The sequence below is a fragment of the Alnus glutinosa genome, chromosome 4 (genome assembly GCF_958979055.1).
Source record: "Alnus glutinosa chromosome 4, dhAlnGlut1.1, whole genome shotgun sequence".
Lineage (NCBI taxonomy): Eukaryota > Viridiplantae > Streptophyta > Magnoliopsida > Fagales > Betulaceae > Alnus > Alnus glutinosa.
The window spans coordinates 14821727-14882674 of record NC_084889.1 but is presented as its reverse complement, the minus strand read 5'-3'; the positions used below and the strand labels follow the sequence as shown (position 1 = coordinate 14882674).

The window sequence follows — 60948 nt, the reverse complement described above, 5'->3', positions numbered from 1 at the left end:
AGGGTAAATTATAATTTAATGAGGACTTTGTGACCGAAATTTATACAGAATGATTATTTTGTTATTGAAACTTACCACATAGATTTCTAACCTCATTTTAAAACCATAGGGATTTATTTGTTACAAGCTCAAACTAGAAGGACCAATTTAATAATTTTGGAAGTAAATACAATTACTGTATTATATATAAAGAGTCTCTTTACTGGTAAAAACACAAAATTAGTTGTTTCCATGAGATGAAAGTGAGTGCTAAAGTAACAGCATGCCTCACTAGTTCTTAAAATGCTAATTGTCGTCGCCATTAAGACACTTTTTGCGTCGACTTCAAACTGCATAAACCCAACCCAATGCCATTATATTTAGATGATAACGCCTTCGTTTTTTTTTTTTTTTTTGTTATATTATTTTTTGAATTTGATTTATTTCAGTCTTTTCCGTCGTCCCATTGCTAAAATCTCCCTCAAATAGATTTTTTTTTTTTTTTTTTTGTTAGTTTGTGGGCACCATATACCTTTGATCCTACTCTAGGGACTCTCGGTTGTACTCGTACCTTGAATCTACCTTTGTCCTTTGCTCCAGGAATCCTTGTCCATGCCGGCACTTTGCACCTTTGTACCATACTGCACACAATTGTCGACTCTGATACTACTTGTTTGATAGATTGATATCTCAAGGAGTCTTTCGATAAAACCATAATGTAGCATGTTGTGACACCACTCAACCTAAAAGCTTAAGCTAATGAATTTGGACTCAATTATGCTATATAAATTACTCACACTTGTGACATATTTCCAATGTAGGATTCAAACCTTTTTATACTCGCATATAAAACATCAATTCTTACTTCGACTAGTATAAGTGACAAGGGTCAATTGGGTTGAGGAGACATTAGTTTTCTAACGACGACCCAACCCTTGTCAGAAGAGAATTTTCATTGCCAACCACTGCCTGACCAATGATGGAAACCACCGTTTTGAATTGGTGTTGGCTGGAAATGTCGGTTCAAATTGGTGGTTTGGAGATTTTGTCCCGCAAGTAATACTATTTAGTAGACTGTTATATGACTGCTATACAACTGGGATTGAAAATTAACCTTTGATTTCTTTTACAATTACTAATTTTCACTGCATCATAAAGTTTTACGGCAATCGCATAACAATTTACTAAATATCATTATTCTTTCAAGATTAGTGCTCTATTATATCCTTACGTAAAGCCAATTGATTGCAGATATTCCATCCACCATCAGGCTCCACCGTTCTGTTCTAGGTTTTAAATTGGGTAGAGCCTATTATGAAACATCTAAACACCAAAAGCACATCATTTTGATGCAAGGGTAAATGGACCATTGTAGAATGAGAACATTCCCCCACTAATTCCAAATTATTGAACCAAAAAACAAAAGAATTCCAGAAGCACACCAAGCTTCAAAATCCAAACGCTATAAATATTGAAATTTGTACAATGACTAGAAAGTTTACTCGAATAACTTTGTTGCAGCAGAAGTGAACAAACATAAAACCAAAACAAAGGGTGACTTAAAATAGGAACCTCAAATATGGGTGGCCTATTCTAAATTGCTTCTGAATTAATTCTTATAAGTACTACTCAGATTGCTGCAATAGCTAGATGGTGAAGCAGAGATTATTGGCACATCAATCCTCATGGCCACTACAAATCATCTCCCTTATCTTCACTCCTTTCAAACAAGCAAGAATACATTTATTAAAGGTTCAAACACAAGTAATTTTAACAGGCAAGAAAAGAATTTATAGTACTCAAAACATTAAAAATAGAATAATGCTACACTTCACACCCATTTTATCACTCACTTCACACCGTTGACTCGGTATGAGTTGAATAGAGGTAGAAAGTTTTGTTTTTTGTTTTTAAGTGGCCATTCAACCCATGCCACGTCAGCTAGAATGAAGTAGGTGTGATAAAATAGGTGTGAATAATATATTTATTCTTAAAAATAATATGCTGAGAAAGGAATAATTTGCTTCAGCTGAACAAAATAGAAAAATACAGAATATATAATGAAACACTGGCAGAAAAAGGCTACAACTTAGGTGTCTATATATTTGTGCAGTTCGTGAGTGTGTGTGTATTATATATATAGTTCTGTTGGAAACCATTGGTCCCAAATGGTCAACATTGAGCCGAATGCAGAACAAAAATAGAAACAAACACCAAAAAAGAAAGAGAAACAACAAAATGGGGATCAACAAGAATTTGATTAACCCTTAAAGCTGTGATTGATGGAAACTACCAAAAAGCCTTAAAGCTGTTAGCTAGGATCCAGGCCAACATTGTAGATCGGGGAATGCTAGGCATCCCAAATTTTTTTCCCAAAAGTTTGTTCCCAAATGATGTGTCAACACCTCATGTGATCTATCATTTTGAAAAATGTGCCACAATCTCATGGGATTGTGACACATCATTTGGGAACCAACTTTTGGAAAAAAAATTTGGGATGTTTAGCATTTCTCATGTAGATCAAGCTCACACATACTAACTCTAATACATTGGCATCATAAACACCAACATTGTATACCTCCTTTTCTTTCTTTTTTTACGTATATTCCATCTTAATTTTGGTGCCGAAGGGAAGGTGGGTTGGGGCTTGTTTCAGGAAACTAATTAAGAGTATGAGTAGTAGAACACTAGTGATTAGTGGAGCACAAGCTGGAAAAATAGTATGGACTGCTTATATAAGATGAAGATGGAATATGTGTTGCGTGAACCCAGTACAATCACTTTTAATAGGCCAGAAAGCACTTAGGCCTATCATGTAAAGTTCAACAAGCAGACATGTGGTTATAATGCCTAAAATGTTCTCATGTCAACGTGATACAATCACCCCTCTCATTTTCATTGCCGCTCACTCACAGATAAACTCAATGGCTACTCTTTAAGCCACTCAGCTTCTCTCTCATTCACTAACTATAAGCCCTGAAATTACTTGACCAGCTCATTTACTTTTCTAATAAAAAAGCTCTAACTAGCCACAAGTCGAACCTCTCAACCACTCTGCATACAATGTGTTGATATCACTTGCGACACAAAGGATAATGTGGAGGCCTCAATGTTTCATAGGTATTGCACGAGATTGAAAAGTGATTTGGGGGAGGGGTTTGGCAGTTAGTGAAACTTGCCTATTTCATTGTTCAACTGTGTAGAATTGGTGGTTATTTTCAGTTATTAAAGACCGCCTGCACAATAAAGAGATCAATTTCATGTAGAATAGTCCCATTTTATGAGTGGTAGCGCTTGTTTTGAGATGTTCTTCACTGTCAAAAAAGAGTTGGAAAAGGCAAAAGAAAGAAACGAGACAAGCACATTCCTCAACTATTGAAAATGAAGAAATGTTTTGCAGAATATAAAAAGGGTGATTATGGACAAATGATCTTCATACAAAAATCTCAAAGTAACAAATTACTTGGTTAGTTGGTCCAAGGTTTGTTTGCCGATCTCAGGAGGGTTGAGGGTTCGGAACTTACTAATGTTCAATAGTGCTCTCTTAGGAAAATGGCTTTGGCACTATGTGTATGAAAGAGAAGTTTGGTGGAGAGTAGGGGTGGACTCTAAACATGGCAGTTCATGGGGAGGGTGTTGTTCTAATTAGCTGTTTGGAGCATTTGGGGTGGGGTTATGGAAGAATATTAGGAGGGGTTGGGGGAAGTTTTCAAGTCACACAAGATTTGAGGTAGGAGATGGCTCCAAAATTAGATTTTGGCACGATAAATGATGTGGGGATATGACCCTTAAGAAAGTCTTTCCAGATTTATTTGGTATTGCTTGTGCAAAGAATGCTTCTATTGAGGTTCACTTAGAGCTTTATAGTGGTTCCAATCAGTGGAACATGAGCTTTGCTAGAGCGGCTCATTATTAGGAGGTAAATGTCTTTGCCTCATTCTTCAGGGTGTTGTATTTAACGAGAGTGAGAAGAGAAAGTGAAGATAAGCTGTTGTGAGTCCCTACCAAAAGAGGGTTGTTTAAGGTTAGATCCTTCTATAGTGCCTTGGTCTGTAGTGAAGGCTTTCGCTTCCCTTGAAAGAGTGTTCGGCGGATTAAGGTTCCCTTAAGGGTGGCCATTTTGCTTGGTCCGCGGCTATAGGAAAGATCCTTACCATGGATAACTTTAGGAAGCAGCACATCATTGTGGTGGACAGGTGCTGCATGTGTAAGAGGAATGAGTAGTTTTTGGACCATCTTCTTTTTTATTATGGCGTGGCTTATGCCATTTGGAATGCCTTTTTCAGTTGATTTGGACTGTCTTGGGTTATGCCCAGACGAGTAGTCAAATACATGCTTGTTAGTGGACTGTCGGTAATACCTGGAGTGCTATTGTAACGACCTACCCCCAATGACACAATATTGTCCGCTTTTTGGCTTCCCCAAACAAGACTTTTCAGGAGGTCACCCATCCCGGTACTACTCTCGCACAAGCACGCTTAACTGCGTAGTTCTGATAGGTTCATGGCTATTACGGCTTTGAAATGCATTGTGTCAAGAAGGGTGCAAATATACATATAAGCACATCTTCATTCCCATACCCAGGCGATGTGGGACGTCACAATCACCCTCTCTTGAGACCCAACGTTTCCACTGACGACCCTCATGGGATCACCCCATTCTTGGCGTCCTAGTGAATGCCTACTGGAGACCCTCATAGACTTGTGCACGCTCCTCCCATCTTAAGCTAGGCAATGACTCTGATACCATTTGTAACAACTCACCCCCAATGACACAATATTGTCCGCTTTTTGGCTCCCTTAAACCAGACTTCCCAGGAGGTCACTTCTTTCAGTATTACTCTTGCAGAAGCACGCTTAACTGCGGAGTTCTGATAGGTTTATGGCCATCACGGCTTTAAAACGCGTTGTGTCAAGAAGGGCGCGAATATACATATAAACACATCTCCATTCTCATACCCAGGCGATGCGGGACGTCACAGCTATTGTATGGAAGATGGTGCCTACTTGCCTTTTATAGTGTTTATAGAGGGAAATGAATGACATAAGTTTTGAAAATTGTGAAAAGACATTGGAGGAGATTAAATCCATATTCTTCAAAACTTTATATCTTAAGACAACTACTTTTGTTTCTCCTTTGACAGTAACATGATTTCCTTATTCTTTTTGCTCCTTTTAGCTAAGTGTTTTCTCTTGGGGACGCCTTACGCTTTTAATGAAATCGTTAATCCTTATGTGAAGTCAAAAGATCAATTAGCTAATTTATTCACTAAAGCTCTTGGTCATGGACAAGTTGCATATATTTGCTCCAAGTTGGGATTATATGATATATATTCTCCAACTTGACCAGGAGTGTTAGAATAGCAATTTGATCTTCACTGATTGTTTTAGTAGTCCATCTTGTTTAGGAGTTGTGATAAATTGTATCTTGTTGATAGGCATTAGGTTAATCTTAATCTTTCAGTGTAATCTCCTCTGCAAATAATAAATGAAATTTTGGGTATCATATCAGATATTAGCCCACCATTTATTTTCTCAACAATCTTAAAGACAGGGCATATAGAAATTTGCTTGGGAGATTTGGGACTAATAAAAAATTAGGTTGTGACATATCTTTTAGAGTACTTAGGGTCATTTTTGTTACATTGCATAGAAAAACAAGGAAATTTCTCATGCATTAATAGGGACAATTCGATCACATCATAATAACTGACGGGTAATTTAGGGATTTCATTAAGATTTTTTGAGGTAATTATATTATTTTGTGAATATTGGAGGTATTATAGTAATTTGGTTAAGATTCACAAGGTAATGTGATCAATTGTAGTCACTCATCATGGGTAGTTTGGTCTTTCCCCATGACGAGGAAACACATGTAAAGCACATGTTGGTTTTTCCTTCCAAATTGATGTCGGATTTTGATGCAAGGGAATATTGAGACAAATTCATCAAACTATGTGCCAATTGCAGAAACTAAGAGTTTTAGAAGGAATTCCAAAATAGGATGGTAGTTTGGGATGGGGAAATGTAATTTACCCAAATTTTAATATATGTCAATCGTGAATCCAGTCCCCAAACCTGTCAGAATTTTCAAGCTTATAAATGCCCTCGTAAAAAATTGTTTTGTTAAAACAGGGAACATAGCTAGCCCCACCTATGAAACAAAAGCAAGAGCATATTGCTAAACAAGCCTTCAGAATATAGAAAAAGAGCAACTGCAAACAAATGTGAAACAGTTCAAACATACCCAATAATATGACTTTTTTGCTTGTGATGCGATATGAAGAAGACAATATTTTCTGTTAAGTTACTGGCTCGACAATTTCTGAGCTATTAAAGCAATATAACTTAATGCATAGGCAGGTCTAAGATGTATATCTGGAAAACATTTTTGACTACAAAATGGAAATTTTGACTCTAAAATGGAAATAGAAACCAGGAATATTAATCATATTAAAATAGAAAACCATGTTGATAAGGTATACACCATTCACCTTCGTTTTTGATAGGAGCATATGCTCTCCACTTCATTCGGTAAACTAGTGACTTCTAATCCAACTGGTAATAGAATAATAATTCCAAGGGATTTATGCAGATGGATTTTCTCCTGCAAACAAAAATTTTATTTAGGATTGTAGATATCATGACATTGAATGAAGGTCTACTCTTACTTCATGCTCAGAACTGTGCATAATGCCATTAACATGTAAGCTAGCCCCCTCAATTAAAATCCAACCCAAATGTAACTAACTTAAAAACATGGCACAAAAAATAGGGGCCACATATTAAACTATGCTATTTAGGGGGGTGGGGGGGAACAAATTGAATATTATTTCAGTGATTTTTTTTTTTAAGTATAATTTACTTGGAAAATACACAATGGACATATGGGCTTCAAAAATTTCTTAGTGTTCCTATATACCCAATTAAATAATTTGAAAAAAGCATATGTAATCGAAGCATTGTAGTCTTACAATCGAAAGTTGCCCAGCGTGGAGGTACAGTAGAGCAATCCTGTTTTCCATCAGGGACATGAAGCAAGCTGAAAAGATCTGTTGGACCATTGGTCTTTGTTGCGGATGTATCAAATTCTGTTATCAGTGGTGATCCCTTTGGTGGGGAAATATTGATCTTGTTCTTCATATCTAAAGAACTCTGAAGAAAAAATAATTGTTTGTAAGTGCAGCTCTCTTTTTCTAATCTGTTAAAGATGATTATTCATACTAAGAAAAAAAACCAAAAGAAGTATCCAAGAAACATGAAAATGTTAATCCAAAAAGAAAAGAAAGACATGTAGAATACTAATGTCACATTGATATCAAACAAACAAAAAATTCCCGCATTTTCATCTCGGTAATAGGAGAGTGCAGCGAAAAAGAACAATGACCACTTAATAGAGTAGGTGTCAAATCACCAAAGCACATAGATTTTAGAGGGTAAAGCTTTTTCTTGGTTCATTACTTTCAACAAGAATTTTAGCGAGGAATAGAAAAAGGACAGGTCTAAGCCAGTCCAGGTAAAGTATACCAAATAAATAAGTTATTGTCATTACTGTAATCATTATTATTCTCCCAGTTATTTTACCCAAGGTGCTTTATTCACTATCACTCATTAACTTGCAAATTTCTTGTAGCATGCCCAACATCATCATGGGTAGTGTCATGGGGAAGAAATTTCATCAAGATTTACTGTCTAGTGATGACACTAAGTAACCTGTACTTTGTCTCAACCAACCTCACCAACACACCCTTACTAGAACTTCAGAGAGTAGAGGTAGAAAATGGACAGAGAACATACCCAATTTACAAGAGAAACACTCCCAACTTTTATCACTTAATTGTGAGTACAAAGGAAAAACCAAGATCCCTACAACAAACACTCACTCGAGTGTTCCTAGGTTAGATTGACATTTTCAAGGCTACAAGGAGTACAGCATGCTATAGAGAACACACATTGTCCACTTAGAGTCTCTCTCTGCTTGCATATTCTCCTCTTGTTGCTTTCACCCAACACTCTGTTTTCTCCCTCTTTGATACCTGCAACAGCTCTCTCTGGCTTGCTGTTGAGACCTACATTAGCTTTAATAGGCTCCACCAGAAATAACTGCATTGCAACATAGGCCTTACAATTACCTAGTAACTACTCCTGGTATGTGGCCACAGACCATGTAAATGCCTCAGCCAAGACCAGCTTGCTACCATAGCTGTTGTTGAATTACATTTATTTATGTTTAAGTTAATGTTATTTTGTTATGAGGCATTAATGTTTCTTTTCCCCATTATCTCTCTTTCTTTTCTCTTTTCTTCCATTATACTATTCAACTTGATATATCAAAGCAATACAATTCTAGAAAAACCTAGGAAAAAAAAAATGAATAAATAAACTTTTCTTTGCGTTGTACAGCCTTTGACATCAGTTGGAGGGATGTTGAGGTCAGTGAAAGCAGAAAAGCCCAAGGCTGCATTCAGAAGCACATGGGCATCCTCTCTGTCTTAAAGGTGGTCAACGAGTGGCGGCTGGTGATTGTTGCGATCCTAAGTGTCCCACATGACTTAAGTATAATATTAGCCATGTGTTTATAAGCTCTTAGGCAACACTAACCCCACAACCCCTTCCCACAAAAAAAAAATTCCTTGCAAATCGGTTTTTAAGGGTGAATTCTATCCAAGATTTGTATCATTTGGTATCAAAGCCAACCACCACATTGTGTATGGGATCAAACGCAGTTCGTCAAATATAAGATCAGATGGGTTGCGGCTTTGTAGTCAAGTCACAGAGGGGGGCGACCTATAGGCTGGATTAAAAAATGTCTTGGAAATGTGTATGGGCATAGTATTAAATCATTGAATATTGATAGATGAGTGGAGTTGATAAAAGAGAAATGGCTACCATCAGGTCAGTGTCGATAGAATGAGCTGTCGTGGACATCAGTTGCAGACTTGCGGAGCGTAGTGGCATGTTACGATCTTAAGTATCGCACATGGCTTAAGTACAATATTAACCATATGTATATAAACTCTTGGGCACCTTCTCCTTGCAAGCCTGTTTTCAATGGTGGGTTATACCCAAAGTTTGTATCAGTGACGTTCACGGTCATGCCTGAAAACACGGCAACCGTGGCTTTGGGGTTGTTTCAAATCGGTGTGGGCACTTGATTTTGCTCATTAAGGGTGTGAAAGGTGTCCATCGGCTTGATCTCGGGTACTTTTTTTAGAAGAAAACCTGGTCTCCCGGCAGCGGTGGTGACTTTCAACAACCAGATATGACAGTGAGGAAAAGTGACTAAATGACAAGTCATTTTTCACCTGGGGCAAAAACGACAGATTGTTTAGGTGCAGCAAATGGCAGATCATATTGCCAAGGGAAAACAAGAGGTAAGCAAGCCTAAACGACAAGTCTTTTTAGGTGACCAAAAAACAAAAGAGACGACCTATTTTTTTTCATTATGCCTTGTAGCAGCATGGTTAACTAGAAAATTTATTTCCTTGTATGATTTGTTCAACTTAGTTCTCTTATTTGTTTGCGAGCCTATCTGTTGTCTTCTGGAGTTGTTTGGTTGGTCTAGATGGTTGATCCTAAGGTGACGGAAGTGAATCAGACCACAGAAAGTTTAAAAAGAGGGATAGAGTATGGTAACCTCTAATGACAATCCACCCCTTCAGATCACAAAAGTTAAATTAGATGGGCTCAACTACCTTACTTGATCACAATCAACACTCTAAAATATTAAGGGTAAAGGAAAAATGAGATATTTAAATGGTAAGATCACTGAACCACTGTTGAATGATCCTATTTATGATAAATGGGAAGCAAAAAACTCCACTATCATGTCTTGGCTATTGAACTCTATGCAAACAAAGCTTAGTGAAGCGTCAAGAAGAACTTAGATCTAGAGTAAACTTGATATGAACCAGCCAAAGATGCCACCTTTGAAGCAAATTGACGCTTACAAAGGGTTTAAGAAGAAATTCCAGCAATAAACAAGATTATAGCAAAGAGAAGTTGCTCCTCCTCGGGTATTGAGGTGTTGTCCAGCTCAAGGTAAGTTGAATCCTCAAGCCCTCAAATATGTCTTCTTAGGTTATTCACCCGCTCAGAAGGGATACAAGTGTTATCAAACCCCGTCGTGGAAGTGTTTTGTGTCAGTGGATGTGACTTTCTTTGAATAACGATCTTATTTTCCATTAATCCAAACTTCTATTCAAGGGGAAAGTCGGAGTGAAGAGAAGTTTCACTCTATGAATCCTTCTAGCTACTTTGCCAGAACATGAAAATCAAGTTCGTGCAAATGAATCGTCACAACTGCTGACTGATGAGCCATGTGAACCACAAGTGGAGGAGTTGAGAATTTACTTCAAACGCCAGAAGAGTAAGAACACGTCATTTGCTCCTTGCCAAAACTGGAAAAGGTGCAAGATATTACCATATACTGCCACTATTGTTGATGAGTCAGGAGTTTAACAAGTAGCCCTGAAAATTAAAGGACCTAGGTTGGGGCTCAAGATTATCTAGTCCAATTCCGTTCGTCTTAGTTCACCATTAAGTTTTTTACCAATGGGGTTTGGCTCTCTCTCACATGTTTTCCCCCGATGAAGCATCAATGCATAAATGAGCTAGTGGCTTCAAAGTAGCCTCCATGATTTGATGAGAGTCATGAATTATTGTGACTTGTATTCAAATAAGAAATTCCTTATCAGACAATACATAGCATTTCAATTTCGCCCATTGTGCCCTTTGGTGTTTAGTGGTTTGACTTCCCAAGGCATCCAAACCATGCGTTTGAACATTCCCGGGTAAGCTTGTTTGAGAAATGACATAGCTCCCCACTAGGACTCCTTTCTTCTCTAGCTATGACACCCTTTGAAAGACTTTCTTCCTCTAGTATTAATTCTCTTTGCCTATTCCCAACTAAGAATCCATTCTAAATTGATCTGCATGATCTTTTGAGTGATTAAGATCCATGGCCCAAATATTCTAATGTCTCTGTACTTGTTAGAATTCCCTTCTTGTAACCAGAAGGCTTGCTCCACACATTTACTTCACTTGTGACCCATCCAACCACAATTAAAGCAATTAAAGATTTTGAGAGACCTTCCATTGAATTTCTTGAAATATATCTACCTAGCCACCTTAGGTTGCAAAGGCACGTTAAAGTCAACTTGAAAACACACCCTTGCAAATCTATCCCTTTCGGAACTTCCAGCTCGTGTCAATAGTTGGGAGCTTACCTTTCTGATTGCTAACCTTCATGAGCGCATCTCTGTCATAATATTTCACAACTAGGTCTACGGTGTCCTCATCCACAACATCATGTAGAAACTTTTGTAGTTTAGGCTCCAATTTCCCCTACCGTAAGGTAGTGTTGTCCCTAAATTAAAGACCCCCCCCCCCCCCCCCCCCCCCACACACACGGAAAGCATAAGATATTACCCTGTTGGTGCGAACCTATGCTGATAGTGTCTTATCCCAGGTTTATATTACCCCTAATTCTCTTGGATTTGATTAAGTTCCTCAACCTAATCATTAGGCATAACACACTCTTTCCCCAAGGGTTTTCATAATGATAGGCCAAGTCTACGGAGCACAGGTCCTTCTTTTCCCCCATTTTCCTTCCTTAGATGCGAACAATGGGGATTTCTAACTCTTCCTCCTGAACATCAGATTCAAAGTTCCATGGAGACGGTAAAACAAACTAGGCAAGTCCTCCTTCCTTATGTGATCCATGCAACTTCTCCTTGTAAGAATAAGCTTCGTCCTCCACCACACCCTTCCCTTTGACCTTCTTCATGCTATGTTCCAGACAATATTCTTCCTCAATTGAACCTCGATGGTCACAAGCTTGATGTTGATTATTTATTTTCATCCAAGTTACTTGCAGGTTAGTTCGTAGCTTGAAACTCAATGTTCTCTGGAAAAAGTGGGAAAGGAAAGGAAGATGCTTCAACTTGGACCCCTTCATCCTTGTCATTCCAAAAGTTCAAAAATCTTAGTGCCTTTTGTTCTAATGACAATATTAGTTTAGTTTACACTAACTACCATTTACCAAAATTTACCTCATCTGACCTAAATACAATTGACCAGTCTCCAAAGAAACATTTGATATAAAGGGTAAGGAACTTCATGTGAAAGGGCGATCAATCTACATCTTTCTCCATAGCCGTGGGGCTGTGTCTCCCTCTCCTACATGTGAAATCTGAGGGACTAGATATTTAGGAAGACTTTTGAGAGCCTCACCAACCCCAATTTCATAATCTCAAACCTCCACACTCAAGAGAAGATTAGCGATAACACCTTCAAAATCAGCTGGTCTTTTGCATCTTTAATTGATCTAGTGTGCAGAAGCTTTGTCAGTGATCTAGCATTACCCATTAGAACCCAAGCAAGGATGGAGAAAAACCCAAAGCTCTCTAGCAATGGCAGAAATGGTCCACCATCTCATATCACAAAACACACTAAATGATAGAACTGGACTGCTAATGATCTACTAAATCGCAAATTTTTTTAAGAATGAAATTTTACTAGGATGGGGCATGAACCAACAGATGAAGTATAAGACTTACCCCACGGTATCTTGTTACTGGATGAGTAACTTGTGCAAGGTGATTAGTAAGAATCTCCTCCTCAAGAGAAAGCCTCCTTGTTTTATTTGGAATGCCAGATCTGGCTCCACCTTCTAGAAACTTGTCCAGATTAGAGCTCATTTCACCTGGTTTTGGAGTTGGTTGTGTTGCATTCTGTGCAACCCATTTCTTCTCCTCATACCTGAAAAAATCCTAAACAAATTTAGGTAAGAAAAGGAAAGAATCCTTTGTTAATGTATGAGGTGTTTTGCCATAATTTTTCTTATGGGCATGGGGGAATATAGACTCTTCAAAACTTCTAAAAACACCGGATGATGGGTGACTAGCGGTGATTGGTGTACTAGTACTCAGTGATTAGAGACGGGTGTTCGGGAAAGTTGGCTCATGTGGATTACAGTACTATAGTTCTCTTCGGAGTATCTGTAGTTTTTTTCCGATGGGTTATTTGGGCTATTTTCACACTGAAACGAAGTCATATGAGATTCAGTCTAGAGTAGGGAATGGCAATATTTGACTAGCCGAGTGGAGTAGAAGTATTTAGGTCGATGATGATGGGTATACAGAGCATAGTAAAGTTGCTTAATATAATATAATGGAGGAATTGAGGAATGGAGATAAGTCAAAGGAGTTCTGTAGGACTCGTAGAGTTGGATGCACAGTGTTCATATTGCAGAAGTGTCAAAACAACCATGGGAAGTTTTTGGAACTCTCAGAGTACGGTGGTGGAGGGACTTCGTAATCATGCCGGTGGGCTGAGAACTGAGAAGGTAGTAGATGGGGACAATGCATCTCGCAGTTGAGGCGAATGGTGAAGCATGCTGAACAGATAGGGATTGTCGGCCCAAAAAATGATTCTATTCAGGTGCAGCCGCGGATGGTGGAGCACGAAAGACGGACACGTTTGCGGAAGCAGTGGTACGGAAAGGGCAAACCAAGGAAATAGAGGATTCGAGCAAGGGTGATATGGGAAAGACTGACAAACAACCAAGTATGATAAATTGATAATAGACAATCTCGGAAAGGAGGCAAAATTTGTGCCCGTAGTCCGTAGATCACGTTGTTCAGGCTAGGCTGATTCTGCCGAAGCATGTTATCGAAGGTAACGTACAGGCTTTAAAGGAAATCTTGGTTTCCTAAGTGGTAACGTACTGTGATAGCAATGTTGGTCAAGAATTGATAGATTTTTATTCTCTCCTAAGTGGGAAGAATAGTTTCCTGATGTAGTTCGGAGGAGACTTCATAGACTTTTGTCGGATCATTTCCCTCTAATTAATGGTTGATTGTGGGGTGACGACCAGAAGTAGTGGATACTTCAAGTTTGAAAATATATTGCTGCAATATGAGGGATTTGTGGATCAAATGAAATTATGGTGGAAGTATTATCAGTTTCATGGTTGTCCTAGTTACGTATTGGCATGCAAACTGAAAGCTTTGAAAGTTGATTTGCAAAAATGGAATGAAGAAATTTTTGGATGTAGGGAAGCGGAAAAAGGCTTTATTGGATGGTGTTCGAGAGATTGATGCCATTGGAGAAGGAAGAACATTGATTGAGAAGGAAAGGGTAAGAAATGATGATTTTTCTAGGGAGTTGGAGATATTACTGATGTGTGAAGAAGTGAGCTAGAAACACAACTCTAAGGCTCTTTGGTTGAGAGAGGGTAATAAGAACACAGTTTTTTCACAAGGTGACGAATTCAAATAGAAGAAATAATACTGTCGACTCTTCTACTCCTTATCGTCAGATGCTACAGTAATAAGGGAGCACATAGTACAGTTTTATACACAATTGTATTCATAACAGTGTTATTGGAGGCTAAATCTAGATGGACTCTCTTTTCACTCCATTGGTGAGAAGGAGGGTTCTTGGTTGTTAAGAGACTTTGAGGAGAGTGAGCTCTTTGAGGTGGTTAAAGCACTGAATGGAGACCAAGACCCCGGGGCCCGATGGTTTTTCTTTGGGTTTTCTTAAAACATGTTTGGAAGTTCTTAAAGAGGATATTATGGCAGTATTTTGAGAATTTCATAGCAAAGGGAGTTTTGAGAGAAGTATTAATACAACTTTCATAGCTCTCATCCCAAGGAAAGCTAGTGGTGGATATTAAGGACTTTCACCCTAGCAGTCTAGTGGGTGCTATGTACAAAATAATATCTAAGGTTCTAGCGAACAGATTGAAACATGTGTTGGAGAAGATCATATCAAAGTCACAGAATGCTTTTATTAAGAAGAGACAAATTTTGTATTCAGTTTTGATTGCAAACGAGTGTATTGATAGTCAACTCAGATATGGGGTACCAGGCTTACTATGCGAACTAGATCTAGAAAGGCAAATGATCATGTAAATTAGGAGTTTTTCTTATATTTGTTGAAAAGAAGTGGCTTTGGGAGGAAATGGAGAACTTGGATAGCCTTTTGTATTTCTACGGTTTGCAATTATGTTTTGATAAATGGAGCCCCTTCTGGTTTCTTTAATAGCACTCAGGGCAGAAGACAAGGGGATCCGCTATCTCCTTTGCTTTTTGTAGTTGTTATGGGGGCTCTGAGTAGGATGATGGCGGCCACAATAGACAGGAGTCTTGTAGATGGTTTTTCAATGGGATCGAGTTATAATGCAGGAATGGTTGTGTGGCATTTGTTGTTTGCAGATGCTACTATGATGTTTTGCGAGGCAAAACTAATTCATAATCTGAGATGTCTTTTTTTATGTTTCGAAGCGGTGTCAGGGGTTAAAAATTAATTTGTCAAAGTTAGTGATCATTCCAATTGGTGAGGTGGATTGTAACATCCCACACCGCCTGGGTATGGGAATGGAGGCGCGTGCTTCTATGTATATTCACACTTTTCTTGACACAACACTTTTTAAAGCCATGATTGTCATGAACCTATCAGAACTCCGCAGTTAAGCGTGCTTCTATAAGAGTAGTACCAAGATGGATGACCTCTTGGGAAGTCTGATTCGGGGGAGCCAAAAGCGGACAATGTTGTGTCATCGGGGGTGGGTTGTTACAAATGGTATCAGAGTCATTGCCCAGTCTGAGATGGCGGAGCATGCACAAGCCCATGAGGTCACCAGCGGGCACACACTGGAACGCCAAGAATGGGGTGATCCCATGAGGGTTGCCAGTGGGGATGCTGGGTCCCAAAATGCGGTGACATCCCACATCGCCTGGGTATGGGAATGAAGATGTACTTGTATGTGTATTCGCACCCTTCTTGATACAATGCGTTTTAAAGTCTTGATGGTCATGAACCTATCAGAACTCCGCAATTTAGTATGCTTCTGTGAGAATAGTGTCAGAACGGGTGACCTCCTGGGAAGTATGGTTCGGAGGAGACAAAAGTGGACAATATTGTGTCATTGGGGGTGGGTCGTTATATGGATGGTATAGATAGTTTGGCAAGTATTTTTGGGTGTAGTGTGGCTCAATTACCAATGAAATATTTCGGCCTTCCGTTGGGGGCGCCATACAAGTCAACTTCTATATGGAATGGTATTGACAAAAAAATGGAAAGGAGGGTGGCGGGTAGGAAGAGGCTATATTTGTCAAAGGGAAGGGGGTGACGTTGATCGAAAGTACTTTGCCTAATTTACCCACATATTATTTATCTTTGTTTCCTATTTATTTGGGTGTGGTAAACAGGATAGAAAAACTTCAAAGAGATTTTTTATGGGGTGGTATCAATGAGGAGTTTAAATTCCATCTAGTTAAATGGTCAAAGATCTGTTCTCTAATGCAGTATGGTGGTTTGGGGAATAGAAACTTGAGTAAGTTTAATCAAGCGTTGTTGGGTAAATGATTATGGCGGTTTGCTACGGAAATGGACGTCTTATGGCATTTGGTAGAGGAAGCAAAATATGGTTATTTGAACGGAGGTTGGTGTACTAAGGAAGTTGATGGGCCTTTTGGTGTTGGAGTGTGGAAACATATAAGGAGGGTTTATCATATTTGAACTGGGAGATGGTCGTAATATTAGATTTTGGCATGATGTTTGATGTGGGGATCACCCACTGAAGGAAGCCTTCCCAGAGTTATTTAGAATTGTGCGATGTAAGGAGGCGTGGGTTATGGACAATATGCAGGTTTCCAATGGTCGTATTTAGTGGAATGTATCTTTTTTACAAGTTGTACAGGAATGGAAGGTAGATGTGGTACTCGCATTTTTTAGGGTGTTGTATTCTCTTAGACAAAGACAAGGCGGGGAGGATTTTATTTGGTGGATTCGTTCAAGAAGGAAGAAGTTTGAGGTGCGGTTGTTTTTTCACGGGGTATCTACTTTGTGGGGTTCTTCTTTTCCTTGGATGAGTATTTTGAAAGTTAAAAAACCTTTGAGAGTGAGTTTTTTTGTGTGGACAACAGCTCTTGGTAAGCTTCTGACTTTGGATAATCTAAGAAAGGGAAGAGGAGCAAAGAATCTATAAATCATCTTCTTCTTCATTGCGAAGTGGCAAGAGACTTATGGAATGTGATCTTTACCCTCTTCTAAGTCCAATGAATTATGCCTGAAAGAGTTATAGAGCTGTTAGATTATTGGCGAGGTCAGGTGGGTAGTCGTTCAGTTCTAGCTGTGTGGAGCCTGTTGTGCTTAATGTGGACCATATGGAGAGAGTAGAATGCAAGATGTTTGAAGATCGTGAGAAGTCAAAGGAAGAGCTAAAGAACATTTAGGTCAAATCGCTCTTTAATTGGACAGGGGCATGTAATATTTCTTATTTGTCTAACTTCTCTAAATTTGTGGATTTTTGTGCTTCTTTTAGCCTTTAATGGGGACTATCATTGTATACATCTTATGTAATACGGTTGCGTTCCTCTGCACTTTTCAATAAAATGAATTAATTATAAAAAAAAAAAGGAAAGAATTGCGAACATTTTATTTTTCAAGTTCCCAAAAAAAAAAAAAAAAAAAGCTTCAGTAAACAATTTACTTGGCACGGATAAATTTCTCAATTCCACTTCTGTCAAAATTTGGTGGTAGTTCTGCTTCCCAATAACGGTTCGACTTCTCATTACCCATAGCTACACATAAATAAAAAAAAAATAAAAAAATAAAAATAAAAAAAAAACACAAATTAAGAATGATAAGCACATTAATAATTCGATAAATTGTCAATGGACAAGAAACTAAAAACATTTTCAGCACAAAAAGCAAATGATTATATGAATCTTTTTTAATGAGTAATCAAATATGGACTCTCTTTGTATACATCATGTATACTAAGGTTGCATCCATATGCGCTAATTAATGATATGTATTACTTATAGAGAAACAAAAAAAAAAAAAAAAAAAAAAAAAAAGCAATGAAATACTTCTTTTAACTTTATAACAATAAGATTTCCTAGGAGGATGACTATCCCTATCTGCACACCAAACGGACCATGGTATAGGATGACTGCTTGTATGGCTTACGGATTGCAAGAGATCATTCCCTAACTAATTACTATATAATCTTAACGCACATGAAGCAGATTTAAAAATATACTTACATTGCATAAATGCAACCTGCTCTGGTAGCCATGTATCCAAAGTAGTAGACCTTACCTATTCACAAGATTAAAAATGAAGGTAAGTAACAGGAAAAGAGTTACAGCGCATGCTTTACAGAATAACTATAAGTGCGGACTTTGGAACTATACTATAACCATTGATACCTTTACTTCTTCAACTTTATGCTTATTTAGTGGAGAATGTCAAACCAATTAGAGATGTTTGTTTAATGAAATAAACCATGCTTCAACATGTAAAACTATCAGCAGATGCAGCAACTTCCTAAGTGGGCATAGTGAATGAAAAACTTTTATGAAATCAGATGTGCATGATTGAAGAAAAAAAAAAAAAAAAAAAGGCAGCAGCATAGATGTCACAAGAGACCCTATGGTGAACATGTTATACCTCTTTCCAAGTTCAAAGCAAGTTATGATCTAGTATCCGGAACATATGCAACAGACATGGCTTACTCTTTCCAAGAGAATAAAGCCTCAATCCTAGTAACTTTGAGTTAGTTATGCAACCTTCTTCATATTTAACTCTATTAGTCATTTTCTCCATAAAATCCGTATCAATCAAGCTTTTTATCCATACACTCATTCTTCAATGCATGTTTTTCGATTTCCCAACAACTTTTCCTATGAAGCATTTTTTTTTATAAGTAAATTTAGTCTTATTGAAAGCATAAGACGCTCCAAAGCACACTAAAAGTATACAAAAGGAAATACCTAACTAGGAATAGAAAAACGAACAAGGAAATCAAAAAACCTAACCGACAGTGGGGACAAAAAAGTCATCGTCCAAAGATACAGAGTATAAAAGAACGAAGCTAAAATATCTTACATGGAACTCTCCAAATCCTTGAAACACCTAAAGATTTCTTTCCTTCCAAACACACCAAAAAATGCAGATTGGCATCATCTTCCAAATTGCAGCACTCCTCGGCCTTCCAGACTTCCGCCAATAGGCAAACAAGTCGATAACTTTTCTAGGTATAACCCAGGATATACCAAAATGAGTAAAAATGTTATTCCACAGAACGGAAGCCAAATCACAGTGAAAAAGGAGGTGGTCCACCGATTTTCCATCTCGCTTGCACAAGCAATATCTGTCCACAATGATGATATGCCTCTTCCTAAGATTATCCACAGTAAGAATCTTGCCTAATGCTGCCGACCACGAAAAAAAAAGCCGCCCTCGAAGGAGCCTGAGTCCGCCACACACTATTCCAAGGGAAGCGTCTACCTTGATTTTATCCTCAACCTATCCCCCACCTCAAATCTAGCAAAACCAGAGAAAGTCTCGCACCCTTTCTTGATGTTCTTCCATAACCCCACTCCGAAGGCACCTACAAGCTCAAGGGAGCATCACCCGCCCCACAAACTGCCAAACTTGGAATCCACCACAACTCTCCACCAAGCATCTCTCTCAATTCCAAACCGCCACAACCATTTACTTGACAAAGCACAGTTGAACATCAATAAGTTCCTAATTTCCAGCCCCCCTTCTGAAATAGGGGTACAAACCTTCGACCAACTCACCAAGTGATATTTAAACTCTTCACCAATCCCACCCTATAGAAAATCCCGTTGTATCTTTTCAATGCGAGCAGCAACACTTCCCAGGATAGGGAACAAAGACAAATAATACATAGGTAAATTGACAAGGGTACTCTTAAAAAGGGTGACTCTACCACCCTTGGAGAGGTATAACATTTTCCTATGAAGCATAGCTGGCCCATTATCCATCTTATAAGATTTTCAACAGTTTGAATGGCATTCTGTGGTCCCACAACGCTCTAGATGTAGTTTTTACCACTTCATCAATCTTTTCATAGTAATATGATCAACCCCTTAATCTCCCCTTCATTATAGATGATCAACTGACTTCAGCATTAATTTCCACAATATCCATAGTTCAACTCCCATTTAATTACCATCCATTAGTTCTGCTTTAGTCATTTTTACCAGAAACTCTCACAACCAAAAGTAAATAAGCCCTAAACCCCTTTTTGAGGCTGATAATATGGTGCAAATTACGAGTAAACATGTAAGTATCAAGAAACATGTTTAGGACAAAATCAAAATAACTAATCTGCTAACACAAAATAGAGCACAATGAAACTATTCCAAAAGAAAAAGTCCGTAACCTGAAGTACAAAAAAAACCAACAAAAACAAAAAGAATAATACTAATACTAGTAATATGACGTTGATAACAATAACAAAAAAAAGGGTTAGTAATAACGTTATTGATTATCATGGTGATACATATACTGCATAAGCACTATAAATTGCTACATTTTGTTGTACACTTCTTGCTACTAAGAATTAGCATGACAGAATTCAGGGACAGCACTTGTCAATATGATACCTGCGTTGACTTGTGTCCAACAGTGGTTAGGCCAATTAAAGCAATTTCTATTTGTATTTGCTTATAGACATATGAATGCAATGAAGAATATAGGTATTATGTATTTAGATCAAGTAACTCTCTGTATAGTCATGTCTTTGTCATTCTTTTATCTATAAGAATCTTTGAAATGCAGGCACATGACTGTCGATAGACATATACTTTATAGGTCCATACCACTCATACAATCACACATTATTGAACCATTTGGCTAAACATTTCTTATTATAAGTAATAAATTTTATAAAAAAAAAAAGCGTAAGGCGCTCCTACGTACACAGGAAACAATCAAAACTGCTTAGAAGAAGAAACCTAAATAAATCCTCAACCATAAGACCCTCATACCCAAAACCCACATGGAGCATACACGCTACAGCACGTGAGCCTTGCCTTTCCCTCGCCAAGAAGACACGTTTGCATCGCCGTAGTTAATAGAGCTATTTAGATTCTACACTTCCCTCCTATCTTAGTTCTTTGGACGCGCAAGCTTTACAATCCGAAGAAGGTCCTCTTCAATGGCATACTGAAACTCCAAGGAGGGATCCTCGACCTCCTCACCATTTGACACCCCATCCTTGTCATCGGCGGGAATGCGTGAGGAGCTACAACCCAAATAGGAGGAAGAAACGACTGTCACTATAGGCAAATGAGGACAATCCACAAAACCCTCCTGATCTCTGACTTGCGCCGAAGAAACTTCTGACAACTGCAGGGGTGAGGGACTCTGGTGAAGAACATCCCCGAGACCTAGACGGCCTTGGCTTCAGAAAACCCCATTGTAGAAAACCCACATCAACACTCATCGTGGTCTGGGTCTTCTTAGCAGATTGCGACCTGTGAATCTCGTCCAGCGAAGGGACCAGACCATTGTCATTAGGACTTGTCGAAGAGGACTGAATAGCCAACAAAACTTGGGGCTTCTTCGAAGACTGCGGCCTATGCACCACATCTAACGGAGGGACCATATCCATCCGAGAATCCTTCTTGTCACCAAAAGAAACCCCCCTAAAAGAAAAACAACAGACCCAATCACGGAACTTACCATAGCCGGAGAAGACCACTCCGACTTGACTGAATCTTACGCTAGCAACACGATGGAACTGGGCTGAGGTGCCAAAAAAATCATCTCGGTGAACCTTCGAAAAAACCCAGACCTAACCTCCGGCAACCCCATCACCGAGTCTAACCATTTGGCTAAACATTCACATACATACACTTACACATCTATATGCGTATGTATATAGATGCAAAATCCATACAATGCTTTGCACTGACACACACGATATGTATCCTCATATCTAAATTTTAGCAAGTAGCCATGTTTGACCAATCTGTTCCATTTTAATTCAATCCTTGTATCCTCTTCAAAACACAGCACTCATGTCTATATTCACTGTTCATAAGCAATTGACGTCGTGCATAAAGAGTCAAAGACTATTCACATTTAGCCACGGCTAACAGCCTAATCAGCTAGTTATCTTCATAAAAATGGAATTTTGTTGTATCTCTCACGACAAATTGATCTCATAAACCACATTCCTCTCCTGCCCCAGAGGTGGGAAAAGGAATATGTTCCTTGACTTTATCATACCTTATAATCCTAAATTCACAGTTATGCATAAGCAACCGGAGTTGACATTAATTTTTACTGAACAGATGCATGAGGTTCAATGCAAAACTAGCAATTTAGCTCCTCGAGTTTAATTGACCAATTAACAGGGATATATTCTTTCTTTACAGATAATATCCAAGTGTAATCTTTCAACCATATGGATATATACATTTTTTCATGCAAAAGAAATATGGATTCACATATAAAAAGTTTGAAACAGTCTAAGTCAATTTCAAAAGCAACTGGAAGCTGTGACTGCATAACAAAAACCATAACAGAAAGACTTAAGTCAGATGACATAAACCTTCGATATATGTACTCCAAGACTTCGATGAATTCCCGAACATTGCATGCATATAAATATTCCAAGGTTCACACTCGCCCATCGTGGGGCCCTGATACATTCAAAATGGAAATTTCAGTAGATATATACTTAGCACTCGGCTTGAAACCTCATCAATATATACATCAGATTGTCAAACTTAGTTTAACTAACAAAAACAAATTTTAAACCTGAACTTAAGACTTTCAGTCATGAGAACACTTGTGATAGAAAGAAGAGCATAATGCTAGACCAAGGAGGGAAGTAAACTGACCCTTCTGATGCCTACAAGACCAAGTTTGGGACAAATATTTTAAACAGGATCCAAGTTAGCATGTGAGACTCATGCCGACTTAAACTCAAAATCGATTCTCAACTTCAGAATTATATTTTGTATGTTGTTCTTATACACATGAACGCATATTTGCTATCCAATTGGATCAGACTGTTAAATACATCTTCCATATGGAGAATACCTACTATGAAAAGAAGACAAGAGAAGGATGAAGAAAATTTCAGGAATATTTATTCATTCTCCCAATTGAGTTTCCATAAATTACATGCCATTACAAGACGGACATATTTTCTTATCAGATTGACATTTCATTATAAGATGTGAAATTGATGGAGAGATAGGAGAAAAATGATGCAAGATGTCTTGAAGATCGTGGGAAGTCGGTGGAAGAGCTCAAGAACATCTTGGTCCAATCGCTTTATATATGGAAGGGGCCGTATAATATTTCTCATTTTTCTAACTTTTCTGAATTTGTGGATTTATGTTCTTTTAATCATTAATGGGGATTATTTATTGTACATATTCTATGTGCTGGGGTTGCACCCCTCTGCGCTTATTAATGATATGCATTACTTATCCAAAAAAAAGGAGAAAAATGATGTAATTGTCGTTTTCTACAAAGTTTTAGTATTTGTGATCTAGGGTTAGGTTAGGTCTAGGCTTTTCCAATAGATTCTATGAATCTTAAGTATCCATTCTTCAGTTTTAAGAAGTTTTTGCTATTAATTAGGTGATTTCACTAAGATTGAATTTTAGATGGTTTGCATATTGGTCTATCATACTTTTAGGAGGATTTTATTGTCAAGCAAGTTTTTTTTTTTTTTTCCCGATGTACTTAAAAGAAAATAACCTCGAATTGATGGAATCGTGAGTGATTATGTTTTAAGGTACATTGCTAGTTTCTTCTTCTTCTTTGCTGTTTTAAGAGAACCTGGACACCAGAACAGCTCCTACAATCAGAAAGCATCCTACCACTGTTTCCTAGCAAACAGAGGCCGGATTATGTTAAGTCTTTCCTACATCAGAAATTTTTAATAAAAATATTACCTTGTCACGTGAAGATGTTCCCTCTGTATGGACAAAGCTCCTCTCGTTTTAATGAGCAATTTGGGAATTTCTTAGATTCTTCTATTAGAAGAATCAATTGACTAAAGAAAGGGGATTGTCTTTCCCTAGTTTGATAGGACACATCCTCATGATTGCACTAATAATCTCTTTCTCGGTAAAATCTCAATCTAATTCTCCAGTTGACTGGAAACTTTTGTTAAAGAAGAAATACTCTCCATAAAACTTGGATGTTTCCATCAATTTCACCAATTTGAGAGCTTTCCTTGAGATGTAAACTTTGAGTCAAATTAATTGACCGAAGAGCATTCTTTAGGAGGGCATGTCTTCCCTCATGTCATAGAAAAATCCTCAATAATTGCACAAATTCTCCCCTCAGTAGAATTTCAATCTAAATATCTAGTTCATGAGAAGTTTCCAAAAGGGGCAACACTCTCAACATAATTTATGTACCTTCAATCTCACAAACTGGGCAGCTTTCTTGTAACATAATGTTTAATTTTGAAAACATTCAATCTTTTAGAAACTTCTTCATGATTACATGACAATGGTCAATTATGAAAAAATCTTATTATATTTCGATCTGGTGGTAATAAATTCTTACTTTTAGCCTTTTAGGCCACACCTAGTGGAGAATAATGGAGACTTTGTTGGGTTCATAGAAGTGGGGGTTTCTTCCCAGTTCTAGGGAAATTGAATAAGCTTTAGGCGTTTATAAGCTTCCTTTCATCTACAATTGGTGATATTTTTCTTCATTTCATTTGTAGCCATTAAGGTCTAGGCCTCGCTACTGGTGCGCTCTGTTTTATGTGGGCAATTAGCATATTTGATTCTATTCAGCTTTAATCATATTATTTATTAAACTAATATAGAAACCAGTCATTTATTCCTATTAGAATACAAATTTCAATTATTAAATTCATATTTTTCCTACAGCTTAAACTTTTAGAATAAATGGTGATTTGATATGATATCAGAGCAGAGATCATGGTTTTAAATCTCCTGAGTCTATAATTTACCCTCATTTCTATTAAATATTTCACGTGTTGGTCTCACTTGTTGAGAGGGAGTTTGAGCCCACACGTGATAAGAAATGTCATCATATAAATTTAAAAATTATTAAATTCATGATTTCCTATCAGCTTAAATTTTTGGAAGAACTAGTGATTTAACAATGCCTTTTTTTCTTTTTTTTTATAAATAATCAATAAATCATTAAAAGCGTAAGGCGCCTCATGTACATAGGAAGTATACAAGAGAAGCGACCTAGCTAGTAGGGGCAAGAAGAACAAAAAAAAACATGATAACAATGCCTTAAATGGTGCATTTAGGGAGAACGAAACACAAGGACTTTCAAAGATGATGAACTCTCGGTTATGAAGTTGACAATGGTGTTTATGGAATTTCTAGACCTTTGTACTTTTAGATCTTAGTTATTAGCGTAGCTCTTCTATCTCCCGGTGTACCAAGTACACCCATTTCTTTGAATAAATTAAATTATCATAAATATATTCTTCACTTCACCAATTTAATTACGCTGAACCTTACGCATAGCTAATTGGTTTCAGCTACTTATTTTGATAATTGAAATCATTTGTTTTTAGTTCAACTAGACTTTCTGAAAGGAAATGTGAGTTTAGTTAAATAAAAAAATAAGGAAAAAAAAAAAAAAGAAGTTAGTAAGGAAGAGTTCATGGATATGCACCTCATATACAGGTTCAATGTAACAAAGCTAAACATTCAGTACTGACGATTGATTTGACCAGTTCTACTGATTGGAAAGCAATAAAACCTAAACCCAGGTGTTTCGCTGTATTCTACTGCACTCACGAACAGGGTGATTAACAACTATGATAGATTAAGAACTGCAATAAACAATCCATGAAAGAAGTTCATAAAAAGAAACCAGCAGATAAATGGCACATATTAAGTGTCCTTTAAGATATTTAAGTTAGTATTTGGAATTAACTATGGCATGATCTGAAATAAGGACCAAGATCCATCAAAGATGAAGTTTGCCTAAGCTTAGTACTCTACAGTAATGACAGGATGCTAAACATCAAAATTGGGTTCTGAAATAAATACTTGTTCCAGCAATCTGCACATTCCCTATTCTCTGGCAGCTTAAGAAGACCCTCTAAAATCTGCATAAAAAAGTAAAGACACAATAAAACAATTGCTGCTGTAGCAAAACTAAAAAAGACATTCAATAGTTTTGATTTGTACAAAATACAAGATATGACATAGAGCTTGAAATGATGTTCAAAGACAACCCAGGCAATTCTCTTGAGTAGAGAATTCATTCAAAAAGGAGTCCTGGATTCAAATGCCAACTAACACAGAAACAGATATCATAGCTAAGAGAAGTTTTTTCATGGTAAAATTTGTGTTTCATGTCAGATGGGTTGTCTTCATTTTCAGTGCATTCCTAATATCTTAGTTCCTAGATTTTGCTGGCCAGATATGTTTTGTCCCTTCTCCTTAGATATCCAATACATCTATCACATCAAGCAGTTCACACAAAGTGACAAGCTATTTAGTGAAATAACTCATTCAATGTTGACCTCCAAAATACCAAGTCTTGGAGTAGTGACTTTCTGTACAATGTGACCCCGCTGGATGGGAAGGAATACGATGGTTCTGCATTAGAATTCAATGTCTCATTAACATGGCTTTTGGATTTATGCTTCATAGCTGCTCGGCTTCTTTTGAGTTAAAATCAAACAGATGACCTTCAATATGTGAAAGAATATGTAGTTAACAACTTACTGTTATAGCTTATGGTTTTGTCTATACACATGTTTCTTACATACTCTAATATCATTCAGTAAATATAACAGAATTATGGGCGGGGCGAATCTGTTCCAAAGGAGCTTAGTGCGGCGGAAATAAGTGCAGTTGCAGTGACGCCTGGTGACAAGAGGATTCCAACGACAGAGTTAGGTTGGTAAATGTGAAGTTGAAGGAGGCAGAAATTGCCGAGAAGTGGGCTGACGCATCCATTTCAATTGGGTCATGTTTTGACACGATCAAAGAAGGTACTGGGGCGTCGACAAGGGTGGGTGTGGCACAGAAGACTACGATAGATGAGGTGGGATTAGCTCGGGAATATTCAGATAAGGCCGAAGGGTGTAGGTAGCATGGAGTTAAAACACTCAGGTGATTTGTTCTTCGTTTAAGGAGACTGTTACAGAAGTTGAAGGTGATGATGGCTCAGGGACTAGTTTGAATGGTGTTTTAAGGAGGGGATGTTAACAGGATGTTCTTCAACTCAGAATGAAGAATCCTGTCTCATGGAGAAAATTAGGGGGAGGGGACAGAGTATGTTTCGAGAGTTTGTTGATGGAGACGGGGTTAGAGGGCTTCTGTCAAGGGGGGTTTCTGAAAATGCTTAGGTGTCCATGGAGAATGAGCATGGGGAAGGAAGTATAAGGGGTCAGATTATTCAGGAGCTGCAGGAATATGAGTTGAATGGAATTGAATTGAATAACAAATTGTTACATTTATGTGGGGAAATGAATAATCCTTCATGGGCAATGGTGAATGTTGTTAGGGAGGAGTTTGAGGGGAGTGAACCACTGTGAGTCCATCCACTTGCTATGGGTGCAAAACAGGGTGTTCCAAATTTGGTGTCCTCCAATTGGTAGGTTGAATGGGTGAAGAATTTATGTCATGTAGTAGGGTTGTCATGTGATGGATTTGAGGATCAAATGTTGGCATTATTTTCTGCGATTGAAGCTAGTAGAAATCAGGCTTTTGCAGGTTATGCGTCAAAAGTATATTTTAAACCAGGGACAAAAGGTAACCGGGAGTTACAGTGGTTGGATTGCTCAATCAATTATGATAAGAAGGGAGGACAATCTAATAGAGGAAAGGAAAGCGGAGGGGATCAAATTGTTCATTCTGAAACCCAAGATACTCTCATGGAATGTCAGAGAGCTAAATGATTAGGATAAAAGGCTGAGAATTAGAGGGCTCCTCAGAGATTGGAAGGCAGACATTGTATGTTTAGTAGAGACATAATTGGGTTCTTTAGTCATCAACGTTTCCATGTCTTCTAACTCTGCTAAATAAAGGAGCATATAGTGCAATTCTATGATAAATTGTATTCTGAACAATTTACATGATGACCAAAGGTGGATGGTCTTTTGTTCCTTTCTATTGTTGCGAAAGAGAGTAATTGGTTGGAGAGAGATTTTGAGGAGCAAGAAGTGTGGGAGATGGTGCGGAATTTGAATGGTGACAAGGCACCGAGGCCGGATAGTTTCACTGTGGCTTTTTCAAGAAGTGTTGGGAGGTAATGAAAGAGGACATCATAGCATTTTTTGAGGAGTTTCATAGCTGACGGAAGTTTGTGAAGAGTCTTAGTGCAACCTTCATGTGACGTCCCACATCGCCTAGGTATGGGAATGGGATGTACTTATATAAATGTGTGTGTGTGTGTGTGTGTGTGTGTGTGTGTGTGTACCTATATATATATATATATACCCTTATTGACATAACGCGTTTTAAAGTCATGATGGACATGAGCCTATCAGAACTCCGCAGTTAAACGTGCTTATGCGAAAATAGTATCAGGGTGGGTGATCTTCTAGAAAGTCTGGTAAAGCCAAAAGCAGAAAATATTGTAATGTTCGGGGTGAATCGTTAAACTTTGTTTCTCTTATACCAAAGAAGACAGGAGTTGTGGATGTTAAGGACTTCTAGCCAATTAGCTTAGTAGGTGGAGTTTATAAAATTCTTTCCAAGATTTTAGCAAACAGGCAAAAATCGGTGTTCGGAAAAATTATCTCTAATTCACAAAATGCTTTCATCAAAGGTAGACAAATTTTGGATTCAGTGCTAATCGCTAATGAATGCTTGGATAAGTCGGATTATATCTTGGGAACCCGGAGTGTTGTGCACATTGGATTTGGAGGAGCCGTAGGATCATGTAAATTGGGAGTTCTTGCTCTGTTTGTTGATGAAATACAGATTTGGATAGCACATTGTATATTTACAGTGCAGTTTTCCACTCTTATGAATGGTTCACCATCCAAATTTTTTTCTAGCTCTTATGGTTTAAGATAAGGGGATCCATTATCACCGCTATTGTTCGTGGTGGTTATGAAGGCATTAAGTAGAATGATGGCTGCTACAGTGGATAGGGGACTTTTATCAGGATTTTCAGTGGGGTCAATGAACAATGAAGAGTTGTTAGTGTCTCATTTACTGTTTGCTGACGGTACTCTTTTCTGTGGTGCAAATTCCGAACAATTTCAACATTTGCAATGTATTTTCTTATGCTTTGAAGCAATTTGGGATTGAATATCAATTTAGCAGAATCAGAAATTATTCCTGTAGGCAAAGTGGGAGATGTAGAAAAACTAGCCAATATTCTTGGTTATCGAGTATCTTCATTGCCAATGAAGTATTTGGGTTTGACATTGGGTGATTTTTATCAGGCTACATCTATTTGGAATGGAATTATTGAAAAAATGGAACGTCAGTTGGCTGGATGGAAAAAAACTTTATTTATCTAAGAACGGTAGATTGACTCTAATCAGGAGTACGCTATCCAATTTACCTACATATTATTTGTCTCTTTTCTCTATTCCAGTGGGAGTGTCTAATAGGCTTGAGAGACTTCAGAGGATTTTTTATGGGATGATATTGGGGATGAGTTTAAATTCATTTAGTGAGTTGGGCAAGGATTTGTACTCTGATAAAATCATATGTGTTGGGAGTTAGAAAAATCGAACCCTTTTGGAAAAATGGTTGTGGCGGTATGCTATGGATAGAAAGGTATTATGGAGATTGGTGATAGAGACTGAATATGATAGCATAAGGGGAAGTTTGTGCTCTAAGGAGGTAACAGGTCCATTTGGAGTGGGAATATGGAAATTTATAAGAGGATGGGAAACATTTTCAAAATTTGTTAGATATGAGGCGGGTGATGGGTCAAATGTCAATTTTTTATATGATGTGTGGTGTGGTGATAGTCCGTTGAAGATATCTTATCCAAACTTGTTCAGTATTGCATGGAGAAAAGATGCGTAGGTGGCGGATAATTTGCAGTTTCGAGAAGGGAATATGCACTGGAATGTAACTTTTACCTAACCAATTCAGGATTGGGAGGTGGAGGTGGTATTATCTTTCTTTGAGAGGTTGTATTCTTTTAGACTAAGACAAGGAGATGATGATAGAATAGGATGGAATGCTTCCAAAGGAGCAAGTTTGAAGTGAAGTTGTTTTATTAGTCCGAATGGATCCCCTTTTTCCTTGGAATAGTATTGAGAGAGTCAAGGCTCTCTCACGGGTGGCATTTTTTGTGTGGACAATGGCCTTAGGGAAAATATTGATGCTGGATAATTAGAGAAAGAGGAATGTTGTGGTAGTTGAGTGGTGTTGCATGTACAAGAAGAGTGGGGAATCCATTGATCACTTACTGATTCATTGTGAAGTAGCAAGAGAGTTATGGAGTTCAATTCTTAATATGTTTGGTGTAGATTGGGTTATGCCTAGACGAGTGATTGATTTGTTGATTAGTTGGGGAGGACAGGCAGGGCATGGTACAATTATGGAAGCATGGAGGTTGGCTCCATTGTGTTTAATGTGGTGCCTTTGGAGAAATTGGAATGTTCGGAGCTTTGAAGATGTAGTAGAGACTTCAATGTTAGAGTTACGGAAGATCCTGATCAGCACTTTCTATACCTGGATATAGCACATCATAGTTTGCTTATTTCTAGTTTTGCGGATTTTTTGAACTTTTGTTTATCTTTTTCTTCATATTAAGGGTTCTCTTATATACTTAATGGGTTATAGAGTTGCGCCCATTTACACTTATTTAATGATATTGAAATTACTAATAAAAAATAAAAACAATCCAAAAATCTAATTGGTTTTGCATACGAATTCAAATCTGTCTTTCTTTTCTCCCTTTGTCGGTTTTCTTGGCTACTACTTTCAGGGTTTTCTAATCATAAGAAACTAATACTGCACAACGCATACAAGTAGTGGGTCCGATCCTAAGATGCACCATAACCCTGTCCCACCCTTACATTATTATTACCTGTGCCGTATAAGAGCAAATTCGCCAATTCCTCTATCACCAAAAACGAAAAAAAACAAAAACAAAAACAAACCCAACTGAATCTCTGATCTACTAGCCAACAACCAAGAAAAAATTTCTTTTTTTTTAAACGAAATTTAGAGAAACGAAAAAAAAAAAAAAAAAAGTAGAGAGGGAGAGAGAGAATACAACACCTTGGTATGCTTGACATTAAGCTCCTTAGAGACGGAGGCCTTCTCGTTCATGTTTCCCTCCCCTTCTCCCCTAATCACTTTTTAGATCTGTTTGATTCTATAAAATTGTAGACAGAGAAAGCGGCAGGCGCTGAGCGAGAATGATTGAAGCAAATTGAGGGGAGAGAGAGAGAGAGGGTGTGGGTGGACAGATTCAGAGGAAATCCTAAAATGACGGCAGCCATTCCAGCTAAGATGAGGATGCATGATTTGACCCATTCTACTCTTCTTCTACTCGCTACTAAACGACCATACCCATGCGCCCCTGCACTCTCGCTATTGTTATTGTTGGCGGGAATACCAGTTTGTTCTTCGCCACTCTTTGCTAAACTTTATTTTCATCTTTGTGCTAATTACATGTTTTTTAGTACCTGTGTTCCCTCCCCCCCCCAAAATGGTCGACCACCCTTAAATGGCCTTGAGATGGTTTTCGACGGCCCCCACCCCATGACTATTTGGGGGTAATCGAATCCACTCTATGTTTGAGCCACTTCATGTTTGGGCCACTCCTTAGCCAAAAATAGGGTTCGACCACACTTTTTGACCAATAAGGTTAGCTCGAGCCATCCAGTTTTTTTTATTATTATTATTTTTCATTTTTTAAAAAAGAATTAATTAATTTTAAAATAATATTAATGAGACACGCGACAGTTATTGATTGGTTTAATATGTCTCCTATTAAAATAATAAGCGAAAGATGTTGGAAGTACTAACTTCGCATTTAGGATCAAGACATAATCTACGATACTTTTAAAAACCGAGATAGCCATTTGATATAAAGTCTTACCGCAAGTACCTCGAAGGCATTTAACTCTTAATCTTTTAACAATTGAAGTAGGCCTCAACTTCTCTCTTTTTTTAATTCCCAAAAGGGGTTTAATTGAAAAGGCAAAAACCAGGAGTTAGTATAACCACTATTCAATAATAATATAACCACTTTAACCTGGAAAATCCCTCCGTCATAGAAATGGATAGATGTAAAAATATTTATCTACCACGAAGAAAAGATTTGCACCTACTTTCATAATCCTCATTGTGAGAAAAAGCTCAAGTTGATGGCTCTCTTTGTCTCTCACTCCCTCTAGTTTGCAAAGTATAAAAATCATTTGGTGTGCCCAGGGAGATGCTTAAGCAAATTGGTAGTTTGAGGACCAAACATGACATTTCTCAGTACATGGTGTTTTACCAAAAATGATTATTAATTTAGGGGCTTAAATAATATTTAATCCTTAAATAAAATAGCTATCAAGGTTACACCCATTTACAATAAGTTCTACGTGGTATAAAAATGTTCCGAAAGCTCACTTAGTGTGCCATTTCATATCCAATTAAGTACTTACTTTCAACTTTTGTTCAAAATCTTAACAAATTCCGATAGTGTGTTATATCATATTCCATATATATCGACACATGTCCAATTTAATTATCGACTACAAAAAAAAACATGTAAGAATTGCCACTCCACCCAAATCGTGCATATTTTAAAATAACAGAGTAATGGACCCAGTTGGACAGCAACAGTTCTTATGTACGCTGGATAGGTTTAGTTGACTTTCAATTTCTTCTTTGCTTTAATTTGGGGGGAAATTGTATCATCAGTCCCTGTAATTTGCCTAAATGACAAATCGCTCACTATAGTATTAAAATGAATTCAAAGATCCATGTGATTTAACTAATTTACAAATTCTTGTAATCAAATTCTGTTAAAAAATTTGACAAATTATGTTAAGCACCATGTCAACTCTATTAAGATGACGACACATGTCACTCCTAATAAAAAATATAAATATATAAACTTCAAAAATTATTTAAAAAAATTGAAAAAATGAAAGAGGTGCCTCGCAGCCACCATCTGACCTCTAGGGGTAGCCCAACCATCTCCCCCCCTCGATCTCTTTGGGGGTCGGGGTAGCCCGACCACCCCCACCCCCCCCCCCCCCCCCCCCAAAATCCATTTACGCCACCCCCGTCCACCTGCGCGCCACCCACATTGGTTGGGGGTGGCTGCCAGTTATTCTTCTATTTTATTTTATTTTTTTAAAATATATATATATATATATATATATATATATATATATATATATATATATATATATATATATATATATATATATATAGTTTTTTAAATTTGTATTTTTATTAAGAATGCCACGTATCATCATCTTATTGGCGTTGACGTAACAACTAACAAAATATGTTAAATTCTTTTAACAAAATTTGACTTCAGGGGACGATTTATAAATTAGGCCAACCACATAAATCTCTGAATTCATTTTGATATCACAAAAAGCGATTTGTCATTTAGATCAACTATACACACCAATGGCACAATTTTTCATAATTTGGGGGGGTGAAGATCTGCTTTACTTTGTGAAGGCAACGGCACACCTGTTCCCATGTCTATTTGTTTGACTTATTATTATCATGGCATTATGTACATTTTTAACTACACCTCACCAATTTTTTTTTTTTTAAAAAAAAAAACAAAAAAAAAAAACAAAAAAAAAAAACAAAAAAAAAAAAAACAAAAAACAAAAAACAAAAAACAAAAACAAAACAAGAAAATAAAATAAAATAAAATAAAATAAAATAAAATAAAATAAAAAACTACACCTCATTAGACGGTTATGTATCGGACAATTAGTTTGTGCCATGCAATCAACAAGAAAATTTATCTTCTTCCTCAAGATAATAAAGCATAAAACTAGGCTGATTGAAAAAAGTGAATAGGCTTTTTATACCGTGGCCAATTTTACATTAAAGATTAGAGTACTGCTATTTAGTAAATAATAAAATTATTATATGACTACCATACAACTGCAATGATGTGACAATAAAATTAGTATTTAGATCAACAATGACTTATAATAATAATAATAACAATAAATTAATGACTGATTTCCACTGTCATATTATCTTAGCTATATGACAGTCGTATAAGAATATATTAAATAGCATTTCTCTAAAGATTTAGGAAGGTACATTTTGGTGAGCCGCAATCAAGTCAGTAACGTCACGGTCCAAGCAAGTAAGCAATTTTTATGGATATGCAACAATCCACATTACACTGAACATAAATTATGTCCTGCATATAAATATCTGAGATAAAGGGGTCATGTTTTTATTGTATCCTACAGAGTCTTCAAGCCTTCAACTTTCCCTTTCTAACAAAGAGTTCAAGTGTCCTTATTAGCAGCTGGACAAGTGTGTACTTTAATCAACAATGAAACAGTTAAAATCATTGTGTGCTCATCTCTTAAACAGGGAACAGCTTTCAGACAATGCAGAGGCACATTAGCATCATAAATTGTGCACAATATTCAAAAGAAATTGTGGCCAAGGAAAAGATATAACAGAAGACATGCACAAAAGAGAAAGCAACTATTATACACCCAACTCTTTATAGCCTACAACCTAATAGGGCTCATGACTTACCACCCTTGAAAGCCAACTTCATAAACCAGCTGAAAAAGTTGTCAACTTCCCAATGAACAGAACCTGCATTGGCAATTTGACATTAAGAGTACAGACAATTTCATCCAAAGCAACGACATCAAAATTCTCTAGCTTGTTTGTAATTTTATAATCTCATTAATCAACTTTCTTGTTATTTTTGTCTCTGTTTTCGGAGCATGAAACACCGTGAGGACATAACCAAATTCATTCTCAATTTCAACAACACACCAGAGAGCAGCAGGGGCCAAGTAGCCCAATATAATCAAACACGGAGTATACGTAAATGGCTACCATGTATTTATCAAGTAAAGAGCTATAATGTGATATATCATACAAAGACGGGTGTTTACTGAAGTACAATATGGAGAGGCAGGTAAAACTTAGTCATGATCCCCATATTGACAATAGAATGATGAAAATAAGATCATTTATGATCATCTGAAATAACTTAGTTTTCTGTAATTGTATGACAAAAACATACATATTTCAAGATGAAAGATAAAAGTAATTTTGATTTACTATGAAAAAAAAAAAAGTGGAATAGTTCAACTCAATTATAAACAGATTCATCCAAAACAGACATAGTGAAACTGAAGAAATGCAGCACACAATTAGATACCAGCAAGTTGATATAAATTAATTATAAGATAATAGTAAGGAAGAAATCTCCTTCTAGGTAGGTGTTTCTCTTATATACTTCTTATGAACTTAGGTTGCGCTTTGCGCTTTTAATGATTCAATTACTAATAAAAAATAAATAAAAAAAACAAAGAGAGAGAGAGAGAGATAATAGTAAGGAAGAAAACCAGAATAAACTTAATAAAAAAAATTTCAATTTTGCTGTTCAGTGTCTAACTTCGGATCTGGTCCTTAGCATGACCTTTTGAAACTTTTGATAGAAGCAAGGAGTAGAATAATTGGAATATACACAAATAAAGTAGCTTGGCTCATGGTGATTCAATTCAGTATGGTGAGATCTCACTCTAATTACAAACACGTCCCTCCTAACTTTAAGGTGAAAAAACCTGGTTACAACAGCCACCAATCCTGCAGAAAGTGCTTTGGAGGTGCAATCACCTGGCCTATTCAATGAATTAAGAAACATAAGGTGGCACCAATCAAAGATACAATGAGATGAAGAAAACTACGGTGATTTGATCACATGAAACAAAGACCAAATCTATGCCAACAAGGAGGAGAAATTTGATTCAAGTTGAAAGCAGGACAAGGGCAAGAGCAATGCAAAACGAAATTCAATCAAATAGTGAAGAGAGACGTTACTGCCTGTGAGTTAACAAAGATTATGTCAGTACAGGCAGTTAACTGGAGAAAAATATATGCCCCTATTTACAGTTAACTGGAGAAGAAGGTGTTTTTGTAGCTGATCTCAATCATTTTGGACTAAAGGCTGCTGAATATACATTTAGAAAAGTAATATGAAGGGTACACGAGACTCTAACACCATACAGCCTCATCCCAAACACTTAAGACAAACCCCAATCTGCCATTCAACGTAACTTAGGGTGATTTCCAATGTGAGACAATGCCCATCATCTCTTTTCCCACAACCTCAATAACAACTTGCTAATCATGATCTTTAATAGAGAAAAATTAGCATAAACCTTGACCATCCAACATGATGAAGATGATACTAGGGGATAAGACTATGTTATTAAAAAGAGGAAAAGTATTTAAAAACAACCTTTTGTTTCTGACAATTACTCCAACCATAAGGAAGAGCTGTTTAGAAAAGAAAGAATCAAAACTACACAAATTTGACTTGCTGTAGATGCATTGAAAAATAAGAAATTATGAAGTAACTAAGAAACTGCATGTAGCATTTGAAAAAGAAAAATAAAAGGCAAAGAGAGAATAATTTTTTTTGAAAAGTAAATTTAGTCTTATTGAAAGCGTAAGGGGCCCCTAAGTACACCGGAAGTATACAAAATAAAACACCTAACTAGGAAGAGAAAAAAGAACAAGAAAATCGATAAAACTAAGCGGCAGTTGAGAAAAAAAAAAAAAAAAAAAAAAAAAAAAAAAAAAAAAAAAAACAACTGTCCAAAGATACTAAGTACGAAAAAAATGAAGCTAAAATATCCTCCATGGAATTCTCCAAATCCTCGAAACACCTAAGATTTTTTTCCTTCCAAACACACCAAAAGATGCAAATTGGCACCAGCTTCTAAATCATAAGGCTCCTTGGCCTTCCAGTATTCCACCAACAGGCAAACAAGTCGATAATTCTTCTAGGCATAACCAAAAACATACCAAATCGAGTAAAGAGAGTATTCCACAGAGTGGAAGCAAAGAGAGAATAATTGAAAATTATTAAGGGAAAGAAGTGACATACTTCAGCTGTCTGCAAGGATATGAGAAAAGAGTAAAGAAATTAGTTGAGTTTGATTTAAGAGGCTCAGCATATATTTCTTCTTATGCCTTCATAATCCTAATTCAGCACAAAATGTATCAAAAGAATTCAGCAACCTAATCAGCAACGATTAATTTTTTTAAATATCAATCCATTTTTAACCATTTGAATTTTCTAAAGGACTTGAAATCACTACACAACATTTAAAAAAAAAAAAAGTGGGTGGGAAAGGGTGAGGGTAGAGGTGGGGTGGGGGTTAATTACACTCAGCCCCCTCAACTAGCACTCATTTACCCATTGTCTCCACGAACTTCCACCTGTCACACTCAGCATTCTTAAACTAACAATCATTGGCTAAAAAAATCCCACCAAAATCGTTAAAACGGACAGAATACTGATCACATGCCATACACATGCTTTTTTTAGATGTGAGATGACAAAAATACCTGAATTTAGAAACTAAATTTACATAAATACCCTCAAAGTTTTTTATTTTATTTTTTTTAAAAAAAATTTTAAAAATGAAAAAGAAACCTCAAAAAATGAAAAAATAAATAAATAACAGAAAGGGCCACCCGAACCACCTCCAAGTGATTCAGGGTGGCTTGGCCAGTGGCCACCCTACATGTGTTTTAGGGGTGACTGAGCCACCCCAAAACGCGCTTGGAGATGGCTTGGCCACCCTAAGTCCCCTAGGGGTAGGTCGACAACAACCTCTTTGTTTTATTTTTTTCTTTTTGTTTGATGACAAAAGAGTCAGATCAGGCCTATAAACGCATGTGCATGGCACGTGATTGATATTCTGTCTATTTTAACGAAATGGGCTAACAAAATGATTCTTTTTTGCCAACGATTGGTAGTTTAAGCGTAGAGACATGTTACATGCACATCTCTTGTATATCTTTCATACATCACTTTTCTAAATCAACCATTGAATTTGTAGGACCCACATGTGGATCTTTGTGGGTCTTACAAATTGAATGGTTGATTTAGAAAAGTGATGTACAAGAGATGTGAAAAAATCATTTCTCTTGTAATTAACCTAAAAATAAATAAATAAATAAAACATGGGCTCCCTATATGAATCACATACATGTTTCATGGATATATTACTGACTCGACGATTATGCATGAAAGTTTTTGCTCAGTTTTATTTATTTCTACCAAAGATTTTTGTAGCACTCGTCAGTGTCTCTTATATAGTCTGGCGTTGGATTTAATCATGCTTTATCAATATTACAAGTGCAACTATTCTGTTCAAAAAAAAAAAAAATATTACAAGTGCAACTATGCCTAAAGTTCTAAACCTAATTGAAGGTAAAAGGCATTTTGTAAACTTTTACTAAAGAAATGGGAAATGCTGGGTATTTCAGGCACTCGAGTCGAGAGTGGCAAATGCTCATATATTGAGGATTACCCAATGAGTAAAACTAAAAGGTGCTGATTTTATTCACGGATTTCCAAGATATGCATCAGCAAGTTGTGTGCTCATATCAGGTCCATATCCATCAAAGCCACACACACACACAAAAATAAAAAAATAAAAATTAAGAGTGCCATTATCGACTACTCACACTCAATGGATTATTTTTTTTTTTCGGCCGCTTCCTGGGGCGACTTGGCGACAATGGAGAGCGCGTGAAGTCCAGATTGAAGCTCATCGGCCAGTGCATCATAGACCAGACGGTGCCGTTTCACGAGGCTCTGGCCTTCGAACTTTGGGGACACGATCTTAACGTTGAAGTGAGTCTCGCCTTCCGCTGTTTCTCGGACGGCAGCGTGGCCAGAGTGCTGGTACGACACGTCGTCGATCTCCAAAGCGGTCGCTTCCAGGGCCGATTGCAGCTTGGCCTTGATTCTATTGGCCCTCGATAGCACGACACTCGCTCCTCTCGAACCCATTTTTTCAGAGCCTCCCTTAGGTTTTTGACTTTTGGTTGATAACGGTACAAGGAAAATAAATCTTATGGAATAAAATCATATATCATACATTTTTGTTAGCGTCCTAAAATATAATTAAAGATTTGTTAAGACTGACATTAATATTATAAATGGTTAAATACATTTTTGCCCCATATAGTTTAACGATTTTATTTCTTGTTTCCCTATAATTTATCTCGTATCGTAAATAGTATCTTAGCTGTGGTGAAAAATGTAGGGACGGAACTAAGGGGAGGCCAGGGGCCATGGCCCCCCTCAATTCCAAAAAAAAAATTAGGTAAAAAAAAAAAAATCAGCCTGATGCTTACCAACAAATGTTGGCCCCTAACTCCTACCCATATGATTTTCTAGCTCTGTCACTAGAAATATGAATATGGTACTTCCATCTAAAAATTGACAGAAATTCACGACAACACCTCTAAGGTGTTGACATGTGTCCTATATATTAAAAAAAAACTGAAAATAAAAGGCTTTAAAAAATTAAGAACTTAAAATAATAAAACTTAAAAAAATAAAACTTAAAAATTGAAGGAAAAGAAAATAGAAGGGGGTGGTAGCCACCCCCTTTGGACAAAATAGGGATGACCGAAACCACCCCAAAAAGCCTTAGAGGTGGCCGAGCCATCTCCATGACCCTTGAAGGTGGTTCAGCCACCTGCAAGGGCCTAATCCCCTAAACCCTTTTTTTTTTTTTTTTTTTTTTTTTGCTCTTTGGCCTTGTGGTGGAAGTGGTCGAACTACTCCCATGGGCCACAGAGGTGGTTTGGCCACCTACAGAATGACCAGTCTGGAGTGGTCGAACCCACTTCAAGCCAAATAGGGGTAGCCAAGGCTTTTGGAGATGGTTTTGGCCACCCCCATTTTCTATTTGGGGTGGCCGAACCACCCCCTTTAGGCTATGGGAGTGGCTCAACCACCCCTTCTATTTTTTTAAAAAAAATTTAATGCTTTTTTTTTTTCAAGTTTTATTATTTTTTTTTTTTCAAGTTTTTTTAATGCACAGGACACATGTCAACACCTAAAAGGTGTTGACGAGGACTTACGTCAATTTTTGGACAGAAGTTTCATCTATGTTTTTAGCTAGAAATGAAGTACCATCTACGATACGAAATGAACCATATGGGACAAAAAATAAAGGCATTAAACCAAAGAAGGGTCAGACGTATTTAGCCCTATTATAAAATAGTTATGAAGTTAAAAATATAAAAATTAATAATTAATAGAGTCATACTGGGAGAAGGATCGTCAACGTACAAAAGTAGGTAGTACAAAATCGAATTAGTGTATTTAGAGAGGTAAAAGATGGTCATTTTATTTAATAAGGGTAAAATGGTAATTTGGAATGGAGAGGATTTGTTTATGTAATATCGGGTGTGTTTGGTAAACAATTTTGTAGTAGAATTTTTGTTTAAATAATAATAAGAAGTGATATAAATTAGAAAAAAGTTTAGAATTTTTTGAAAACAAAAGTGAAAAAGTTTATGTTTTTTAGTGAGTTTTTTGTATAAATAATAACAAAAAATAATTGATGTAATATAAAAAGTAGAAATGTTTTAAAGTGGACTTTTTTAGAAAAAATTGAATTGTTTGCCAAACGGTCAGGGCTGGCTCAATAGATTTTGAAGCCTAAGACGACAAACTTAGGTGTGGCTTTTTTTCTATTTAAATATTTACTTTTTCTTTTTCCAAATGACTTACAAAATTCATCTTTGTTAGGAGATATTTTTTTTTTTTTGAAATATAGTAATCTTTATTTAATAAACTTTAATCACCTAGGAGCAAAAGCTCCCTAGATATAGTTCCACAGATACAATTTGAAATTTCTTCAACCCAAACTCTATTTATGATACACAAAATAGTCTCTTTGGCTATGGTATGAGCGGCTATATTCGCATCTCGCTTAACATGTTCAATTCACCAAGATCGTGGTTGCCTCAACTCCAATTTAATGCGATCCACAATATGACCAAAGTTGCTGCAATTATGACCTATTGTTTTTATTGCATTAACAATCTGTAGAACATCTCCCTCTAGAATAATATCATGGAAGCCCATCTCTTTACATGTTTCCATAGCATGGAGAGCTGCCAACGCTTCAGCCACCTTAGATGTAACTAGAAATTCTTGGTAGTGCTCCACGCAACCAAGACAACCCCTTCAAAATCCCTAATAATAAGGGCATAACCAATTCGCCTATGCTTCTTATCCACAGCTGCATCCCAATTAACTTTAAACAACCCTGTGGGTGGTGGCTGCCATAAAACAGAGGGTCCTGGATGGATAGAGCTACGTCTTGTCAAATCTGTCCCAGTAACTCTTCTAAAGTCTTCAATGGAATGCTCGCTTCCCTGAATACTTGTTGAGGATGAGTAAAATCCCCTCCATGCACCAATCCATTCTAGCATAACCAAATTTTCCTTGCCATAATAGCTTACCATCTCTAGGTCTAGAACATCACAGCGACCCATAACTTCCTCAAAGATATGGAGAAAAGTGGAACCCCCATCCGTACCTTTTTGGAGTTTTTTGGGACCGCATACCCAGACATCTTGGGCAGATAGGCAACTCCAAAGAATATGTTTTACAATTTTGTCTTCTCGCAAGAAGATTGAGCAAAATGAATTAGTGACTATCCCTCGTCTGAGAAGATTCATCTTGTTGGGAGAAGATCATACACGCTTTCCACTTGAACATTTTAACTGCATTCGGATTTTTAAGGTTCTATATTATCTTCCAAACAGCTTCTCCAACGCCTTGTTTAGAGCTCCCACTATGCCAAATAGCTTGTAATTCCTTTTTTCATGTGATACGCACTTCTCACTGAAAACTCCCCATGTGATGTCCCTCTCCAAAGTAGGGAATCATTTGCTTGCATAGGACTCGAAGGGATTTGACATATAGTGCGAGCTTCATCTTCGAAAAAAGTATCATGTGTTGAGCTTGGAATTCCACCACTTAGCATCTAGGTCGATGAGCTCCATCACCCTTGCATCCATTGCAAAACCTCGACGTGGAGATTGAATAGAAAAAGAGATTGGAGTCAGGATCCATTTGTCACCCCAAATCCGAATATCTCGGTCATCCCCCACCCACCCTATGAGACCATTTTTAAGCACATCGCATGCAGACAATAAACTCCTCCAAGCAAAATATGGCCTTTTCCCCATAGTGGCCTCCATATTGTTGAATTTGGACAATATTTTGCCCGAATTATTTAAGCTGCCAAGGAAGTGGGGTTCTTCAAAAGTCTCCAACATTGTTTTGCCAAGAGAGCTTTATTAAAGTACACCAAATCTCTTAAGCCCAAACCCCCTTGGGTTTTCGAGACCCCAATTCGATCCTAACTCATCCAATGTATCTTGGCCTCATTCTCTTGGTGCCCCCACCAGAACTTCTACATTAACCCATTTATTTCTTTGCGAAAGCCAATGGGAAGTTGAAAAATGCTCATACTATACTTAGGGATAGCTCGAATCACAGCTTTTAGGAGGATCTCTGTAGCGCCCCAAATTTTTAGGACATAAATTATAATGGTTTAAATTAATTTTAAAACATTTTTATAAGGAGAAAGAATAACTACGATTATTTATGAAAATAAATATGTATTTTGTTTGCAATTTGATAAAAACTTAAAACAGACCTTAAACTTTGGAATAACGAAAACAGGGTCAAACGAACTCCGTTTTGGTCGATTCAAAATTCTGGACGCTCATCTTGAAGTCCTCTAGCTACCCTCCAAATTTCATAATTTTTGGACTTCATTTGATACCCGAAAACATCCGTGAAAAATAGGACCTCTGTTCTGGACGGAAATTCACATTATTCTTTAATGGGCTATCTTTGGACTTAACCCAACCCATTCCAATTGCTATCTACAAACCCAACCCACATTTCACATGTTAAATTCACATTATTCATTATTGGGCCATCTTTGAACTTAACCCAACCCATTTCATTTGCTATCTACAAACCCAACCCACCTTTGAGATAATAGTAATTTCCTTGAGTGAGAAACTAGGCATAGTAAATTGGTCTAGCAATGAGAATGGTTAAATAATAATAATAATAATAATGTTAGAATAATATATTAAAGTTGAGTGCATTGTGATAGGTAAATTTGAGTGCATTGTGGTAGGTAAGATTGAGTGCATTATGGTAGGTAAGTTTGAGTGCATTTTTGAGTGCATTGTGGTAGGTAAGTTTGAGTGAGTGCATTTTTGAGTGCATTGTGGTAGGTAAGTTTGAGTGCATTTTTGAGTGCATTGAGGTAGGTAAGGTTAATTCCCATCCATTGGATCAAAATGTGTCTACTTGATCCTAACCATTCATTCTCTTATAAATAGAACCCAAAATGGAACACAATACCCATCAAGTTTCACTCACACACACACCTAAGGCCAAGAGAGAAAATGGTGAGATTTGTGTAGTTTTGTGTGGTTTAAGGCTTGAAGTGTGAGCTAGGAAGTATTTTGGTAAAAGCTCGATTCCGATGCTAATGGGAAGTCCAAGTAAGGGAACCCTCTACCCCTTCAAAAATTATTTTATTACTTTAAATATTCCTTTATTTGCATAATTTCGATTTGATTCGGTATTTCAAATTATTTTGTTTACATGAAGAATTTATTTTAAATTGATTGAGTAAAATGATATTTTGGAAATTGTGATTTTGAGAATTTATTATTTTAACTGAGATGTGAAGTCAACTTTTTGGAATAACAATAAAAGGAGAAAAACATGAGTAAAAACCCTCCAACACGTTGCCCCTGGATACATGAGGAAAGAATGAGAAAGTTGTGTGAGAAAACTCTTTGAGTTATATATAAAGGAGAAATTGTTGAAAAGGGCACGTGTGTGGAGGAGTTTTGACAATTGTTTTGGAGATTTATAAAAGGGAGTTTTGACAATTGTTTTGGAGATTTATAAAAGGGAGTTTTTTGACAAATGTTTTGGAGATTTTTAAAAGAAGTTTTTGACAATTGCTTGAAGATTTTCAAAAGAATTTAACTCAACTGTTTTATGGTTGAGGATTCCTTACTGAGCATGTTTTTTTGTGCTCACCCCTTATTTTGTTTTTGTTTTCAGGTTATGAACAGAGAGACGTAGGTGGCCGGGATGGGATCTAGGAATGTATTAGGACATTTCATATATATTACCCCAAATTTTTCAGTTATTGTATTTTTACAATTTAATGACCGTTTCCGCATTTATTAAAACTCTGAGATTTTGAAATCACTACTATTATTACTGCATACTAGTTAAGATATTTGGCAGACCTTACGAATCTTTGCAGTTTAAAAGAGAAAGTGACGAACCTAACCCTTTGCGGTTTGGGGGCGTTACAATCTCCTTCCCTGATTGTGAAAGGAATTTAACCTTCCAGTTGTGTAGCCTGTTCCACACTTTATCCTTTATACTCTGAAAGCCCTGAGAGCGAGACTTCCCCACAAAAGTAAGTAGCCCAAGATACTTCTCACATATTTGCGTGACTAGAAAACCAGACAGCTAAGAAATCTCATTTTTCCTTGCTGGGCTAGTATTCTTGCTGAAGAAAATAGAAGTTTTAGCCTTATTGAGCTTTTGGCCAGATTCAATTTCATATTTCTCTAGCAACCTCATCAATCTGTGGCATTCCACAGAGTTTGCCTTGCAAAATAACAAGCTGTCATCTACAAGGAATAAGTGGGGACACCAGTAATACATCCTGACGTCTTTGCATGGTGAAGAAGAGAATTAAAAGCTTCAACGTACATAATGAAAATATAAGGAGAGATAGGATCCCCTTGCCAGATTCCTCTAGAAGGTACAATTCTACCCACTGGTTGTCCATTCACCACAATAGCATAAGAAATCGTTCGAATGCATGTCATGATATGAAGTCCCACTCTACCTTGTCACAAGCTTTGCTCATATCTAGCTTTATCCCCATATACCCCACTTTACCCCACAATTTGGTCTGCATGGAATGGAGCGTTTCATAAGCTGCCAGAATGTTATTGGAGATCAATCTTCCAGGGATAAAAGCACTCTAGTTGGCCGAGATAATACGGGGAAGCACCTCTTTTAGCCAATTAGCTAGAACCTTAGAAATCAATTTATAAATCACATTGCAGAGGCTAATGGGATGGAATTCTGAGACATGAGTAGGTTTTTTCACTTTAGGAATAAGGACAATGTTTGTGGCATTAATCTTTTCATCGAATTGTCCAAAATTGAGAAAACAAAGTACAACCTTACATACCTCCTCCACAACTGTCGCCTAGTTTTGTTGATAAAAACAAGACGCAAACCCATCAGGCCTAGGTGCTTTCAAAGGCTGCATCTAATTTAGCACTTGACTGATCTCTTCTACAGTGAATTCGAATAGGAGCTTTAGATTCATCCTCTGGCTGGCTTTTTTTTTTTTTTTTTTTTTTTTTTTTTTTTTTTTTTTTTTTTTTCCAACAGCATGAATACAACTCCTAATGTTATTTGGCTATGCTGTAGTGAATAAATGATGATAATATTGGACAAAGGCATTGGCAATCTCATCATTAGTATTACACAGCCTATCGCTTTCATCTTGAATTTGCACAATCTTGTTACCTTTTCTTCTCTGATTAGCGCAAGCATGAAAGTATTTGGCATTGCGGCCTCCATGTTTCAGCCTGAAAAATTGAAATGACTTCTAAAAGTAAAGTGTGTGCAACAAGTGTCAACAAAAATTAAAGCACAGCGGAAAGTAAATGACATAGAGATTTTTGTTGACAAAGTGGAAACTCAGTTAAGAGAAAAACCACTCCGGGGCAGCCAAACCCAGGAATTCCACTATTCAGAAGACAAAGCTAGATACAAGACAGTAACACTCACATGTACCGATGCAGTGGTCGTATCTTGATCTCTGACGTGTAACCCAACACGAACGCTTCCCAACCAGGTTCACCTACCTGAAGGAGTCTTCAATGGAACTCTAATGGCTAATCATGATGATCTCTCCAATAAAGCTGAGTTCAAAACTCCAAAGAGTGCCACTTAGAAGCTTAGTATGGTTTTGGGCAATGATGAGGTCTGTAGACCAGCGGACATAGCTTGAAACATACTACTCTCCCATGTGCTCAATCATACTCCCTGCGTCCGCCAATCATTTCATCACGTTACCTTTTCTTAGACTTTCGAGACCACTCTCCATCATCATCAGATCCTAACCATCATGTTATTAATATTATCATCATGATCTTCGTCGTCGTCATCATGTCTTTACAACGTTAGTGGGACCAAGCGATTGAAAAACAGGGGTGGGAGAGATTTCAGCAGTATTGGGGTGCCAAAATTATGGCCGAATCGCTCGTGCTCAACCTTGAATGTTGAGATTAGACGTGGGGTTGTCTTAGTGTTTGGGTTATCCTAGTTTTTAGGATTGACAGAGTTTGTTTCTTGTTTACCTAGTTTATAGGAGTTTGGTTATCTAGTCAATAGGAGTTGGTTCCTTGAACGTTGGTAGTGCCTATTTTCATTTTTTATTAGTTATGTAATTGCCTATATATAGGCTGTTTGTTGATCAATAAAGATATGTAGAAAACATCCATCCTCTGCTTTCACTAGATTTATTATACAAGCTTCTATCTTTTGTTTTTCCAATAGTGGTATCAATGCCAGGTTTGATGGCTTCCGAAAGTTTTGTACAGCCAGCCATTCCACGCTTTGATGGTCACTATGATCATTGGAGCATGCTCATGGAGAACTTCTTGAGGTCCAAAGAATATTGGACGGTTGTTGTTTCTGGAGTAGCAGAACCAGCAGAAGGTGTTGTGCAGACCGATACGCAAAAGACAGAGTTTGAAGGGCTGAAGTTGAAGGATCTTAAAGCAAAGAATTATCTCTTCCAAGTAGTTGATCGCTCAATCTTGGAAACCATTCTTTCAAGGACACCGCCAAGCATATTTGGGATTCCATGAAGAAGAAGTACCAAGGTACAACAAGGGCAAAGAGGCAGCAGCTTCAAGCACTTCGTTCAAAGTTTGAAATGCTTCTAATGAAATCAGGAGAGTCAGTTACCGACTATTTTTAAAAAACGATGGCAATTGTTAACAAGATGCAGATCCATGGCGACAAGGCAGAGGACATGACCATTGTTGAGAAGATTCTTTGATCCTTGACACCAAAATTTAATTTTGTTGTTTGTTCTATAGAATAAGCTAATGATGTTGGTGAACTTTCAATTGATGAATTACAAAGTTCTTTGTTGGTTCATGAGCAAAAAATTAACCAGCAAGATACAGAAGAACAAGCATGGAAGGCCTTCTCATATAATAACTCTACACCCAATGGAGCTTATAAAGGGCGAGGTAAAGGCAGAGGTCGAGGTAGAGGAGGCAGATACAATAATGATCATGAGAATCAACAACAACATCATCAGCATCAAGAGAGTCAATTTCAAGGAAGAGGTAGAGGACGTGGCAGCCATCACTCAACAACTTATAGCCCACAGTTAGCAGACAAGTCCAATGTTGAATGTTTCAGATGTCATAGGTATGGTCATTATAAGTCAGAATGTCAAACTAATTTGAATAAACAAAGTGGAGAAAACACTAACTTTGCAGAAAAAGAAGAAGATGTCTTTTGATGGTGTGTCACGTGAAGGAAGAAACTCAACAAAACATATGGTATTTAGACACTGGTTGCAGCAACCACATGTGTGGAGATAAGGAGGCATTCTCTGACTTGGATGAATCTTTTCACAGCTCTGTTAAGTTTGGTGACAACTTTATAGTTTCTTTTATGGGAAAAGGAAAGGTAACAGATCAAACCAAAGGAAATTCCACCCACACTATCGCTAATGTTCTTTTTGTGCCAGAATTAAAGACCAACTTGCTTAGTGTGGGTCAGTTGCAAGAAAAGGGATACGAGATTTCCATCAAAGATGGAGTATGTCAGATTCAAGATGGAAAATTGGGCTTAATTGCTCAAGTTAACATGACGGCAAATCATATGTTCCCACTTTATCTCCATAACACCACTCAGTCATGCCTCTCGGCGCAATTGAAGGATGGGGCATTGCTATGGCACTTCCGCTATGGGCATCTGAATTTTGGTGGATTAAAAACACTACATCAGAAGAACATGGTGATGGGTCTACCTAAAATTACAGCTCCTTCTCAAGTTTGTGAAGAATGTGTTGCTAGCAAACAACATCGCAATCAATTCCCACAAGGAAAACCTTGGAGAGCAAAGAAGGCATTGGAGCTTGTTCATTCCGACATTTGTGGGCCAATAACACCACATTCTAATGGAGGTAAAAGCTATGTAATTACCTTCATTAATGATTATAGTCGTAAAACATGGGTTTATTTTTTGCAAGAAAAATCTAAAGTCTTTGTAGCTTTTAAATGCTATAAAGCCCTTGTTGAGAAAGAGGTAGGCAACCCAATAAAAGTTCTTCGCATAGATCGTGGTGGAAAATATAACTCACGTGAATTTGTAAATTTTTGTGAGAACCATGGAATCAAGAAACAACTTACAGCAGGTTATACACCCCCAACATAATGGTGTATCCGAGAGGAAGAATCGCACAATTTTCAATATGGTGCAAAGTCTTTTGACGATGAGTGGCATTCCAAAAGGTTTCTGGCCTGAAGCAGTTAATTGGAGCATTCATATATTGAACAGAAGTCCCACACTTGTTGTTCAAAATATGACACTAGAGGAAGCATGGAGTGGAAGGAAACCTGCTGTAGATCATTTCCGGATTTTTGGGTGTATTGCCTATGCCCATATACCAGATAAGAAAAGGAGGAAGCTAGATCACAAGGGAGAAAAATGCATTTTTCTTGGTGTTAGTGATAAGTCAAAAGCTTATAAGTTATACAATCCTAGCACCATGAAAATAGTTATCAGTTGTGATGTGGTTTTTGATGAAGAAGGCACCTGGTCATGGAATGAAAATGATGTTAAAAAAAATATTCCAGCAGATTTTGATGATGATGAGAAAGGGCAGCAGCCTATGGAGACTGAACAAGACCAGGATGCCACTCAAAATGTTCCAGTAGCTGATCTTAGCCCACTTGCAGCTGAATCACAAGGGCCTCAACGTGATCGAAGAAGACCAGCATGGATGACTGATTATGAAGCCACTGGAGTTGACCAAGGTGATGACCCACTTACTCATTTTGCTCTGTTTTCAGATTGTGATCCTACCATTTTCAAAGTGGCTGTCAAAGAATCAAAATGGAGAAAGGCTATGGATGCTGAAATTACAGCCATTGAAAAAAATGATACTTGGGAGCTATGTAATCTTCCAAAAGGGCAAAAAACAATTGGTGTAAAGTGGGTTTACAAGACAAAGCTGAAAGAGAACGGTGAAGTTGACAAGCACAAGGCACGCTTGGTGGCTAAGGGCTACAAGCAAGAGTTTGGTGTTGATTATAAAGAAGTCTTTGCTCCAGTTGCAAGACATGACACAATCAGATTGGTGATTGCATTGGCAGCTCAAAACTCATGGCCTATCTTCCAGCTGGATGTAAAATCAACATTCCTCCATGGAGATTTGAAAGAAGAGGTATTTATCGATCAACCTCCTAGTTATGTGAAACTTGGCAATGAGCATAAAGTGTATAAGTTAAAGAAGGCTCTATATGGATTAAAACAAGCTCCACGGGCTTGGTATAATCGTATAGAAACTTATTTTCTAAAGGAAGGATTTCAAAAATGTCTTTATGAACATACACTTTTCATAAAGATTGAAGATGGAGGGAAAATGCTCATTGTTAGCTTATATGTAGATGATTTAATCTACATTGGAAATAATACAGTCATGTTTGAAAGTTTTAAGAAATCCATGATGGCTGAATTTGAGATGACAGATCTTGGTATGATGCATTACTTTCTCGGCATTGAAGTTGTGTAGTCCTCTACTGGAATTTTCCTTTATCAAAAGAAGTATGTGCGAGAAATCTTGGAAAGGTTTCAGATGAATGATTGTAATCCTGTAAATACACCATCTGAATTTGTTTTGAAGCTAAACAAAGATGATAGAGGAAAGAAGGTTGACGACACTCTTTACAAACAGATAGTGGGGAGTTTAATGTATTTGACAGCAACAAGACCTGATATAATGCATGTTGTCAGTGTGATTAGTAGGTACATGGAGTGTCCTACAGAGATTCATCTCTTGGCAGCAAAAAGAATTTTTCGGTACTTGCAAGGTACTACGGAGTGTGGGTTGTTCTATAAGAAGGGAGAAAAATCAGATTTGTTTGGCTTTACGGATAGTGATTATGCAGGAGATTCAGATGATCGAAAAAGCACATCTGGGTATGTTTTCATACTGGGGACAGGAGCTGTTTCATGTTCATCAAATGAAGCAACCTATTGTCACATTATCAACCACTGAAGCTGAATTTGTTGCTGCAACAGCTTGTGCTTGTCAAGCTATTTGGCTAAAGAAAATTCTTAACAAGTTGCATTTCAAGGAGGATGGGCTTACTTAGATTTATTGTGATAGCAGTTCAGCAATAAAGCTTTCAAAAAATCCTGTTCTACATGGTCGAAGCAAACATATAGATGTAAAGTATCATTTCTTGAGGGATCTCACGAATGATTGAGTCATTAATCTTATTTACTGCAAAAGTGAAGACCATGAAAAATTGAAATGACTTCTAAAATTAAAGTGTGTGCAACAAGTGTCAACAAAAATTAAGGCACAGCGGAAATTAAATGACACAGCGATTTTTGTTGACGAAGTGGAAACTCAGTTAAGAGAAAAACCACTCCGGGGCAGCCAAACCCAGGAATTCCACTATTCAGAAGACATAGCTAGATACAAGATAGTAACACTCACATGTACCGATGCAGTGGTCGTACCTTGATCTCTGACGTGTAACCCAACACGAATGCTTCCCAACCAGGTTCACCTACCTGAAGGGGTCTTCAATGGAACTCCTTACCTTAGAGCCGACCTCTAAGATAGACTTCAGTTTATAGCACAACACACTTGTAAAACAGCTTCAGAGGGATTGATGACTTCTCTGAGCTCTAATGGAATTCACACCCTTGGCAAGGCTTTAGAGGAAATATCACGTCTCTAAGCTGTAAAGAATTCACCATCGAATTCTATGTTGAAAGCATGCCTCAAGCCTCTTATTTCTAGGCTTTGGAAATCCAAAATCGACTAAAAAACGGAGTCTGAAACACGCGCGTCCGGACGGGAGCCTTGGGCTGTCCGGACGGGCCAAGTTTTACTTGTCCGAAAAGTATTTTGGAATTTTCTGCAAGGCCGTCCGGACGGGCAAATCTTTCCATCCGGACGCTTCTAGGGTCCGTCCGGACACTCAAATTACAACATTTTTTCTAAGCTTTCCAATGAAGCCAATTTCGTCCCAATCCGATATTTGAGTAAAGAGTTATGACCAAAATACCCGAGGGTGTCCGGACGGCTTGACCGAGCGTCCGGACGGTCAACTGCAACAGCCTCTCCAAGATAGCGCTGAAAGCTTCCATACCAAGGCCGCGTTCGGATGGTGTTGCCCTAGCATCAGGATGGTTGCACTTCGGCTGCACGAAATTACCATAATAAGGCTTGGAGCGTCCGGACCTTGAAGGCTAACATCCGGACGGTTGAACTAGTGCACGCAATTTCCATATATGAAGCTTGATCGTCCGGACCATAAAGGCTGACGTCCGGACGGTTGAACTTGGTATGCATGTTCTTGCCTTATAGAGGACATCGTCCGGACGGGATCACACATCGTCCGGACGGTAGCAGCCGTCTTCCCATAACTGTGTCTTGAGGCAGAAACCTTATTTCTTGTCAAACAATGAATGGCGTCCGGACGGTATAACCACGTCGTCCGGACGGATGCGCTGGAACACTGGGATTTTCTCGAACTCTGAAGAGCGTCCGGACGATTTGCCATTACGTCCGGACGGATGCAATCTTGAACTGTTCGAAGCTTCTAGACACTGATGGGCGTCCGGACGGAAAGATCTCGTCGTCCGGACGGATGTTGCTGACTGTGAGCGTCCGGACGGAATACCATGTCGTCCGGACGGCTGATAGGGAACCGAAATAAATCCTTGAAAACTTCACAGAATCTTCTCGAAGAACGTAGCTGAAGAGTAGACTCTGGATAAAGCAGCATCCCTGTGAAAGCAGCAACATTACATAGAAGTGATTTTGTCCAACAGAATGTAGCCAACACAAAAACTAACAGACCAGATTGCTGACATTCTAACCAAGCCTCTCAAATTTCCTGCATTTCAGAAGCTCAGGAAGCTACTTGGTATTTGCACTTCAAAGGATTACATTTGAGGGATGGCTATTCAAAGTTTCACTCTTATTAATCTGAATGTTATATTTGGAACATCAGTTTAAGGGAGGGATTGTTGAGATTAGACGTGGGGTTGTCCTAGTGTTTGGGTTATCCTAGTTTTTCGGATTTATAGAGTTTGTTTCTTGTTTACCTAGTTTATAGGAGTTTGGTTATCTAGTCAATAGGAGTTGGTTCCTTGAACGTTGGTAGTGCCTATTTTCATGTTTTATCAGTTATGTAATTGCCTATATATAGGCTGTTTATTGATCAATAAAGATATGTAGAAAACATCCATCCTCTACTTTCACTAGATTTATTATACAAGCTTCCATATTTTGTTTTTCCAACAGAAATTGGTGTTTGTGATCATGATTATTCTGTTCAAGCTCATGTCGGGGACTTGCCAACAAAGAAACAAACAAAAAGATCAAAAGTTGGACTGGACTATTGAGATTCGAGTTTAACAATTCAAACTCAATATGAGTTTAATAGAAATCATATTTGTATGGGACGACACAGTTCGGGGGGGAGCCGTTTTATGTGCCCAAAAAGACAATACGAGTTGAAGGTGCTGAAGGCGTGAAGCTTTGCTCGAGTCCTTCAATGGTGGTCGCGCTAGAGAGGCAGAGCGATGCGAGCAATGAGATCGCCACGAGAGCCAATGCGAGTTGCAGAGAGGTCACCATGGGAGTGAGAGAGTGAAATGGGTGAAAGCAGAGGTTGACTCCAGCCATGACATGTTTCTATTTCCCAAGGCGAAGCGTCTCAGGGAAGACCTTATGGGGTTCCTTGACAACTCGGAGCATATTCTGCAAAAATGAGCATATTCTCGTTTGGGTATTGAGGTCGTATTGGAGATGGAGATGAATAGCAACAGGGAAGAAGATGACGATGTGGCCTTCAAGTAAAACACTTTTAAATACAAAAAAGGGCAAAAGAGGAAGAAAAAATAAGAAAAACTCATGTGACGCGCATGTAAGGTGTTGACCGTCGGATTTAACCCCTCTGACTGATGGAAGGGGGGAAAACATATAACTTTGGTAGTTGGATGCTCTATTTTGGTTGAGTTGATAGTTCATGGGGGATTTGTGCAAAAGTTGGTAGTTCATGGGGAAAAAGGTAATTATCCCTAATTTCAAAATGAAACGATTTCCAATAATACTTCGGTAAAACTATTCCTCTTCTTCAAAACACATAAATATATTTATTTAGAACTATCATTTTTGTAATAAGGCCAGTGTAAACTATTACTCCCAGTGTACCAGGGTTGCACGGTCCTTGTGACCATGGCAGCGACTATGGCCACAGACTTACCCGTCAGCTAAACAATCAAAGTGCACTTAGTGTGACTATTGATGGAAAAACACATTCTGGTAGAGCCTCCTTCAGTGGTTGGGCTTCCATCCCAACTTCGGCACCAAGCTGTGTTTTTCTCTGAATTCTCTTGATCCAAAATAATCTCCTCTACACATGCGCCCTCATCTTATTAGACTTTTCTCATTCTTTGTAATTCTCATGGTACATCTTAGGGCAACATGTAAAAGAGTTTTATATTTATATACTTCTCTTATTCATCACTTTCTAAAAGTAGTGACTTCCCAATTTTGGGAGCTTTACAAAAATATTAATTTACAATAATTCGAAGGCATTTCATAACAAAGACTTTACTCAAAACAAATCTCTAATTTCAAAGATATAACTTTCCAAAAACAACTTTTCATTTCAAAAACTCTTCAGCAACCTTTTATGCAAGCAAGGTAAATTTGCAATACATTAAACAATAATTCACAAGTACACTAAAAATAATGGATGAAATAACATGACATGAAACAACCTTAGAAGGGATAGAGGATTTGCTTACCTCTCTGAATGTGGCTAAGACAGATCCTTGATAGCTAATTAGTCACCTTAGCAAAGGTTTAAAAAAATTGCTACTCTCACACCTACAACTAGGAAAGCATACTAATACAACTACATGTTAGGCTTGCTAGTCAATTGAGAATGGACCCATGAGATATTAGAAATTAATCTGTCATGTTACTAACTTATAAATTTTAGTCCTTTAAAAATTCTTTCTAGATAGCCAAATTATTTTGTATGAAACTGTGAAGTCTTTTTACTACAAAATGTTTGGAAATTAATGTAGAAATTATACTACAATATATATATACATATACATATAGTTTATGACCACATACATTTCTTACAAAACCATATAAGGTCTTGTAGACTCTTAGGAGCCATAGCAGTATATTAGGTTTAGTGGGAAATGGGAAGCCACATCGGCCAAATAGAATGTGTCTTACGAGTTATTTCTAGATGATAGGGGAGTATTTTATAACTGTTTAAATTTTATAACATCGATTGTAGAAATGGCCCCCCCAAGACACGCAACCACGCTAACAACCACGAGAACAAGAATGGTAGGAACAATAATGGTGGAAATGCGTGGAACCAAGCACCAAAAAAAAACCAGAAGGCGTTGACCACCTTGGTCATTCAACTAGTGGACCTTCTGAAGATGGGCACTAACGCTGACCAAGGCATGAGACCAAACAAAGAAGAACAACGTGGTTGCACCTTTGAACAATTCAATAAGCAACACCCCCTGTTTTTGAAAGACATCCAGATGCGGTGGCTGCGGAGAACTGGGTCTTACAGATGAAGAAAATAATGGAAGTAATGAATTGTACTAATGAGCAGATGGTCCGTTACGATACCTTCAAATTAACAGTTGAAGCTTGACGGAGGTGGACGACCAAGAAGGAGCATCTGTAGCAACATCTGGAAAAAGGTGTGCCCATTTCTTGGAAAAACTTCAAGGATACTTTCCAAGAACGATTCTTCCTTCAATCGGTTCAACAAGTGAAGGCTCAGGAGTTCACAGATCTGGTGCAAGGGTCAATTACAGTGGAGCAATATGCCTCCAAGTTCATTGAACTTTCTCGATTTGCCCCTTATCTGGTGTCTATAGAAGAATTGAAGGCGAGGAAGTTCTAGTGGGGTCTAAATCCACGTGTTATGAATCAAATTGTGGGATTCGAGATTGGCAACTTGATAGACCTGATTAGCAAAGCATCGGTAATTGAACGGACGCAGGAAACCAACGCGAAATATTTCAACCAGAAGAAAAGAAATGCATCGCAAGGGAACCACTAAGGAGAACAATCACTGCATGCAAAAAAAAAAAGGAGATTTAATCACCCACAAGAGAGAAATCATGCACCTCAGCAATTCAACAACCAAGGAGGGGGTGGGCAACGCCCATTATGCCAGAAATGTGGAAGGATGCATAGCGGGAGCTGCCTCCTTGGGCAGTTAGTCTGTTTTATATGTGGAAAACAAGGGCACCTTGCAAAGTACTCTAGGGGTCCATGCCAACAACCAAGCCGGACAAAGTCGTCCAAAGGGACAGAGAAGCATAACACCTGCTTAAATTTATGCTTTAACGCCAGGAGACGCCAAGACATCCAATGAAGTTGTGACAGGTATCCTCTCTATTTCCCATGGTAAAGCTTTGGTTCTTTTCGATTCAGGGGCAACACATTCGTTTGTGTCATACTCCATTGGTATTGGAGTCAATACAATTCAATATAATTTAGCAGTAGTTGCCCAGTAGGGAAGGCAGTTGTTTACACCCTAGGAGCTAGAAGTTGTCATGTTGTGTTGAAGGACACGTCATGCTAACGAATCTCGTTATTTATTTAGATAAATGGGTTCGAGGTGATCTTATGTATGGAATGGTTCTCTATGTTCCATGCCTACATGGATTGCTTTTGTAAGGAAGTTGTGTTTAGACCGTCGGTGAAGCGGAGTTTAAGATTCATGGAGATCAAAGTATCGGTTAGTAGCGATATGTTGCAATATGAAGCCTTATACGGGAGTAATTGTAATTCGCCACTATATTGGGATGAAGTGGGCAAACGGAAACTACTAGAGCCATAAACTACCTAGGGCACGTGCAAGAAGATATCAGTAATCAAACAAAGAATGACAACTCAGAGTTGTCAGAAGAGCTATGCCAATGTGAGACGACTAGAGTTGAAGTTCAAAGTCGGCACAAAAGTTTTCTCAAGATCGCTCCTAGTAAGGGAATCATACGTTTTGGAAAAACAAATGAAGTTAAGTCCTAGATTTGTTAGCCATTTAAGATCTTCAAAAAAGATGGAACAATATCATACTGATTAGCATTACCATCGAGCCTTGCCAGAAGTCCCAACATGTTTCTTATACCTATGTTGAAGAAGTATATCACGGATTCAACTAACGTCAGTGAACCCCTCCAGATTCGCCACAACATGACCTACGAGAAGACACTAATCAAAGTGTTGGACAAAAAGGAGCAAATTTTGAGAAACAAAGGCATTCCATTAGTGAAGGTCTTATAGAATAATCTCTCCGTAGAAGTTTTATGGTAATTAGAAGAGGTCATGCAGGATAGATACCCACACTTGTTTGATTGATAACTGAATCATGAATTGGATGTCACTAGAATTTTGTTTTGAATACAATCAATTTTATTGGGTTGCAAATTAAAAATTTGTGTGATTTAAGCATATTTCTTACATGACTATTGTGTTAATACGCATATGAACGACTTCAAGATGTTTGTAAGATGGACTAATGCACGCGGCCTTAGGTCACGAACAGGTCAAGCGTTGGACTCATTGATTAAGAAGTTGAGAGATATAGTAAAAAGAAAGCGTCAAACTCAAGACGTAGTTCCTTATAGCCTGCTTACCTTTAGGAGTGGGACTGAAGTCTTGTTTTGGGGAGGCAAATATAAATCTTAGGTGATGATGACACCGATGAAAAAAGTACCCGCAACTCCTACTTTAGCTTTGAAGAAGGTTCGGAAAAGATATCAGAAGAGGAATATAATCCGAAGGAAGACCTGGACATTTATTACGATTTGGAAGAGGAGGGATTCTTTTACAAACCAACTGATGTAGTAAGTGATGTGGACGGGCCTGAGTACGACTCAGACACCTCAGGTACATTCCTTAGTTATTAGTGTAGTTTTGTTTACTAAATTCCAAGGACAGAATTCTTATAAGGGGGGAAGATTTTAATAACCCTGATCCTCTTTTGAGGATATAATGGTAATTTAATATTAATTAAGACCATAGAAAAAAGTAGGTTTGATTTAGCAATGAGAATGGATCACTGAGCAAAACTATATATAAAGGGAGTTAAATTGTAAATACCCGATTTTTTTGTCTTATATGTAAAACCCCTAATCGTCAAAACCCTACTAGTATATATAAAAAGAGCATTGTTAGTGTAGTTCACTCCCTTCTTCAATAATTGAAATCTGCAACTTGCTTGGGGTATTGTACAAAAGTTGTTCGGATTTCGCATGCTCTAGAGGCTAACGTGTCATTTCTCCCACATGTGTTTTAAAACATAGCATAACAGTGTCGTTTTGGGCAGGTGTTCCAATGCCCATGTGTCGATTGAATGACTTTGACTAACGATGTAACACTAGACTTGGACGAAAATATCATGGAGGGATTGATTTGGAATGCGCGAACACTCAAGTGTTTACAATCCAAAATTAATAAGTGATGGATCGATTTCAAATCGCGGTTTTACCCATGGGTTTATCATAGATTTTCCCAAACAAAATAAGGGAGTGGGCTACACTAACAATGCTCTTTTTATATATACTATTAGGGTTTTACATATAAGACAAAAAAAATCGAGTATTTAAAATTTAACTCCCTTTTTTCTTTAATATATAATTGATATATATTTTTGCATAGTGATCCATTCTCATTGCTAAATCAAACCAACTTTTTCCTAGGGTTTTAATTAATAGTAAATTACCATTCTATCCTCAAAAGAGGATAAGAGTTATTACAATCTTCCCTCTTATAAGAATTCCGTCATTGGAATTTAGTAAACAAAACTACATTAGTAACTAAGGAAAGTACTTGAGGTGTCTAAGTCGTACTCAGGCCCATCCACATCGCTTACTACATCAATTGGTTTGTAAAAGAATCCCTCCTCTTCCGAATCATAATAAATGTTCGGGTCTTCCTCTGAATCATATTCCTATTCTAACATCTTTTTCGAACCTTCTTCAAAGCTAAAGTCGGAGTAGCGCCTACTTTCTTCATCGGTGTCATCATCACCTAAGATTTCTATTTGCCTCCCCCAGAATGAGACTTCAATCTCACTCCTAAAGGTAAGCGGGGTATAGGGAACTACATCTTGAGTTTGACGCTTTCCTTTTACTATATCTCTCAACTTCTTAATCAATGTGTCCAACGCTTGACGCGTTCGAGACGTAGGGCCACATGCGTTGGTCCGTCTTACAAACACCCTGAAGTCATTCTTGCGTGTATTAACACAATTGTCATGTAAGAAATATGCTTATTCACAAATTTTTTTTAATTCGCAATCCATTAAAATTTATTATATTCAAAACAAAATTTTAGTGACATCCAATTCATGATTCAGTTATTAATTAAAAAAGTGTGGGTATTTGTCCCGCATGACCTCTTCTAATTACCATAAAACTTCTTCTACAGAGTGATTATTCTATAAGACCTTCACTAATGGAATGCCCTTATTTCTCAGGACTGGCTCCTTTTTGTCAAGCACTTTGATTAGCATCTTCTCGTAGGTCATGTTGTGGGGAATCTGGAGGGGTTCACTATGAAGACGTGAGTCGAATATGTGATATACTTCTTCAACATTGGTATAAGAAACATGTTGAGAATTCTGGCAAGGCTCGATGGTAACGCTAATCAGTATGATGTCGTTCTAGCTTTTTCGAGGATCTTAAATCTGTAACAAATCTAGATCTTAACTTCTTCTTCTTTTCTCCAAAACGTGTGATTCCTTTAGTAGGGGCGATCTTGAGAAAACTTTTGTGTCGACTTCGAACTTCAAATCTGGTTGTCTCACATTGGCATAGCTCTTTTGATGACTCTGAGTTGTTGTCAATCTTTATTTGATTACTGATATCTTCTCACACGTGTCCTAGGTAGTTTCTGGCTCTAGTAGTTTCCGTTTGCTCACTTCGTCCCAATATAGCGGCGACCTACACTTCCTCCCGTATAAGGCTTCATATGGCGACATATTGCAGCTGATCGGTACTTCGATTTCCATGAATCTTAAACTTCGCCTCACCAACGATCTAAACACCATTTCCTTATGGAAGCAGTCCACGTAGGCATGGAACATGGAGAACCATTCCGTACATAAGATCACCTTGAATTTGTTTATCTAAAAAAATAACGAGATTCGTTGGCATGACATGGCATTTGACACAACATTACAACTTCCAGCTACTAAGGTGTAAACAACTGCCTTCCCTACCGGGTAACTAGAGCTAAATTATATCTAATTTTTTTGACTCCAATACCAATGGAGTATGACACAAACAAATATGTTGCCCTTGAATCGAAAAGAACCAAAGCTTTACCATACGAAATAGAAAGGGTACTTGTTACCACTTCATTGGATGTCTTGGCATCTCCTGGCGTCAAAGCATAAACTCGAGCAGGTTCTATGTTTCTCTGTCCCTCTAGACGACTTTGACCGGCTTGGTTGTTGGCAGGGGCCCTGCAGTCCTTCGCTAGATGCCCTGATTTTCCACATCTAAAAAAGACTGACTACCCAAAGAGGCCACTATGCATCCTTCCACATCTATGGCATAATGGGCGTTGCCTGACCCCTCCTTGGTTGTTGAATTGCTGAGGTACATGATTTCTCTCTAGGGGGTGATTAAATCTCCTTTTGTTTGCATGCGGTGGTTCTCCATAGTGGTTCCCTAATGGTGTATTTATCTTCTTTTGGTTGAAATATTCCATGTTGGTTTTTTACGTTCATTCAATTACCCATGCTTTGCTAATCAAGTTTGTTAAGTTGCCAATCTCGAATCCCACAATTTGATTCATAACACACGGGATTAGACCCCGCTCGAACTTCTTCGCCTTCAGTTCTTTTGTTGACCCTAGATAAGGGGCAAACTGAGAAAGTTCAATGAACTTGGTAGCTTATTGCTCCACTGTCATTGACCCTTGCACAAGGTCTGTGAACTCCTGAGCCTTCGCTTGTCGAACCAATTGAGGGAAGAATTGTTCTAGGAAAGCCGTAACTCCCCCAGTCTGTTAGGTCTAGGTTCGTCCATTTTCTTATGCAGAGCCGCAAAGAATCATAAGGTGTGCCAGAGAACCTAACTAATATGATGAACTATTACAGTAAAAGAAAATAGTTTTAATTCAAAATCTCGATAATTGCAGAAACGATTACCACTAAATAATATTTATGTTTGATAGCATCAATAAAAACTCAATATAAAACTTGATTCTTGTGCTAGTGCACTTATTGGGGTAATTGTCATGAAATGCTCCTATCGCTAGCCTAATCCCCATTCCGGCCGCCTAAGTTTCTTTGCTCATATCTTGAAAACAAAAACAAAGTAAGGCCTTGTTTGGTTCGAGGAATGTCTATTCCATTAGAAAAAGGAATAACTATTCCCGGGAATAGATGAAGGTGGAATGGAATAACTATTCCTATTCTTTTGTTTGGTTGTAACGGTGGAATAGAACATTGCATATGCATTATTTTGTTTGGTATAGTGCAATACACTGGTGATTGAAATCATATTATAATCAAATTTCCTAAAACAACCTTATAATACAAATATAATTTACATTCTTAAGGACATTTTTTTTCTTCTTTATTTTAGAAACATAAACAATCATACTATGATTTTTTATTTTTATTTTAATTTCATAGAGTTCATGGCTTTTTTTTTTTTGTTCATACACAATTACGCTGCAAAATGATTTATAAGAAAAAATAAATAAATCATCTACAAAACCCTTTTTATTTTATTATTTTTTATTTGT

The 60948-nt window shown here is 37.6% G+C and overlaps 1 protein-coding gene and 1 long non-coding RNA gene across 7 annotated transcripts; both read right to left on the bottom strand.

Moving 5' to 3' along the window:
- Positions 1-1426: 1426 nt before the first annotated feature.
- LOC133865268 (probable ADP-ribosylation factor GTPase-activating protein AGD15) lies at positions 1427-31404 on the bottom strand. Of its 6 annotated transcripts, none has more exons than XR_009899681.1 (9): positions 30992-31401; positions 25832-25890; positions 22369-22459; positions 18041-18095; positions 17482-17572; positions 12539-12740; positions 6953-7133; positions 6473-6585; positions 1427-1699 (listed from the first exon to the last, which is right to left on the bottom strand). XR_009899681.1 is itself a non-coding variant. In XM_062301646.1 (9 exons), exons 3-9 carry the CDS (start codon positions 22598-22600, stop codon positions 1672-1674), a joined length of 663 nt encoding a protein of 220 aa, XP_062157630.1. In that variant the 5' UTR covers positions 22601-22671; positions 25832-25890; positions 30992-31404; the 3' UTR covers positions 1427-1671. The 6 variants fall into 6 exon arrangements, 4 of the variants coding, with proteins under 4 accessions (XP_062157630.1, XP_062157628.1, XP_062157627.1 ...); XR_009899680.1 differs by having other exon boundaries at positions 1427-1691; XM_062301646.1 differs by lacking the exon at positions 6473-6585 and adding an exon at positions 22578-22671 and having other exon boundaries at positions 1427-1691; positions 30992-31404.
- A 2655-nt stretch (positions 31405-34059) lies between these two features.
- Positions 34060-38848, bottom strand: LOC133865293 (uncharacterized). The gene is made up of 2 exons (XR_009899686.1): positions 38432-38848; positions 34060-34528 (listed from the first exon to the last, which is right to left on the bottom strand). It is a non-coding gene; the product is annotated as an uncharacterized LOC133865293 (long non-coding RNA).
- Between the last annotated feature and the right edge of the window lie 22100 nt (positions 38849-60948).

Coding starts and splice junctions, on each gene's coding strand:
- LOC133865268 (XM_062301643.1), bottom strand. CDS start 31,042: ATGAACGAGAAGGCCTCCGTCTCTAAGGAGCTTAATGTCAAGCATACC. Junction 18,096..22,368: donor TTGGAGTACATATATCGAAG/GTTTATGTCATC, acceptor TCTTGTGAATAG/GTAAGGTCTACTACTTTGGA. Junction 1,692..6,952: donor ACGCTGGGCAACTTTCGATT/GTAAGACTACAA, acceptor AAAGGAGTGAAG/ATAAGGGAGATGATTTGTAG.